This window comes from Lactuca virosa, chromosome 7 (genome assembly GCF_052849685.1).
Source record: "Lactuca virosa cultivar CGN04683 chromosome 7, Lactuca_virosa_CGN04683_v6, whole genome shotgun sequence".
Taxonomy (NCBI): Eukaryota; Viridiplantae; Streptophyta; class Magnoliopsida; order Asterales; family Asteraceae; genus Lactuca; species Lactuca virosa.
This window is the reverse complement of record NC_136432.1, coordinates 286,243,347-286,315,435: the sequence shown is the minus strand read 5'-3', so window position 1 is coordinate 286,315,435 and position 72,089 is coordinate 286,243,347. Positions and strand designations below refer to the sequence as shown.

The following is a 72,089-nucleotide window of genomic DNA, read 5'->3' as shown; positions in this document are numbered from 1 at the left end:
GATTTGCTTCAGAAAACCAAATCTGGTTAAAGCTTATGAATTAGATATAACAACGCCCTTTCATTCATCATTGAGATCCAAACACATTTGAAATCAGGTGAAGAATTAGTTATAGCAACATTGTGTTTGGAAATCATTTAGAGGCCAAAATCTGATTTTTTGGGTTTGGAAGTTGTTTCAGAACCTGCTCTTTATCAAGATACGTTTAACATGTGAATTTGATTGATTCGATCTCACATTTTCTTATTGTTATTGATTTCTTTAACACTGATTTTAAGTTTTATATATTTAGGCTTTAGTTTTGCATTTTTGTGAAGATGCTGAATTTTTGTTATGGAAGAGACCATGAATGGAAAAGGAGGGAGTAGTGATGGCTCACCGGAGAAGAAGGATCAAAAGAAAAAGGTAGGGGTGGGGTGGGTGAGTGGGAGGGTAGGAGATGATGACGGGGGTGGTGTGGGTCATTGAATCAAACTAATATATATTTAATTAATATTTTTTTCATATTTAACTAACTGATAATTTTTATAAAAAAATAAAGTATAAATAAATCAGTAAGGGTAAATCAGTCTTTTTGGAATGGACATGGACTAGGCATGCAACAAAAGTATAAAGTAGGGATGGTCCGAGTTAAAAAAAAGTTGTTAGGGACCAAACATGCAAATTATCTTAAACCACAGGGACCATCCGTGTAATTTACCTATTTTTTTTCTTGATGTGATTCTTGTAAGGAAACATCACAAAAATATTGATTTTGGAGATGGGCTTTAATGTTATTCTTGAAAGGAAACATCACAAAAATATTGATTTTAGAGATGGGCTTTAAGATCTAGCTTTTTATTATTTACTAAAGTAGATATCTCTTCCATGATTCCTCCACTTTATTAATTGACAACTAGGTGGGGTACCCCGCTCCACGGGGTTTGGTTACGACCAGGCTTTTAGTCTTTTGGTTTTCGGTTATGTATGTCGTATAGTCATAGGTAGTGTGTGGTTGGTGATCGTGTTTGAGCATAGTTTTCGTCTTTTGATAATCGAATCAGTCGAGCCATCTTCAAAATGAAAAGATGAAAACTATGCTTAAAACCGATTTTGAGAGAACTTTTTTCACAATATTAGATTTCCACTCTGCAAAACCAAGCACAAAATAACAACCTACTTTATTCAATCCATGAAATCTAGAAGCGAAAACTGAGTGTATTTATCAATCATGAGATTATAAAAAAGGGAACAATGTACCACACATATTACATAATGTATAAATGTTTATAGCAAACCTACAAAAGCTGGAGTAAGGTTCAATATTGGTAGCAGTTCTCATTTCATGATCTTTCTCTACCATCTTCCTTAATTATTAACCATACCCTTGTACCAAAATTACGAAATTGCCCCTTCCCATCAGCGACACCAAAAATGGAACCCCCTGTTTCTGCACCAAAGGGAGATGTGCTACCAATTGGGGTGTTATTTGCATTATTAGTGTGCTAAAAAACTGATGGAGAACAAAAGGGAGAACCGGATGACTGCTCGAATGTTGTTAAAAAAAATAGAAGCAAAGAAGATGCAATTTCATACTTCATACTGGCAAGTTACAGTATTCAGATAGTAAAGTGGGTAAAATACAGATTGAACATATGTTAGAATATACAGACAGAAAAGTAATATCTATTATATACAATGAAAAGTATTATGACGAAAATACCCTTTATACATAAATATTGAGTTTAAGGGTTTGTGGTGGTTTTGACATAACTTATATAGTTATATTTATATTTATATCGTATCAAGTATTTTTTTTTTATCATTTGTAATATTATTATGAGTTTTTAGCATACTCTACTTTCTACATGAAATCGGTTTTGAATAAGTTAAGTAAGAACATTATGTTTATTGATTTATATTTTAAATTATTAATAAATAATCAAATAGTCTTCTTAAACTATTTATCAAATAGAATATAATCTCAGCAATTGATAGTTCTCATCCAAGAACCATTGAAAATTGAAGAGCACATACGCTTTTTTTACATATTAAATTTACTTATCAAATATAACATGGGACATATCTTTGATTAATAGTCAGATTTATCTATGAGATCATAAAAAAGTAAACATATTAAAAACAATCACTTAATATTCTGAACTTTTTATAGATAATTAACTGGTTATACAATAAATATATTTGTAAAAGATATAATTTTTTGTCTCTGTTTGCAGCGGGGGATTAGTCGGTGCGCGAAAGCTGGCCCGGAAACCCTCGTTAGGGAAGTTCCCTTTCCAATATATATATATATATATATATATATATATATATATATATATATATATATATATATTCTTGTACCTTTTGTAAATAAGTTCCCACATTTTTTTTTGTATAATTAAAATACCCCATCCATGCACATAATTAGTGAATGTTGTTTTAATTGGACACAAAAATCCTTAGACTCAATATTTTATTGTCGGCCAATCTTTAGATGGGACATACTTAGAAAATATAATACACTTTTATAACTTTTGAACATGAACATGAACAAGAGGGAACATTCGCACAAGTGAAGTTGTGGCAGAGCGCTTCAATTGCAGTTGTATTGTGTTTGAGTCTAGAGATTCAGAAAGGAGAGAAAGCATAAAATGAAGTTAAGTCAACATACCTGGGAGACATGATGTTCATGTTCAGGTCCATTAGTTAAGGAGAAAGTGACAAGTTCTTTTGATTCTTCTACCTCTTCTGCATAATTTGAAGAAAAGTTATAAACAAATGATCAAAGAACTCATATATAGGTTAAAGTATTAGGTTACGTCCACATTAAGTCCATTGAGTAATAAAGGGAAGAATACCAAAATGTAAAGCACTCATCAAGTAGCTTGAATCACCTTTTCCTTAGTTGCAAGAGGCTATTCAACAACATTCATCTGTGCTACTGCATCATCATCATTTCCAGAAGAAAGCGAATCAACGGGTCGGTTGATGGAGCCACAATAGATGCAGCAATAGCTGCCCCAACAACCACATATCTCCATATTGACAACATTTGATCCCCAGACACCAAACCAACTTGACCTAGTAACAGTTGTATCACTGAAGCTGTATAATCATTAATCAACTTATCAACAACAAACAATAATGAAAAACAATCTACATTATCCAATTCCATTCCATTCAGTAGATTTTGATTCCGATTCGAATAAGTACATGGAAAGAAAATCTGGTTTTGAAGCTTAATAACATGAAAGCTGAATTCCAAAATCAACCTGAAACACAAATACAAAACATAAGAAAACAAAAATACAAAATTAAATCAGTGTTCAAAATCTAACCAAAGGATGCAATAAGATTGGTGGTACAATCCAAATTGAATGTTATCTTAGTTAAAATCTGAAATGAAATCCTAGGTCCAGCTTCGTTGAACACACAGAGGCAGAGTGGGTAATACCTGCTGTGTGCGACAGACTGAATGATTAAGATGGCTTGATGTCACAACTGGCATTCTAGCTAGGAAATTCTGTTCTCATCAACTCTTGTAATACTTGTAATCTGAGTGAATATCATGTTCAATGCTTAATCAAAACCCCTGAGTGAGTTCAAAACCTAATGGAATACATTTCACATATTCAACTGTGAGTCGAAAACCCTAAACACCCCAGTTCAAGTTTATTATTGACTAAGATCTTCTTATTGGGCCTAATGGACTAGTAAGTTTTCAATTTGACTATCTTGGGCCAAGGAACCCTATATGGGCTCTAATTGGACCCACATCCATGAAACTAAAGTATTTTGGGCCATGTGGGCCTAGAATGATTCATCTTATCTCTAATGGGTCATGATGGGCCATAAATGGTTTTCATTAGCCCTAATGGGCCGTAAACTACCTATTGGGCTTCTTTTGGGCCGTGAACCCTCCTAAGGGCCCAATAGGCCGAAAAATATTATTTGGGTTTTATAAATTTCGAGCTCAACCAAGAAAGAGCCCAAATCATTCCATTTCCATTTTTCCTTAGCCCATTCTCGGCCCAAACCAAATAAAAAAAAGAAAAAGAAGAAAATGGGTTTTTCTAATGGCTTGACACCTCTTTATTGTCTAGAGGTAATCCAAGCATTAAGACCCATGTATCTAGATTAAAACTCCTTAAACCCCCCATGTAATGTCCAACAAAATCTCCCCCCTTCCTCCTTAAAAATTCTCGGCCCAACATCACCACCATCTTTTCTCATCCAAACTCCTTCAAACATCTTCCCTATAGCATAAGAAGTTCCCTCCTATATTCTCCAAAAAATCATGAGTTGTGTGTGTGTGATCAAGAACACTACATCAAAGTTCATCACTCTTGGTAAGTATTTACTTAAACCTATGGTTTAACTTCAAGATTGCATCAAAAATCTCTTCTCTTACACCCCATTTCATGATCTATGCTCCTTAGAAACCTCCTAAGTTCGAGATCTACTCAAGAAAGCTTACTAGGACCGAGATCTCTCCATTTTCTTCACCACAACTGAAATCATCAAACCAAAGTGAGTTCATACCCCCTATTTTCGGTTTTTACCTTGTTTTGGGGGAAAATACAAGTTGTGTTGTGTAGATCTATGTGTGTATGCATGATTTTGTGTGTTTGCATGATATATGTTGTGATATGTGTTTTACCTTTGGAGTTTTACTTGAGCTTGAAGTTTAGTATTTGGATCTTCATAAAAACCTTGAGAAAAGTATGTGTTATCATATATATTACATGTAAACTTGTAGATTTGGGAGTTATACACTTAAAATAGCAAAAATAAGTGTTGTGTACAAACATGGATAACTTAAACTCAAAAATCAGCCTTGGACAGAAACGTTTTGGTCTAATCTCGGACTGTTTTGACCACCTTAATGGTAATATTTTTCAAAACTGTTTTACATGAAAACAGTTCAGGTTTATACCTTTAAAATGACTACTCTCACGTTTTCATACGATTTTTATACAATTTTTGGCGAATTTTATAAAACTGCCTATCATATTTGAAATAATCTCGGACCAGTCTGTGAAGGTGAGAAATTCCACACTGGTTTGAGGCCATTAAAATTTTTGAGAAAAATTGTGAACAAAGTAGACAAATTTTCCAAACTTCCATAGTTTACGGATCCAAATTTCGACTTACGATGATTTTTCTACAAATTTTCCAACAACCGGGTCAGAAAAGTCAAAAACCAGAAAAATTATTTTTAACTTACTAAAAGTGTTTAAACTTATGTTGGATGCAAGACTTGGCCTTTAAAAGGCCCTAAAATGTTATTTTTACTAAATTAGACCTTAAGTGTAAATTTTTGGCTTAATGGGCCAGGAGTGTCATTTTTACAAAAAGTGAGCATTTTATATCATTTTAGTAAATAATTGAGCTAAAACTAGCAATATAATAACAAACGGGCTAATTATGTCACTTTCATGTTTATTGGGCCTTAGTAACCCATTAATATGTTGGATAGGTCCTGAATACTATTTATATGTTTATTGTGCCTTATTGACCCATTAACATGCGCGACGGACCTTGGATACTATTTGCGTGCTATTTGGGCCTGTAAATACCTTTCATGTGAAATGGGCCTTAGTTGTCCTTTTACATATATTTTGGGCCCATGTTATATAATATCATTCCTATCGGGCCTTGAAATGACTTACATGTTTACCGATGCCTTAGTGGTTCACTTACATGGTTCATTGGACCTGGGAATGAGTTTTATATGTTTTTCTTCGCGTAAATTCGATTAAGGATCTAGTGAGACGTGTTGGTTGACACCTATTGAGTGTACGATCGTAGCCTGTAGTTATAACCAGAGTCTCTTGGAGGGAGAGCGGGGATTTGTGTATAGATCTATACGGGGATGACACCCCACACCTGAGCTGTTCGCTACAGTTAGACTACATCAGTCTAGGGTGACTATAACCTTATTTTATTTTTCCGTCGGCGTTCACAAACGCCAAGACATGCGAAATTGTCATTATTTAGTATTGTTATGACGGCTCACTTAGAGGAATTAACGTTATGAAGTTTGCGGAAGACCATTCTTTTTTTTTTCTTGGATTACTCGGAAACATACTCACACTGGTACTCAACCTCGGGGTTGGTATGGCAGCATTCTCTTTTCTTCTTTTACAGGCAACATAGGGTTTTTTGGGGGCATTCTATTTACATTCTCTTCATTCACTTTTGGCATTCTATAAATCAACAACACACATGCATTAATACAAGATCGGACACAAACATACTAAACTATTTTAAGAACATACAGGATTTTTTTGTGATTACAAAGTTATACAAATCATTTTCTCAAACATGCTTTTGAACTCACCAACATTTTTATGTTGACCTTTTTAAATTAACTTGTATTCTCAGGAAACCGTTGAAGCAGGTTGGGCTGAACAAACTAATGGATGTTTTGTTATATTTTGTTTCATCAGACTTTAATTATTTTGGTATGTAATATTCAAACACGATACTCGATGTAAACAATGATTGTTGTTATATTACATGTGTGGTGATGATGATGTTATGTTTCAATTATATACTTTGTGATGATACTTTAAGGATAAAGTCACGCGCAAGCCCCCAGACATTTCCGCCGTCTAGTTCGGGGGTGTGACAGATTGGTATCAGAGCATTGTTTATAGTGAACTAGCATATCTAATCATACAAGATATGCAACTATAAATACAATGGGACTAAATAACTCTTAACATAATAATTAAAATACGTACCTATGTGTGCATTTTAGAGTAATAACACAACAAGAGCAGTAAAAGTCTTTGGAGGATTTGAACATCACGATTAAGCCCGGGCAGTAATGTAGTCGTATTGGGGGTGAATGTAGCCTGATCAACTACATTCATTCAAAATACGACCAACATGTGTTCGGGAGTAATCGTGATGGACAATGAATCAAAAACTTACCATCTAATTATCCAAAGAGCTTATAGAACCAAGCCTAAACAAAAATTAAAATACTATAGGAGTATTTGGTGTGCTATTTGTTTCTAGTATTTATACACTTTCGTGAAGACGCTATGGCCGAGTATCATTAGCCAGGAGACCCCTATTTCCCTAATCAGGGTAATGCAGGGTGGCATGATCCAGAGGAAGACCCAGAAGAAGACTCATAGGAAGAACCAGAGGAGGAACATGAAGTAGAACTTAAAGATGGACCCGACGAGCCAGTGGTGGACCTCGAAGAAGAAGAGCTCGAGGGCAATGACGATGATGACTCGGATGCAGAGTCTGAGGTCATCAATCCTCCATACATGGCCAGAGTACCGGCTTATCGTATGGGCCCCGATGGCCCCAAGCCCCCATGGGCACACGATATTTGGAGATGGAGTCGCCAACAGGGGATACGACCACCTTACAATATGAACCGAGGTTTCTTCAATCTCAGTCATGGAGGACCAGCTGACCGGGCCCTCCCAGTCATGGTCCGGCGCACCCGAGACATTGGCAACCAAGCTCAGGACACCCCAAATCAAACAGACCAAATGCGGGCTACTATTGAGAGAGATGAGAGAAAAACACAGGAAGTGATCGGAGACTTCCAAGCGAGACAGTCAGTTTGGGAGGCACGACTACGAGACACCGAGCGACAAATAGCTCATCTCCAGGGTGTATCCACCTTATCAGCACCACCACCAGACACTTTCGGCCACAATTAGGATCAGCTTTTTCCCCCCACTACTATCCGTTATGACTCTCTTTCGTGTGCTAAGATGGAACTCACTAATGAAACAACTAATTGTTCTTCTTATTTCGTGTTATTGCATGAGTTCACTTATATGCACAACCGAACCCCCGAAACCGCTAGATACTCAAGGATCTCGAAACCAAAATCACTTATATACTCTAGGGATAGACTTAACATTCGTGCAAAAATATACGATCTCTTACTACCATAATTACATCTTAGGGATGTAGGTTGAAACAATGAGAATCATACAACAAAACGCGAAATGACCAATCGTTACTTACAAGCTTGCTTATGATCATGCAGCAGAAAATGTCATCCCACCAAAATAACAAGCACAACCATGAGACACCAATCCTGCAGATGGACTCTGCTACATTCCGAGCTGCCGTAACAGCTGCCGTAACCGCTGCTATTGCACAAATCAACGCAAACAACACCAGCATAGGTGGAAATAGTGTCAACAACTCCAGTCGAGGTGACAACCCCGAAAACAAATGAGTGACAGCTTATCAAGGCACTCCAAACCCCAAACTTAAGAGCAGGAATCGAAAGTCTGGGAGTAAGAGAAAGGGACAGCCAACTCAAGGATCCTCAAAGAAACAACATGTTGTTGCTGTCCATGCGGCCATGAGTACTAAATCAACACCAGCAATACTATATGCTGGAAGACTTCCAAAATGCAACAAGTGCAACTTCCATCATAAAGGAGCCTGCCGGAATCCGTATTGCAATGGATGCAACAAGAAAGGACACACCACCCTATACTGCAGATCTCAACCACAACAGAACCAACAGCCAAACTACAACAACAACAACAACAACAACAACAATAACGTTGGGGTTAGTCACACTTGTTACAGATGTGGAGGAACCGGTCATTTAAGATGCAACTGCCCCAAAGCCAACAACCAGGGGGCAGGAGAATCATGAAGAATCTTGACTTTGGTTCAAGGTGAGACAATTCAAGACCCGACGATTGTTACTGGTACGCTCCCACTTAACAACACTTTCGCTTGCATTTTATTCGATAGTGGAGCTGAGCGAAGCTTCGTTAGTAACAAATTCAAACACTTACTAAAACAACGACCCCAGAAGCTAAGCGAAGCCTTCACTGTGGAGATGGCTAATGGGAAAACCGAAACAACCAAAGATGTTTACGTAGGGTGCACATTAACACTAAACAACCATTCATTCAAATAGATTTGATGCCATTAAATATTAGGAGTTTTGATGTGATCACCGGCATGGATTGGTTAAGCCCCCACCGTGCCGATATTATGTGCCACGAGAAGGTCGTTTGCCTTCACCTCCCCAATCACGAAACTCTAATAATCTATGGTGATAAACTTTGCGCCAATCTTCATCTTATCTCGTGCATCAAGGCACATAAGTGCCTGCACAAGAAGAATTATGTGTTCCTCGCTCATGTTGTAGACAAAGCCAAAAAAGAAATCAACATTAAAGATATCCCAGTGGCATGCAAATTTCCGGATGTATTTCCTGAAGACTTTCCGGGAATACCCCAGAAAGACAGGTTGAATTTCGAATCGACCTCATACCAGGAGCCACATCAATTGCCAAATCACCCTACAGGTTAGCTCCCGCCGAAATGCAGGAGTTATCCAGTCAATTAAGCGAATTGTTGAGCAAAGGATTCATTAGACCAAGCTTCTCACCCTGGGGAGCTCCAGTCTTGTTCGTCAAGAAGAAAGACGGATCCTTCAAAACGTGCATCGATTATAGGGAATGGAACAAGCTCATTGTCAAAACCCGATACCCACTTCCTCGGATTGACGACCTATTTGACCAGCTTCAAGGAGCTAGTTACTTTTCCAAAATAGATCTAAGATCCTGATATCGTCAAATCCGAGACCGGGAAGAGGACATTCCAAAAACTGCTTTCCAAACTCAATACGGTCATTGCGAATTCGTTGTGATGTCCTTCAGACAAATGAATGCCCCCGCGGTATTCATGAACCCCACGAATCGAGTTTTCCACCCAGTCCTAATCAACATTTTAATTATTTTCATCGATAACATACTCGTCTACTCTCGAAACAAGAACAAACACAGTCAACACCTATAACCAGCTTGGGAGACATCGAAGCCGGAGAATACCGTGAAGGAAGCACTGCGTGAAATAGATAAAAATCTCGAAGTCAAAAAGGCGAAGCATATTATTACAAAAGTTGGATTAAGCTCTAACTGGATGATCACCATTAGGTTAACCAAATCTACCCATTTCTTGCCAGTAAAGGAATCATACAAGACGAAAAGATTAACTCGAACCTATATAAAATAGATCGTGAGACTTCATGGGGTATCAGTATCTATTATCAGATCGAGATAGTGGATTTACTTCAAGACTTTGACAGTCGCTCCGAAAAGCTATGGGAACACACCTAGACATGAGCACTGCTTACCACCCTCAAACTGATGACCAGAGCGAGTGGACCATCCAAACACTTGAAGACATGCTTCGAGCCTGTGTGATCAATTTTGGCAAGTCATGGGATACCCACTTGCCCTTGATTGAATTTTCATACAACAACAGCTATCACACAAGCATAAGGGTTGCTCCTTTTGAGGCCTTATATGGTCGCAAATGCAGATCGCCTCTCTGCTGGGCTGAGGTGGGTGATACCCAGCTGGCAAAAGGGCAGTCATCGGACAACACCCTTACAGGACCAGAAATCATTCGAGAGACTACAGAGAAGATAATCCAAATCAAAGCCCGACTCCAAGCGTCGCGTGACCGACAAAAGAGTTACGCTGACAAACGATGAAAACCTCTGGAATTCCAAGTCGGAGATCAAGTGTTATTGAAGGTCTCACCCTGGAAAGGAATGATCCATTTTGGGAAACGGGGAAAAATTAAATCTGTGATACATCAGACCGTTAGAGATTCTTGCCTGAATTGGTCCAGTAGCTTATAAGCTGCAGCTACCTTCGGAACTCAGCAACGTACACCCCGTGTTCCACGTCTCGAATTTGAAGAAGTGCTTATCAGATGAAACTCTTGTCATTCCTTTAGAAGAGATCGAAATAAACAAGAATCTCTTGTTCGTCGAGGAACCAGTAGAGATAGTGGATAAAGAAGTGAAGCGTACGAAACAGAGCCGCATTCCGATTGTGAAGTTTCGATGGAACGCTAAGCGTGGATCGGAATTCACATGGGAACGCGAAGACCAGATGAAGCAGAAGTACCCTCACATATTCTCTCATTCATGATCCTACCTTTCGAAAGAATTTCGGGATGAAATTCCCTCTAACGGGGGGATGATGTCACAATTGGCATTCTAGCTAGGAAATTTTGTTCTCATCAACTCTTGTAATACTTGTAATCTAAGTGAATATCATGTTCAATGCTTAATCAAAACCATTCATTTGAATCAAAACCCCTAAGTAAGTTCAAAACCTAATGGAATGCATTTCACATATTCAATTGTGAGTCGAAAACCCTAAACACCCCAGTTCAAGTTTATTATGGACTAGGATCTTCTTATTGGGCCTAATGGACCAGTAAGTTTTCAATTTGACTATCTTGGGCCAAGGAACCCTATCTGGGCTCTAATTGGACCCACATCCATGCAACTAAAGTATTTTGGGCCATGTGGGCCTAGAATGATTCATCTTATCTCTAATGGGTCATGATGGGCCATAAATGGTTTTCATTAGCCCTAATGGGCCGTAAACTACCTATTGGGCTTCTTTTGGGCCGTGAACCCTCCTAAGGGCCCAATAGGCCGAAAAATATTATTTGGGTTTTATAAAATTCAAGCTCAACCAAGAAAGAGCCCAAATCATTCCATTTCCATTTTTCCTTAGCCCATTCTCGGCCCAAACCAAATAAAAAAAAAGAAAAAGAAGAAAATGGGTTTTTCTAATGGCTTGACACCTCTTTATTGTCTAGAGGTAATCCAAGCATTAAGACCCATGAATCTAGATTAAAACTCCTTAAACCCCCCATGTAATGTCCAACAAAATCTCCCCCCTTCCTCCTTAAAAATTCTCGGCCCAACATCACCACCATCTTTTCTCATCCAAACTCCTTCAAACATCTTTCCTATAGCATAAGAAGTTCCCTCCTATATTCTCCAAAAAATCGTGAGTTATGTGTGTGTGATCAAGAACACTACATCAAAGTTCATCAATCTTGGTAAGTATTTACTTAAACCTATGGTTTAACTTCAAGATTGCATCAAAAATCTCTTCTCTTACACCCCATTTCATGATCTATGCTCCTTAGAAACCTCCTAAGTTCGAGATCTACTCAAGAAAGCTTACTAGGACCGAGATCTCTCCATTTTCTTCACCACAACTGAAATCATCAAACCAAAGTGAGTTCATACCCCCTGTTTTCGATTTTTACCTTGTTTTTGGGGAGAATACAAGTTGTGTTGTGTAGATCTATGTGTGTATGCATGAGTTTGTGTGTTTGCATGATATATGTTGTGATATGTGTTTTACCTTTGGAGTTTTACTTGAGCTTGAAGTTTAGTATTTGGATCTTCATAAAAACCTTGAGAAAAGTATGTGTTATCATATATATTACATGTAAACTTGTAGATCTGGGAGTTATACACTTAAAATAGCAAAAATAAGTGTTGTGTACAAACATGAATAACTTAAACTCAAAAATCAGACTTGGACAGAAACGTTTTGGTCTAATCTCGGACTGTTTTGACCACCTTAATGGTAATATTTTTCAAAATTGTTTTACATGCAAGACGTTCAGGTTTATACCTTTAAAATGACTACTCTCACGTTTTCATACGATTTTTCTACAATGTTTGGCGAATTTTACAAAATTGACTATCATATTTGAAACAATCTCGGACCAGTCTGTGAAGGTGAGAAATTCCACACTGGTTTGAGGCCATTAAAAATTTTGAGAAAAAATGTGAACAAAGTAGACAAAATTTCCAAACTTCCATAGTTTACGGATTCAAATTTCGACTTACGATGATTTTTCTACAAATTTTCCAACAACCGGGTCAGAAAACTCAAAAACCAGAAAAATTGTTTTTAACTTACGAAAAGTGTTTAAACTTATGTTGGACTTATGTTGGATGCAAGACTTGGCCTTTAAAAGGCCCTAAAATGTTATTTTTACTAAAATTGGACCTTAAGTGTAAACTTTTGGCTTAATGGGCCAAGAGTGTCATTTTTACAAAAAGTGGGCCTTTTATATCATTTTAGTAAATAATTAAGCTAAAACTAGCAATATAATAACAAACGGGCTAATTAGGTCATGTTCATGTTTATTGGGCTTTAGTAACCCATTAATATGTTGGATAGGTCCTGAATACTATTTATATGTTTATTGGGTCTTATTGACCCATTAACATGCACGACAGACCTTGGATACTATTTGCGTGCTATATGGGCCTGTAAATACCTTTCATGTGAAATGCGCCTTAGTTGTCCTTTTACATATATTTTGGGCCTATGTTATATAATATCATTCCTATCGGGCCTTGAAATGACTTACATGTTTAGCGATGCCTTAGTGGTTCACTTACATGGTTCATTGGGCCTAGGAATGAGTTTTATATGTTTTTCTTCGCGTAAATTCAATTAAGGATCTAGTGAGACGTGTCGGTTGACACCTATTGAGTGTACGATCGTAGCCTGTAGTTATAACCAGAGTCTCTTGGAGGGAGAGCGATGATTTGTGTATAGATCTATATGGGGATGACACCCCACACCTGAGCTGTTCGCTACAGTTAGACTAAATCAGTCTAGGGTGACTATAACCTTATTTTACTTTTCCGTCGGCGTTCACAAACGCCAAGACAGGCGAAATTGTCATTATTTAGTATGGTTATGACGACTCTTTATAGGTATTAACGTTATGAAGTTTGCGGAAGACCATTCTTTTTTTTTTCTTGGATTACTCGGAAACATACTCACACTGGTTCTCAACCTCGGGGTTGGTACTGCAACATTCTCTTTTCTTCTTTTACAGGCAACATAGGGTTGTCTGGGGGCATTCTATTTACATTCTCTTCATTCACTTTTGGCATTCTATTAATCAATAACACACATGCATTAATACAAGATCGGACACAAACATACTAAACTATTTTAAGAAAATACAGAATTTTCTTGTGATTACAAAGTTATACAAATCATTTTCTCAAACATGCTTTTGAACTCACCAACATTTTTATGTTGACCTTTTTAAATTAACTTGTATTCTCAGGAAACCGTTGAAGCAGGTTGGGCTGAACAAACTAATGGATGTTTTGTTATATTTTTTTTCAATAGACTTTAATTATTTTGGCATGTAATATTCAAACACGATACTCGATGTAAACAATGATTGTTGTTATATTACATGTGTGGTGATGATGATGTTATGTTTCAATTATATACTTTGTGATGATACTTTAAGGATAAAGTCACGCGCAAGCCCTCGGACGTTTCCGCCGTCTGGTTCGGGGGTGTGACACTTATTTAGATGAAATCTTTAACATGGAACATGAATAACTGAAAATGTGTTGTTATGCTTCCACCCGTGTAAAAAAATTAAAAAATTCAAAATTGGTCAAATGGGCCTCACACCCAAGAATAAGAACTAAGGTCCGACCAAGGAAATATTTACCTGATTAGACTAATGTAAGGAAATACGCCAGCCTTTGGAACCGACATCTACATGAAAACTTGTTCCAATAGAAAAATCTCAAAAGTAAAAAAAATCCATAAACTCATAAATCATATAATTGTGTTCGAATTGCAGTAATATATCAACATCCTTCCATTTATGTGGCATAAAAGAATTTGAAATAGATGAGCAAGTGATGTGGTGGGTTTCCCTAAATTCATAATATATCTAACAACGATGAAATGGACCGTCGATTCAATCCACATCGACGGTGGACAGGGCTCACACCTGTTAGTTGTGCATATCTTTTTAGTTGTTTATATCTTCTGGAGGAAAGCAAAAAAGAAACCATAGGAAGGAAATAGAGGATTTACAGAGAAAAGAAGAGTGATAGGAACGTACTGCTCTTTGGATGTACCAAACCAATTGCGCCGGCAAAGCAAAAATCAACAGAGAAGCCAAACCTAGGTATGGTTGCCTCTCGATGTCCTCCAATCTGTCGCAATCGATTCCAAATATTTGTTAACACACCCGATGAGGCCGATCTAAAACTGCCTGATCTGAAAATGCCTGATTTTAGTGGATAAAATCGAAAGTGGAGCGGGTGGGTTCGTCTGCATCAAGAATGATATCGAATGTGACAACAATCGCTCCATGTCGGTCCCAGACTGAGAAAGGATCAACAGGAGAAGAATAATCGAGATGAAGCTGTAAACCCAGACGAATAGTTGAGCGGAAGAAACTTGTGAATAAGGTTGAGTAAAGATATTTGATAAGGAGGCGGTGGGAAGGATCCGGAAGCGGATAAATCCAAACATTGATCAACACGTGTATACAAGAATGTAAATATTTCCATAAAATGCCCAGGTACAAAAACAAAACGGAAACAACAACTAAACGATAATGAGGGGACAATTTCTGTCAAAACTTGGCCAGTTCACTATTGCTAAGCTCGCATTCCTTTAATATATATATATATATATATATATATATATATATATATATATATATATATAATATGTAATAAAAGTATAAGTGGGTATAAGCCAAAAACTTTATAGGGTCGAATACATACATACAAAATTGACATAAATCAAATATAATATTAGGGTAAATTACATGAATGGTCCCTGTAGTTTGGGATAATCTGCGTTTTTGGTCTTTAATACATTTTTTAACTTGGACGATCCATGTAATATCTTTTTGTTGTGTGTTTGGTCCTTGCTATACCTATAAAGATTATGGAACAAATTATTAAAATCGTCCGTGTGGTTTGTCAAAATTACATGTTTGATCAAATAGCATTCTTTTAGCAGTGGATTTGGTGACGAGATGGTTTGGGCAATTATCGCTAAATAAGGTTTCTCTCGGGAGTCTCCTAGGGCGACTGTGTATGTGTGTCTTTCGACTCAGCAACCGGGCAGGAGTCCAGTGTTTCAATCAGTTGGCAAACAAGTTGGGACCAGGAAGGTCACGACTACTTTTAGAAAGCAGCTAGGGGGCAGCAAGAAGAGTCGAAGTGGTTTCAGTGATCTGGAATTTGTGTGTGGGAATGCTCGTTATTCGCGGCTTATGCTAATCCGCTTGCAGTAGGATTAAATAATCACAGAGTGGTCGATTGGACTCTGTCGTGCAGCTCTCATTTAAGTCTAACTGTTGCATGGATGAATCTTCTACTCGAAGGATTATCTAAGACTATTGTCAAGTATAAGTGTGTTGTGGGGATATTTGGTCAGTGACTCTGTTGCTAGTGGGAACCTCAAGTTATCAGAAGTTGAGTAGTCAGTTGGGTGATAAGTGGAATGGATTAGCAATGGTTCAGTATGGGTGGTATGTCAGGGAGTCAGACCATCCCGAGACTTCAGATTTCAGATTGAGTAGATGTGGTTAATTCGTGAGGGTTTATTATAGGGTGATGAAAGGATTCGTTCATCTTCAGATTGGAGAGCCTTGCGAGGGTTGGTTTTGGTTGCCTTGGGAAGGCAATGATATACTCAAGATTGTGGCCGTGTGGCTCTCATTTTTTGGAGTGTCGGGGATGGTAAGGGAGGATTTCGAGGACGAAATCTAATTTAATTGGGGGAGAGTTGTAACGCCATGTTCCGAATCGTTACCCATTTGAGTGTGGGTAATAGGATGTGGACGATTCGGGCATTCGATGTTAATGTTGGAGTCAAGGGTATTTTGGTAAATTGGCAGCGGGCGTATGGAATTTGGATTTTTGTCCAGGGTGATTTAAGTCAAGTATGAGTTGATAATAGTGTAGGGCTCCTCGATACCTCTTCGTGGATATAAGGATTATCGGAATCGGGTTTATAACGAAGGAGTTATGGCCTTCGGAAGATTTCAAGGTTTAAGGCAAAAACCTTTGTACACTGAGCGTACTTGTTTGAAGCTCTATACGTTGGGCGTTCCTCGGAGTACGTTGGGCGTACGAAGGCGAAGGATCAGGAAGTTGGGAAGAGTACGCGGGGCGTACTCCAAAATCATGCAAACCCTATTTTAAGGCTTTGGATCCTATTTAAGCTCCTTATCTCATAACCTAACCCTAATATATTCAGCCTCCATCCCTCTAAACCCTAGAAATCGACCCTTAGCCTCATTTGAGTGATTCTTGAGCTTGGTTTGTGCTTGTTGGGTGCCTTGAGAAGGAGAAGAAGAAGAGAATCATGTGGAGTTGTGGTTTGAGCTTCTAGATCCATGGGGATCTTTCCATTTGCAAGCATCTAAAGGTAAAAAGCTTTGACCTTGATGATATTTGTGTTTGGATCTATTTCTTGGTGTTCTTTGGCATTGTTAAGTCCTTTGATAAAAAGGTGAGCTTTTGATCTACTCCACAAGTAGTGGAGGTTAGATCTAAGTTCCACCAATGTCCTTTGTTCATAAAAATGGAAACTTTATGGAAGATTTGGTCTATGCATATATTAAGCTCTTATTTAGTCCCTTCTTTAAGTGTTGAGTCCCATTAAGTTGTGTTTGTGAGTAAAGTTGGAAACTTTACTGGTTAAGACCTTGGTTAGGGATCAGATCTAGGTGTTGGACATTTTGACTTAACCCATTAAGAGCAAAGCAAAGGTTTTTGGACTCCTGACTAGTACACTAGGCGTACGAGTAGGTACGCTCATCGTAATGCGAGGTTGTGCTTCAGGTGGTTATACGTTGCACTTTATGATCGAGTACGCGAGGCATACGTCTTCAGTACGTTGGGCGTACTCCCCAAAAGGGTGTTTTGGGCTTTTGAGGTTTGGGCCATTGTTGGGTTTTCATTGTTTGGGCCTTGTTGGGCCATTAGATCCTTTTTGGACTTCTGGTTGGTACCTTTTGGGCTCCTTTGGATGTTAGGCCCTTAAAGAGGTTTTGGGGGCCCAGTTTGGGAAATTGGGCCATAATTGGGCCTTGGATGTTTATATAGAAGTTAGGCCTTTTGGATTATTGGTTTGGGCTTGGGCCTTAGGAAAAGCATAGGTAAAGGTAAAAAGGTCTTTTACCCTAGATTGGACTCTTAGGGTAAGTCGTGACCCAGTTATTAATTTGATGTTTTGGGCAATTGATAGCGCGGGATTGTTAGCAGGTCTGCAGTCAGAGGGTATCCGTGGGTCTCAGCTAATCGAGGTGAGTCTTCTCACTATATCCATTGGTCGAAGGCACCAATGCCAATCCATTACGTGTTATGTGGAATGCTAGTTGTCTCTGTGATACTTGCATGGAAGACCATGGGGGAGCCCATGAAATTTCATGTAAAGACCATGAGTGTAACACCCTTATTTCCTGGATGTGGAACTTGAGAATTTTATTCACATTAGAAGACCGACTCGACGAGTTGGTTGGTCCCAAGTCGTCGTGTAGGACTTGATCAGGACGCGCAGAATACGAAGCCTACTCGTTGAGTCGGAGGACTGAACTCGACGATTTGAGTCTGTTTGATGAAAACCATAATTATTCAGAATGAGTCTTTATCACCCTAAGACAAACCCTAATCGAGTACGTTCCATTTGAGAGTGTTTAGAGCTAATAGTGTGTGTGTTTTGGTGCATTCCTTGAAGAGTAGAAGGCTTGGAACAAGAAGGAGTCTTTGGATTCGGCATCATCTCAGTGGTAGCAGTCATTTGAAGGTAAAAAGTCATTACCTTGATCACTTGTTTGTTAGATCTCTCCATTAGAGAGTTTATGGCCCTTTCTAGCTTCTCCTTGAGTCATTAATGGTTGTGAGCATGTTATGGAGCTGAGACCTCATATATGGACACTACTAGGCCCTTTAGGCCTAAAGCCTCAAGCTTTATGAAGCTTTGACCCGTCTTCATGTCCTAATCCCCTTCTTGAGCTTAGTTTTGGGTGTTTTAGCCTTGTGAGGCCTTGCATGATCGTAAAGTTAGCAAATTTACGTGGTAACTTCATCCTAGGAGGTTGGATCTGGAGTTTGGAGCATTGGAATCGACTGGAATGAGTTTAGCATGTAATGGCTGAAGAACTCGACGAGTTGGGCATCCAACTCGACGAGTTGAGTTGGGTTTTCCCGTTTTTGGATTCAGAGTGAACTCGAAAAGTTGGTGGGACAACTCGATGAGTGGCTAGGGTTTTCCCCGATCTTTTGGACTCTGCATAGACTCGACGAGTTGGCTAGCAACTCGGCGAGTTGAATCGAGTTTTCGTGATTTACTGAGTACTGAGGAAATCGACGAGTTCATGAGTTGCACTCGACGAGTTGGGTTAGCTTTGACTGTTGACTTCCGTTGACTTTAGGGTTTTGGTCAAGTTGTGGATTTTGGAGGCCATGGAGGGGCGGAGTCTAGACCAGCAGTTCGAGTGTGGGATATATTGCTTTACTCTGCAAGGTGAGTCTTCTCACTATACTTACCTGAGTGGTAATATTGTGTGACCGTAGGGTCTTATTGGAGTTATTGATCGGAGGGTCTTATGTTCTTATACTGAGTTATGTGATATCGTGTATTTTGTCTTTGTGACTTATGTTGTATATTATTTTTGTGCCTTATTGAGTTAGGACCGGAGGGTCCAAACCGAGTTGTGAGACCGGAGGGTCTTCACCAAGACATATGATTGGAGGGTCCTTATCGAGATATAGCCATGAGAGGCTAATTATTTGTGCGTGGTAATTTGGGGAACTCACTAAGCTTCGTGCTTACAGTGTTGTGTGAAATGTGTTTCAGGTACCTCTCAGGATCGCGGGAAGGCACCGACATGATTGTACACACCAGCTTGAGATTATGTTTTGAGGATTTTGGGATACTGTCAAACATTTTGTTGTATTGTGTTTTGAACAACTTATACATTTAGGTTTTGAGAAATGTGAGATTGCGTTTTGTGTGGCTTTGAAAATGAAAAATTATTTGAAAAATTAGAGCGTTACAATGGGGGCCCATGGCATTTGGATATCAGACCATGGGGGAGCCCATGGCATTCCAGGTAAAGAGCATGGGGGAGCCCATGACAACTCTATGTATGTTGCATGATATTTCGTGGTTGTATGTTATGTGGTATTTTGGGAAACTCACTAAGCTTTGTGCTTACGGTTTTCAGTTCATGTTTCAAGTACTCCGGTTTTCAAATCGAAGGGCTCGGAATGATTGCAGAGCACACACCACATGTTTCCGTATTTTGTGAATTGCTCCGATTTGTTGATGTTTTGTTAAAACTTAGTTACCCTGGTTTTATGGGAATATATGTATTAACGATTTATTTATCTAAAAACAAAAAATTTATGTCATGATTTTGGGGACGTTACATACAAGAACAAAGTTGATATCATAGCTTGACTAGCAATCACAGCTGCAATGGTGGCAACCACAAAAACCGGCCAAAAAAGTCCATCGGGAATGGAATCGTAAAAGATTCTAGCGGCGAAATCAAGGTGTTTTAAGATATGCAACTTGACCCATGTAAGTTAATAGAAGACATGGAAACACCACAAACGAGAAAATAATATGTATGGATGGAACAGAGAACTGCCCTAAATCGGCAAATGTAACAATTGGTAAAAATAGGTCAAAGTTCGTCGGTCAAACCACCACAAACACTATTGAAAAAGGACCTATTATGTAGTATTCCTTGTTATTGAGTGCAATTGAATTCATTATACTTAAAATTTCATATGGAATACCTTAAATTTTTTCAAAGTTCATAGTCGTTGACAATCGAAAAACAATTCACAAAATAAGTATTAGTTAATGCCATAAAAATAAAATTTCCGCATTAAGTATATTTAGAGCTATAGATAAGTAATTTGAATATATTATGTTCACCTGACTCCTTGTATATAAATAACGTCCAAAACGGAGATCGTATGAGGAAGTTACGCCCCTTTCAAGTTATAAAAACAATATTTATCTGATTTTCCTGAAACGAAGTTTGAATTGCTTCGTTTGGAATAGCTACGAACTTTGTAATTTGTTTTTGAGAATGTTTTTGAACTCATACTTTAATCTATTATTTGATTTTATTTTATGACATTTTTAATCCCGAGCAAAATCAAATTCATAAAATTTGTCGGATCATAACGAATTAATCGCGAAACTTTAAACGACATTTTCCAGAGTTTCGTATATCATAATTGAATTTCATTTGCATTTCTAGAATCACCATGACTGAGACAATCAACAGACACTTTCAGAAGAATTTTACGAAGTCGGAATTAATGACATACGAATCGAGGCTTGAGGGGAGTGGAAAACCCATGCATGACATCATGCATGTTACAAGCAAGTACCATGCACAAGTATGTTGTAACAACCCAATTTTTCAAAAGAAATTTTTCATTTTTAAATAGTCATAACACTTTTCTATAAACCATGAAATCTCAATACAATTGTTTTCAAATTCATATCCATAACAATATTATTTCCAAACATCAGAGTGTCCCATAAAACGCCTGAGAGAGTGCACGTCGCGCCATTAAGCCTTGCCCTTGCCCTTGGGCTCAGATGTACCTGAAACAAATCCACAAACTGTAAGCTAATGCTTAGTGAGTCCCCCAGAGCGTACCTCACACACAATCCACATAACACATATCATATTAGCTATAAAGCTACATAAATCACATAAGCCATGCATACAAACATATAAGGAAGCCATGGAAACCCTCCAGGGTATTACACTTAGGGGGTGTTTGGTAGGCAAGAATAAAGGGAGGAATGAAATGGGATATTCAGGGGTAATGAACAAAAACATGTTTGGTACGTATAAGGAAAGGAAAGCCCTATTCTTGAAGCAATCCCATTCCCCCAAAACACGAGATTTTCATTCCATGGGGTACCCCCATTTTTTTTCATTCCATTCCCTCCCTATACTTGTATCTTCCGAAATTGCCCTCTACCAGCCTCTCAAATCGGAAGCGTAGGCACGATATCACTAAAAATCAGCATCACATCTTCAATTGATTGAGGAAAAGATATCGATTTTGCACTTGGATATCATAATCGCCGCGTTTTCCCTCACAAATGCCGACTAATTTCCAACGAAATCATCATAAAATTGTTTTCTGTGAATCATTACGTGATCGACCACCAAAGCTTCAAGACAATTTCAAGTATATTTCATCACAACTCCAAGATTCATCACAGCTCCAAGAATTTCGAGGTTAGTTTTTTTTTTTTAATGTTTGTTGTATTCTCTGTTATTGACATTCATCTGATAAGGTTGTTCACTTGTTTGTGTTCCTGAAATTATTATGTATTCAATTTGCTATTTGTGTTCTTGTTATCTATCTTTTTGAAGCTACTGTTATATATTTTTACATAGCAAAATTGCGGTTATATGTTTGACATGAACATATATACACAAATTAAACAATGATATGATTGCAAGTTTGGATTTTGATTAGGGGAATTAGAATTTGAGCAGGGGCGGATGTTAAAATGAACATCCAATTTTTAAATCCTTTTAGTAGTCTATTTTTAAATCCATTAAGTAGTCCTTTTAAAAGTGCTCATGACTTGGTGTGATAATGCATCTGCAATCACTTTTATGCTCATTTGAAATCCTTTAATGCAACAAGTACCTTCAATGCAGTTTTTGGAATTGAGAGAGATAAAGAAGAGCTACGTAAAAAACTGTATTCTGAGATGAAAAAAGTTGTTGGTTTAACTGTCCGTGACTGTAACAAGGCCGTGCGTATGCTTTCAAAGAATGATGAGTTGATGGTAATCTTCTTTACTGTTGAGGACGAAGACAATTTAGAATGGGTAAAGGACTTGCTTGAAGATGATGCTTGACGTTATTTATATGATTTTTTTATGATATTGCAGTTTTTTTTTTAAGTTATGAACATTACGATCATTTTTTTGTTAATGTTGGTTTGATCTTGATATGTTTTTATGAAAAAGTTTTTTATTATGAATAAAATTTTATATTTCTATAAACCATTTATGTTTATGTAATAGTTTTTGTTATTAGTTATAGAAACTAAAATTTTTGACTAGATAATGTTGAATTTATTGAATTATGTGATCTTTGTGTTGGAAGGGTATTTTTGTCATTGTAAATTATTTTCATTCCATTCCTTTATCTTTTTTGTACATACCAAACAACATGGATGAATGACACATTCCATTCCTTTAGAGTAACCAAACATGACGATGGCATGGTAATGAATCATTTCATTACCTCGTCCATTCCATTACTTAGTTCACTCCATTCCTTTCTTATTCCATTCCACCCAACCAAACACACCATTAGTGCCACTGGAACTCCCACGTGGTCTTAACTACCTGCCATGGGAACCCCCACATGATCTTCCTGCCATGGGAACCCCCTCATGGTCTTCTCTAGCTGCCATGGGAACCCCCACATGGTCTTCACTACCAAGAAAATATCATACAGACTAAACAATCAAATATACTAGGGTGCCATGGAAACCCTCCAAGGTCTTACACCAAATGCCATGGGAACCCCCACGTGGTCTTAGTTTACTGCATACAAACATATAAGGAAGCCATGGAAACCCTCCAGGGTATTACACTTAGGGGGTGTTTGGTAGGCAAGAATAAAGGGAGGAATGAAATGGGATATTCAGGGGTAATGAAAAAAAACATGTTTGGTACGTATAAGGAAAGGAAAGCCCTATTCTTGAAGCAATCCCATTCCCCCAAAACACGGGATTTTCATTCCATGGGGTACCCCCATTTTTTTTCATTCCATTCCCTCCCTATACTTGTATCTTCCGAAATTGCCCTCTACCAGCCTCTCAAATCGGAAGCGTAGGCACGATATCACTAAAAATCAGCATCGCATCTTCAATTGATTGAGGAAAAGATATCGATTTTGCACTTGGATATCATAATCGCCGCGTTTTCCCTCACAAATGCCGACTAATTTCCAACGAAATCATCATAAAATTGTTTTCTGTGAATCATTACGTGATCGACCACCAAAGCTTCAAGACAATTTCAAGTATATTTCATCACAACTCCAAGATTCATCACAGCTCCAAGAATTTCGAGGTTAGTTTTTTTTTTTAATGTTTGTTGTATTCTCTGTTATTGACATTCATCTGATAAGGTTGTTCACTTGTTTGTGTTCCTGAAATTATTATGTATTCAATTTGCCATGGCCATTTCTAGGGCAAAATGGAGTCAAACTCAGATATGGACTTATCACAAGGAAATCGTTCCAGATCTGGACCTCTCTAGGTCCCCAATGACATAAAGTTTCCCACTTTATATAGCTTAGCCCCTTTCCATGCACTAAAACCTTGTAGGAAGCTTAGTTTTGATGTTATAGCCTTGGAGGGCCTTGCATACACGTAATGTTTGCAACTTTACGTGGTATCTGCACTAGGGGAGGTTGGATCTGAAGTTTGGGACCTTAGATCCCACTAAAAAGGATTGAACATGAAAGGGACTGAAGGAACTCGTCGAGTCCCTTAGCTGACTCGACTAGTCGGGGTAGGGTTTGCTTGTTTCTGAGTTTTGGAATGAGTACAGTGAAAGATTAGGGTTTTGGTCTGAACAAACTTTAGTGTTCTGGACATTTCATGAACTCGACGAGTCACTAGGGTGACTCGGCGAGTTGATGCGGGATTCAGAGAAATGGACTCGGGTGGAACCCGACGAGTTGATGGATGCACTCGACGAGTTGAGGTCAACATGGTCTTCCTCCGGTTCCCAAGTCCACTCGGAGCCCCTGCGGTGCTGCCATTGCACCTTCACAAGCTTCACTTCCTTGTTCCGAAGAACCTTGGTCTTCCTATCTAAGACTGCAACATGCCTCTCAATGTAGTTCAGGCTCTCATCCACCTGAATGTCGTCCAGAGAAACGACTGTGGCCTCGTCGGTGACACACTTCCGAAGCCGTGACACATGGAAGGTGTTGTGAATCTGGCTAAGCTCATCCGACAGATCCAAGCGATAAGCCACCTTGCCCACCCGGGCCGTAATCCTGAACGGTCCTATATATCGGGGCCCTAGCTTGCCCCTTTTTCGAAACCTGATGACTCCCTTCCATGACAACACCTTTAGTAGCACAAAGTCCCCCACCTGGAACTCAAGATCCGATCGACGCCGGTCAGCATAACTTTTCTGACAGCTCTGCGCGACCCGCATCCGGTCGCGCACCTGTGGAATCAGCCCGGTAGTCTTGAGCACTACTTCAGTGCTCCCCATAACCCGGTGTCCAACCTCGCCCCAACAAATCGGGATCTTGCATCTCCTATCATACAACATCTCAAATGGGGGTCGATCGATACTGGCATGGTAACTATTGTTGTATGAAAGCTCTGCCAATGGAAGATACGTATCCCAACTCCCTCCAAAATCCAACACACTTGCCCGCAACATATCCTCAAGTGTCTGGATCGTCCTCTTGCTTTGGCCATCTGTCTGGGGGTGGTATGCCGTGCTAAAATGCAACTGAGTGCCCAGTTCCTCGTGGAACTTCTTCTAGAACCTAGATGTAAAACAAACATCTCAGTCATAGACTATTGACACTGGTACCCCGTGTCTAGCCACCACCTCTCGCACATAAATATCCGCTAACTTTTCAGCGGATATACTCTCAGAGATCGGGATAAAGTGGGCACTTTTCGTCAATCTATCCACAATCACCCATATGGCGTCCACACCCCTCGCCGTCCTCGGTAACTTCGTGATGAAGTCCATAGTGATATCCTCCCACTTCCACATGGGAATGGGTAGCGGCTGAACCTTGTCATGAGGCTGCTGATGCTCGGCATTGACCTTCCTGCAGGTCAAGCACCGCTCCACAAAGCAGGCGATCTCCCGCTTCATGCAGGGCCACCAGTAACTCAATCTCAAATCTCTATACATTTTCGTATCCCCTAGTGTATATAGAACCTGGACTTGTGTGCCTCCTACAATATATTCTTTCTCACTCCTCCAGTCACCGGTACCCACACTCGACCATACTGTGTCAGAAGACCTCGGTTATCCTTAACAAACAAAGGATATTGTCCCCGAATCCGCTCTATCTTCCAATTCTCCTTCTTTACTCCTTCGACCTAAACCTCCTTGATCATATCCAACAATGGAGAGATCACCGTCATCCTCAAACAAACGTTCCCAATCGGGGAAACTTCCGCCTTACGGCTCAAAGCATCGGCCACCACGTTGGCCTTCCCTGGATGGTACACGATCTCACAGTCACAATCTTTCAGCACATCCAACCACCTCCTCTGCAGCATGTTGTGGTTCTGCTGATCCATCAAACACTTCAAACTCTTGTGATCAGTATAAATAGTGCACCTTTACCCATACAGATAGTGCCTCCAAATCTTGAGGGCAAACACCACTGCCCCCAATTCCAGGTCGTGAGTGGGGTAATTCGCCTCATGAGGCTTCAACTGCCTCGAGGCGTAAGCTATCACATACCCCCTCTGCATCAGTACCGCGCCTAACCCTGAGATCGATGCGTCACAGTACACCACCAAATCATCTAACCCCTCAGGTAGCACTAAAATCGGAGACTCGCATAACCTCCGTCTCAGGGTCTCAAAAGCCAACTACTAATATGTGCCGCATCGAAATGTCACATTCTTCTTGGTCAAGCGGGTTAAAGGCACATCAATCTTGGAGAAATCCTGGATGAATCTCCGATAATAGCCCGCTAGACCCAAGAAGCTACGGATCTCGCAAGCGTTCTTCGGCACTTCCCACCGCATCACTGCCTCAACCTTGGTTGGATCAACCGAAATGCCCTTCTGGTTGATGATGTGCCACAAAAACTGTACCTCTCGCAGCCAGAAATCACACTTTGAGAACTTGGCATACAACCTCTCCGCCCTCAGGGTCTCCAATACCTCTCTCAGATGCTGCTCATGCTGCTCCTTGGTCATAGAATAGACCAGGATATCATCAATAAAAATGATCACCGACCGATCCAACATCGGTCTACACACCCTGTTCATGAGATCCATGAACATTGATGGGGCATTGGTGAGCCCGAATGGCATCACCACGAACTCATAGTGACCATACCGAGTACTGAAAGCTGTCTTCGGTATATCCTCATCCCGGATCCTCATCTGGTGGTATCCTGACCGTAGATCAATCTTGGAAAACCAAGACACGCCCTGCAGCTGATCGAACAAATCATCGATCCTCGATAATGGATAACGGTTCTTCACCGTTAGTTTGTTCAGCTCTCGATAATCAATACACATCCTGTGTGACCTATCATTCTTTTTCACAAACAGGATCAGAGCTCCCCATGGGGAACTTCTCGGTCGGATAAACCCTCGATCTAGCAGCTCCTGAAGCTGCGTAGATAACTCCTGCATCTCGGGCGGTGCTATCTGGTATGGTGCCTTCGCTATCGGTGCGGCACCCGACAATAAATCAATGCGAAACTCCACCTGCCTCGCCGGAGGCACCTCTGGTAATTCTTCGGGAAAGACGTCCCGAAACTCCTGTATAACCGGCACACTGCCCACATCCGTCGTGGTCTCGACCCTCGTATCCGAGATATAAGCCAAAAATCCCGTACATCCCTACTGCAAAAATCTCCTAGTCCTCGCAGCTGAACAAAAGGTTGGCCCCTGCGAGGCCCTCTCACCATGAATAACTAGTTCTCCCCCACTTGGGGTTCGAACCCTCACCAACTGGCGCTCACAATCGAACATGGCCTCATTGGCCCCCAGCCAGTCCATCTCGACAATCACCTTCAGCCCTTGCAACGGTATCAAGACTAGATCAACACGAAACCTTTCTCCAAGCACATTCAGGACACAATCTCGATACACCCTCGCAGCACTCACAATGCAGTCATCTACAATTTCTACCTCGAGCGGGGAATTCAAAGTTCCCGACGCATCCCCAAACTTCTTGCTAAGCGCAAGAGGCACGAACGATTGGGTAGCTCCTGAATCGAACAAAATATGAGCCGACATACCATTGACCAAAAAGGTCCCTATACATAAGCACAATGTACACATAAGCAATGCAAATAAACATAGAACAGAGGAGAATAAAAAAACGTACCAGCCACAACGTCTGGCGCTGCCCGATCCTCCTCGGCAGTCAACCAAAATGCGCGGCTCTTCACGGCTGGAGCATCCGCCTTAGCAGGGCGGCCATTAGTAATCCTCATCGTGGCGGGCGCAGGCGCTGCCACTTCTCCTCCCCCTCCCTGCAACCTCGGACAATCGGCCTTTTTATCGCCAGTTTGGTTGCAGTGGAAACATATCAGGCCCTTCTCGGGCAATCCCTGCTCACGTGGCCCGGCTGACCACACGTATAACATACCGGGCTCGTCCCCCGGCAAGCTCCCTCGTGGAACCTCCCACATTTGGCTCACCGGCCACGGCCCTGCTGGCCCGTACTGGATGAATCCGAGGTCTTAGGATTTTTAGCCTAACCTACTGTTGTCTGTGCTTGCTCAGGCTTCCGCTTGGTGCGGAAGTCCAACTTCATCTCCAGCTCACGGGCCTTCTCCACCATCTCATTCAGGGTTTTACACCCTATAAAGCTCACTGAAAGACCCACACTTTCATACTAAAAACATTGTTACTCCAAGTCACTCCAAAACATGCTACATGCATATTCATAAATAATATTTCACATTGATAATTTGATTACAAAAGACTGGATACAAACCGACTATTACAAAGTGTTATATATTACATAACTACCCAGGATATTAAAGTTTTATACATACATGAGTACTAAATACAAAAGTAATAGCTTTTAACTATTCAAAATCTTCTAACAGTATATGACTATACTGGATGCTTATCACCTGCAATTGTTAAACACTGAGAGGGGTAAGCGGTGACGCTTAGTGAGTTCAATAATAGATACAATATAATGTTATGCCATATATATACTTCAATATGGAAGAAGCAAAGGGAACAAGGAACAACAAAGGCATATTTGAATCATGCGACAAGCTTTCCATATCAAATCAATGAGACATAACAATTTCAATACTTGATATACATCAATAACGCTTCGGCCCAAATGGCACAGAAGATATACAATTTCTGATTAAACATTTTGGTAGATTTCAGGCTTTTAGCCCTGTCTAACCTTCTGCCAATGCCATAGGGGTAGAAGTCATTCTCTTGCGAGACATGCTCTACACGGCCAGAGGCTACATACCAATACCACTGTGAATCTTAGGTGCTGTTTGTTTTTTCGAAGCAAAAATTCGTGAAGTCTGCGGGCCACCTCTGCAATCCTCTGTAGCAGAAGAGGTGGAACAAACGGCTGCAGCCCATAATAAGAAGCATGTTTGTTTTTTAACATTTGCAGACTGCTGCAGTAAACTGAAGTTTAAATAAACTAATTTTATAAACTGAAAATAGTTTTCAACACCGAAATTTAAATAATTTTAATCTTAAAACATTGAAAGAATACTAAAAAGAACATTTAAAAAAACAAAAATATAAAACTTTTTAAAAAAAACTTACAAAAATATAAAAGAAGCTAAGAGCTTTATTCTAGAAAAAAACTAATTTTAAAAAACATAAAAAAGAAAATAATAATAAAATAAAGAAAGAATTGCAGACGATGTTTACAAAGTTCGTAAAAAAATTACACACGTTAAAAAAGATGAAATTGAAACTGAAAATATTATTAACAGAAACGGTAAAAAAATTAAAAAAATTAAAGTTTTTTTTTTAAAAAATCAAGTTAAAAAAAATTGTGGAAACTATAATAAGAAATTATATCAAATCCGTAAATAAAAGTTTAAAAAAATCTAAGTTTTTTTAAAAAAATAAAAGTTTAAAAAAAAATAAGTTATACCAAAATTCTAAAAAAAAACACTTCAAAAAAAATGAAAGTTGAAGAGATTTGAAGACACAAGTCAAGTGCTGCGCCACGCAGCATACGCGCAGAGGTTTTGCAGTCTGAAGTCTTCCAAAAAACAAACTGCTGCGAGAGGGAAAATGTTGCGCGTATGCTGCGCCGCGCAGCAGAAAGTGGTTTGAAGAGGCTTTTTAAAAAAAACAAACAACACGTAAGTTCTTTCACTGATCACATGGCCAAAGGTACAACTTTGCTATCAAAATAGCACGAAATAATAACACGGGAAAATAACATGGAAAAGCACATAGCACATATAACACATAACATACAATTGTTCCTATATATTGAACTCACCGAGAATTAACTGGAGGTTAAAATAGTAATTTGGGCAGCACTTCGTTACTATAATTAACTTTCTTCGATGAAAATCGGGAGCTTTCTTAAAAACCGGGCCTTGCGAGGGTTGGGCTTCAAACCGAAAAGATAAATTTCTCGGGCACTTCGGAACGTGTTTCGGGTGTTGGGTATGATCCCGAGGCTTCGGGGGAAGTTGGAATGGCTTAAAAATGGGTTTAGGAGTGAAAATGTGGGAATTTTCTAACATTAGCCGGGAGGGTTCGCACCTCCCTATTTATAGTGCAAGGTTCGGCCGAAGGGGGGAGCACGTGGCTCGCATGCGAGGACGGAAGGGTCAGGCTTCGGACGTACGCAGGCTACACGCGTCGGAGTCTCGGACGCAACATGCGTCGGACACGAGGCGGTCTCGGATTGGGCCGCGCCTTAGGGTGCGAGGGGTTGCGACACGCGGGTCAGACACAGGGCAAGCTGCGAGGATCCGGGTGACGTGTCTGAAATCTGACCTTATCCATGCGAGATTTCTCGGTTTTTGTGCCCCTATCTTCAAAAATTCATATCTTTCGCATACAAGCTCCGTTTTTTACTTTCTTTATATGCACGCGTAGGCAAGCATATATTCTACAACTCCGTCGGCTAATTTTGACTTTATTTTTAATATTATTATTTTTAATAGATCGGTACAGGAAAATCCGTTCAAAATTCATAACTTCTCCATCCGATGTCCGTTTTCGTCTGTCTTGTTACCGTTGTACTACTATTGACGAGACCTTAGATTATTGTTTAGGTTGTTTCGGCTAAGTATCGCTCGATCTTTATTTAAAGTTTTTAGTTGTCTACTCCTATTCAGAAACTTAGAAAAATCATAACTTCGTCATACGAAGTCAGATTTGGACGTTCTTTTTATGAAAATTCTCGGTTTAACGAATACTACGATTTTCATTTAGATCACTAAGACTAAAAAGTAGTTTATTGAAAACTCACTTTTTACGCTAAATAGTGTTTGTCGGTTTTGTCGCGGATCTTCGATTGGTCATAACTTCTTCTTTATAACTCGGATTTCGATGAGGTTTTCGCCTAAATGTTTCTAACGAGATTCTTTACAACGTTCAACAATAAAATTATACTTATTTCAAATTTTATATTTTTGTTAAATTTCAATATTTGACTTTTGTTCGGAATCTCATAAGACTTCCAAAACATTCTGAATGATTCTAAACATAGTTTTACTTCAATTCAAGTAAAAACAATATGTTAGAACTCAATACTCAAATTCATATAATATTTCATAATATTATTCATTATAAAACACTTTAATTGAACGTGTATGTTACAAATACCTCCCCCTTTTGAGGATTTCGTCCCCGAAATTACAGCGATCAAAACAAATGGGGATATTTCACTCTTATCACATTCTTATTTTCCTAAGTATAATTTAGGCCTCGATGGTGTTTCCCCTTGACAAGCACTAACTCCACTTCTTTATTACGTAGATTAGTCGTTCTTTCGTTTATGATCTCTTCAGGCTCTTCTACATATGTTAACTTATTATCCAGTTTCACCTCGGATAACGGAACCGCTTCATCATATATGCTTAAACATTTACGCAGATAACTCACATGAAACACATCACGAATACCTGCCAAATCTTCCGGTAATTCCAAGCGGTGTGTCACACCCCCGAACCAGACGGCGGAAACGTCCGGGGGCTTTTGCGTAACTTCATCTTGAAATATCATTACAATGAATATAAATGAAACATAACATCATCATTACCATGCATAATATAATACAACTGCCATTGTTTACATCAAGTACAATCTTTTAAATAACATGACCAAAACATTCAATGTATAATGTTTGACAGTAGACAAACAAAATCCCCTATTCTTGTTGATTCTTCTACTTAACGAGCCCCTAAGAATACAAGTTATTTTGAAAACGTCAACATATATTATGTTGGTGAGTTCATAAGTATACTTGAGAAAATGATTTGTATAACTTTGTAATCACAAGAAAATCTTGTATTTTCTTAAAATAGTTTGGTATGTTTATGTCTGATCTTGTGTTAATGCATGTGTGTTATTGTTTAATAGAATGTCAAAATCGATTGAAGAGAATGTATATAGAATGTCCCCGGACAACCCGATGTTTCCCGTAAAAGAAGAATAGTTAATGCTGTCGTACCAACACCGAGGTGAGGTACCGGTGTGAGTAAGTTACCGAGTAATCCAATCATAAAAGAAAATAGATAATGTTGTTGTACCAACACCGAGGTGGGGTACCAGTGTGAGTAAGTTTCCTAGTAATCTAACATAATCGAAAATAGTCTTCCACAAACTTCATAACGTTAATTCCTCTATGTGAGCCGTCATAACCATACTAAATAATGACAAATTCACCTGTCTTGGCGTTTGTGAATGCCGAATAAAAAATAGAAGAAGGTTATAGTCACCCTAGACTGATGTAGTCTAACTGTAGCGAACAGCTCAGGTGTGGAGTGTCACCCCCGTATAGATCTATACACAAAACCCCGCTCTCCTTCCAAGAGACTATGATTATAACTACAGGCTATGATCGAACACTTAATAGGTGTCAACCGACAAAAACTCACTAGATCCTTAATCGAATTTACGCGAAGATAAACGTATAAAACTCATTCCAGGCCCAACGAACCATGTAAGTGAGCCACTAGGGCATCGCTAAACATGTGAGTCATTTCAAAACCTAATATGAATTAGATTATATAACATGGGCCCAAAATATATGTAAAAGGACAACTAAGGCCCATTTCACATGTAAGGTATTTATAGGCTCAAATAGCACGCAAATACTATACAAAACCTATCAAACATATAAATTGGCCACTAAGGCCCAATAACCTAGAAATGATCAAAAATTAATCCGTTTGTTAGTTTATTATTGGTTTTGGTTCAAGTATTCACTAAAATAGCATAAAAGGCCCACTTTTTGTAAAAATGACGTTCTTGGCCCATTAAGCCAAAAATTTACAATTCAGGCCCAATTTTTGTAAAAATAACCCTTTAGTCCCCATTTTGTTCAAAACTTGTGTTTATGACTAGTTTGTGGTAAAAATAACATTTTAAACCCATTTTTGTCAAAAATATCATTTTTGGCTTGATTTTTGTGAAAACACACATTTTTTTGGTTTTTGGCCTTTCTGACCTAGTTGTTGGAAAATTTGTAGAAAAATCATCGTAATTCGAAATTTGAATCCGTAAATTCTGAAAGTTTGGAAATTTTGTCTACTTTGTTCACAAATTTTCTCATAATTTTTAATGACCTCTAACAAGTGTGAAATTGCTCACCTTCACAGGCTGGTCCGAAATTATTTCAAATCTGATAGGCAGTTTTGTAAATTTCGCCAAAAATTTTAGAAAAATCGTATGAAAACGTGAGAGTAGTCATTTTAAAGGTATAAACCTGAAATTTTTGCATGTAAAACAGTTTTGAAAAATATTATCATTTAGGTGGTCAAAACAGTTCGAGATTGGACCAAAACTTTTCTGTCAAAGGCTGAATTTGGAGTTTAGTTTATAGATCTTTGAACACAACACTCATTTTTGCTAGTTTAAGTGTATAAATCCCAGATCTACTAGTTTACATGTATTATATGTGATAACACATACTTTTATCAAGGTTTTCATGTAGATCCAAGTGATAAACTTAATATTCTTAACATATTTTTAGATTTATGAGGTGTATAGCACATAATCAACCAATAAGTCATGAAGAACACACATATTCATGCATATACACATAGATCTACATAAAGCAACTTGTATTCTCCCCCAAAACAAAGTAAAAATCGAAAATAGGGGGTATGAACTCACCTTGGGGTGATGGATCAGTTTTGATGAAGAAGTGGAAGAAGATTTTTGATCCTAGCAAGCTTTCTTGAGTTGATCTTGAACTTAGATGGTTCAAAAATGATGATCCACAAAAATATGGGTGTAAGAGGAGATTTTTGAAGTAATCAAGAAACTAAACCATAGATCCAAGTATGAACTTACCAAAAATGATGATCTTAGTGAAAAACTTCTTGGAAATCCTCACAATCTCGAAAATTTTTAGAGGAGGATGAAGGGTTCTTAAGAGAGAGCTTGAAAGAAGAAATGGAGGTGGTGTTGTGGGATGTCTTCCATGTAATTATGAGGTGTCACTTGCAAATTTAAACCCCTTTTTCCTTTTTTTTAATACATGGGTCGAGATTTGGGCTAGGGGGAAGGAGGATGAATTAGTTTGGCCCAATTCTTTCTTTGGTTCGAAATTATGAAGTCCATAGAGAAAATTTTCGGCCCATTGGGCCCTTGGAAGTACTTACGGCCCAACATAAGATACAGGGATGGGTTTTAGGTCCATTAGGGTTAATTGGAGTTGTTATGGTCCAATAAGGCCCATTAGGGTAAACTAATCCATTTTAGGCTCATTGTGGCCCAAAATGTTAATTTTATGAGTGTGGGTCCGATTAGAACCCAATTAGGGTTTCTAGGCCCAAAGTAGTTCAAGTTGGAGATTTATTGGTCCATTAGGCCCAATAAGAGAATCCTAGTCCATAGTGAACTTGATCCGGGATTTCTAGGGTTTCCAACCCTTATTTGAACATATGAAATGTATTTGAATGAGCATAGAGTATGATATTCTCTCGGAGTACAAGTTATTACACTAGGTGAATGATTTCATGAGAGTAGAATTTCCTAGCAAAAATGCTAGTTGTGACATCATCCCCCTATTAGGGGGAATTTCGTCCTGAAATTCTTTCGAAAGATAGGATCATGAATGAGAGAATAGGTGAGGGTACTTATGTTTCATCTGGTCTTCGCGTTCCCATGTGAATTCCGGTCCGCGCTTGGCGTTCCATCGAACCTTCACAATACGACTATGCTTCGTACGCTTCACTTCCCTATCCATTATCTCGACTGGTTCTTCGACGAACAGGAGATTCTTGTTTATTTAGATCTCTTCAAAAGGGATGACAAGAGTTTTGTCTGATAGACACTTTTTCAAATTTAAGACGTGGAACACGGGGTGTACGTTGTTGAGTTCGGCAGGTATCTGCAGCCTATAAGCCATTGGACCAATCCGGGCGAGAATCTCGAACGGTCCAATGTATCGCGGGTTCAATTTTCCCCGTTTCCCAAAGCGAATCATCCCTTTCCAGGGAGAGACTTTCAATAGTACCTGATCCCCGACTTGGGATTTCAAGGGTCCTTGCCGTTTGTCAGCATAGCTATCTTGTCTGTCTCGTGATGCTTGAAGTCGAGTTCTGATTTGGATTATCTTCTCTGTCGTTTTGCGAATGGTTTTATGGTCCCGTGAGAGTACTGGCGAGTGATCTGCATTTATGACCATAAAGAGCCTCGAAAGGGGCAACCTTGATGCTCGTACGATAGCCGTTATTGTATGAGAATTCAATCAAGGGCAACTGGGTATCCCATGACTTGTTGAATTCAAACACCCAGACTTGGAGCATGACTTCGAGTGGTTGAATGGTCCGTTCGCTTTGGCTATTGGTTTGAGGGTGGTAAGCAATGCTCATGACTAGTTGTATTCCTATAGCCTTCCGAAGTGACTGTCAAAATCTTAAAGTAATTTTGTTATCTCGATCCGAGATAATAGATACTGATATTTTATGGAGTCTCACGATCTCTTTGATATAGATCCATGTTAATCTTTCCGTCTTGTTTGATTTCTGTATTAGCAGGAAGTAGGCAGGTTGGGTTATCCTTTCGACGATCACCCGGATAGCGCCCAACTCAACTCTTATAACAATCAGCTTCGTCTTTTGACTTCGAGAGTTTTATCCATCCATGAAGTGCTTCCTCCGCGATATTCTCCGGCTTTGATGCTTTCAAGGCTGGTCGTAGATGTTGACAGTGTTTTGTTCTTGCTTCGTGAGCAGACGAGTATGTTATTAATGAAAATAATGAAAATGCTGACTAGGAATGGTTGGGAAAACTCTGTTCGTAGGGTTCACGAATACCGTGGGAGCATTCGTTAGACCGAAGGGTATCACAACGAATTTGAAATGGTCGCGACGAGTTCGGAAAGCAGTTTTTGGAATGTCCTCTTCTCGGACTCGAAGTTGATGATAACGGGTTCTCAGATCTAATAAGATGTTAAAAAAACAAATACTTAAAAGAAATAATAACAACCAAAGTCAATCATTTGAATTACTTGATATCAATGTATTTGCATATATTTTGCATTTACCAAAAAAACTCACGTCTTAAATCTAGAAAACATAGAAATTCATTACATATTATGAAAATAATAACATTCCAATTCCAAAAGACATTCATAAATATACTCCTCTTCTTGCACATTCACTACTTCATCTTGCTCAATTCTATATAAAAAAAGTCAAATAACATTAGTATTAAAAGGAAAATATATTAAATTTACAATAATTAAAATAATGAACGATAAACAATTACCTTTGTCAATTTGTTGATTTTCTTCCCAATCTTTTTCATAATCGATTGTGTCACTTATGCTACCTCGAATCCAGTCTTGTGTACAAATTAAACTTTCAACAATCTTAGGAGTCAAAGAACTCCTAAACGGATCCAACACCCTCCCACTAGTGCTAAAAACGGATTCTGAAGCCACGGTTGAGACGGGAATGGCAAACACATCTCTTGCCATCAATGATAGAACCGGGAATCTTGGACTATTCACTTTCCACCAATCTAGAATACTAAACATTTCTGAGTCGTCTTCAACACTTTCTTGCAAATACTTTTCTAACTCCCCAATTGATTCAACTATGTTCGTCTTCATCTTTTCTCTTAGTTTATTTCTTAATGGGGGATTAGGTGACATAAAATTCGGGTTTTGGCGTTTCCCTAGTATCGATGATGATGTGGTAGACTCGGCAGTACTTGAAGTAGAACTTGGAGAATGAATTCTAATATAATCATTATATAATTCATACATAGAATCCATGATATATTTCTTTTTGGCCTCCAACCCCTTTTCTCCATAATGATCCTCAAGTAGTATAACCAAATACTTTACTTTGTTCCTCGGATCAAGAATCAAAGCAAAGTAGAGAAATAAATTCATTTTTTCTATGTCGCCAAAATACTTATCAAACTTTATTTTCATGGCCAATGCAATATCACAAAGACTAGAATCGGAAATATCATCATCCAAGAGCGTACAAATGGAATATATATCTTCAATGCATGTGTTTGATGTCACATAAAGTGTCCCGGAAATCCTCAAAGTAACATCATGAAAAGGTTTTAAAAAATGACATACATTCCTAACCCTTTCCCAATCGCTTGATGAAGGTATCGGCAAACCCGACTTTTCAATTTCGTACCGAAAATCAAATTCTTCAAGATCATATCTCTCAAAAGTTTTTTCGTAAGCTTGGGCAATTTCCAACATATGGTAAGTGGAGTTCCATCTTGTTGGCACATCTCTCTTCAAATTTTTTGTTATACCGGGATTAGCAACCTTAGCAAACTCGGTAAACTTATGAATTCTAGAAGGTGATTGCCTAATCCGTTTAACCGCCCATCGAACTATCTCAACCGCCTTATCAACTTTTTTTATGCCATCTTGCACCACTAAATTTAAAATGTGGGCAACACATCGGATGTGCATCCATTTCCCATTTAGAAGACACTTGTTGGAGTTTTGAAAACTTTTTTTCAAGAAGTCAATTGCCACATCATTCGCACTTGCATTGTCAACAAAAATTGTGAAAACATTTTCTATTTCCCACTCCATTAAACATTTCTCAACCATTTTTCCAATATCAACCCCACGGTGACTCTCTTGAGAGAAAAAAAACAACATTTTTTTTTCAATTTCCATTCGTTATCAATAAAGTGGGCGGTGAGACACATATAACATGATTGTTGTTTAGAAGTCCACGTATCGGTACTTGATGCCAGGTACTTAAAAATAAAAATAAAAATAAAAAAAAGATTTTGTTTTTTTTTGGATTTTGTAAATAACAATATATAATTTGTTTTTTATAATTAAAAAAATGCAGAATGGTGTATGCAAAGATGGCAGAGGAGATAAGTGATTTGCTTGTAGGGAGTCCTGGGGAGGGGTCAAGCATTGAGGATAAGTTGGAGTGTTTCAGTACCATATTTGATTCACCCATCCCTGATGACATTCTTTCATGCCATTTACAGTCTGTAATTTCTCATTTTACATTGCATCTAACAGAAGCAGCATCTTAAATCTTTAAATTTTACACAATACCAAAATTTCCCTCCCTCCCTTCCTTCCTTTTGTGTGTGTTGTTTTTGTAAACATGATTTTGTAATTAATTATTGGCATCACAGTGAAATAGGTTTTGCCCATATAGTATGACTTTGAATTAGATGATAGGTTTTGTGATCAATGTAAGTTGTTGGTGCTCTGTTGAGATGAGGTCATTTGGATGCAAAGTTGATTATCATGTGTGGCTAAGTCATTAGAACTCCACATTGTAGTTTATTCTTCTTATTTTGATTCACGTATTTATTTGAAATTCCAAACAGATTCTGATTCATGAATAATCAAGTAAAGGGACGAAATCACGAAATTTAACTATAAAATAAAAGAAATTAGTAGTTATGACTTACATTCAAGCCAAGTTTGAACTTCAAACTTTGAATTCCAAATATCATGGAGGTGACGACTGGTGAGGATGACTGCGACGCTGCGAGGCTGTGACGAGCGACGGGCGACGACCAAGACCGGTGACGAGGCGGGGACGACCGGGGAGGAGGCGGGGTCGACCGGATGTCGGCTGGAGTTGATAGGTGGTGAACGAAGATGCGATGCGACTTGCGAGGGTTTTTTGACGAGAAAATAGAACGAGGGAGGCAAGGAGCTGGGATTTGTAGTTTTGGTCTTTTGGGAATCGGATAATTAACTCATATAGGAATAAAAGATATTGGTCGTCATTATTTGTTTAATAAATTTTCGGGTAATCGGGTATACCCAAATCCCCAAACACTTACCCTTTACCCGACCCCAAAAAAAATCGGGTTACCCAAATACCCGAAAACATTTACCCGATACCCGATTTACCCGATACCCGAAAAAATCGGGCGGGTAATTCGGGTAACGAGTATTTTCGACAGGGATACCATGGACAGCTCTTCCCATTTCCACATAGGAATACTAAGACTTTTCGGAGTTCCGTAAGGCTTTTGGAGCTCTTCTTTGACTTGTAAGCATACTAGACATTCCTACACATATCTTCCAATGTCTATCTTTAATCCAGGCAACCAATAATCAGCCCGTACATCATAGGACATTTTACTTGTACTAGGATGTATTGACAGTTTAGATTTATGGGCTTCATCCTTAATCTTTTGTCTTAATCCACCAATCTTTGGAATCCATAGCCGATTCTTGAATACCTTTAATCCTCGTGGATCATCAAGTAAAACATCAGTATAATGTACCATCCCTTCTTTCTTCACATTTTCTGGCTTTAGGGCCTCTACTTGCCATTTCACTAGTTCATCTAGAATAGTGAACTTTACTGTAGTGTGAGTAATTGCATAACACACACTATTATGATAAACCTTTCTGCTAAGTGCATCGGCAACTACATTGGCCTTTCCAGGATGATACAGGATTTCACAGTCATAGTCTTTGATCGGCTCCATGGCTCGTTGTTGTCTCATATTCAAAGTTTGTTGGTTGAATATGTACTTGAGACTTTTGTAGTCGGTAAACAATTGGCATTTTGTACCAAAAAGATAATGCCTCCAAAGTTTTAGGGCAAAAACCACTGCAGCGAGTTCGAGGTCATGGGTGGGATAATTCTTTTCATACTCTTTCAGTTGTCTTGAGGCATAGGCTATCACTCTACCACGCTGCATCAACACACAACCGAGTCCCAACCTTGAAGCATCGCTATATACGGAGAAATCATTATCACCTTCTGGGAGTGATAAGATTGGAGCATGAGTCAAAAGATCTTTTAAATTTGAGAAATCTTTTTCTTGGGCTTCACCCCATTCGAACTTTGCTTCCTTTCGTGTAAGACTTGTGAGAGGCACAGCTATATGAGAAAAGTCTTTAATGAATCTCCGATAATACCCTGTGAGACCCAAGAAACTGCGAATTTCAGAAGCATTACGGGGCGCTTCCAAATTTTGAATGGCTTCGATTTTGGTAGGATCTACGGATATACCGTCACCAGAAATCACATGGCCGAGAATTGAACTTGGCGAAGCCAAAATTCACATTTCGAGAATTTAATATATAGTTTCTCCTTTCGAAGAAGTTCTAATACTTCGCAAATATGAATGGCATGATCAGCTTCAGACTTGGAATAGATTAGAATATCATCAATGAATATGATGACAGATTTATCGAGCATTGGACGGCATACGCGATTCATCATATCCATGAATACAGCAGGAGCATTTGTCATCTCGAACGACATGACAAGGAATTCATAATGCCCATATCGAGTACGAAAAGCAGTCTTTAGTACATCCTGCTCGTGTACTTTCAACTGATGATAGCCAGATCTCAAATCAATCTTCGAGAAATAGCTAACACCCTGAAGTTGATCAAACAAATCGTCAATGCGAGGTAGTGGGTACTTGTTCTTGATAGTTACCTTATTTAGCTCACGGTAATCAATACACATTCGCATCGAACCGTCTTTCTTCTTGACAAATAACACTGGAGCACCCCAAGGAGAGGTACTCGGTCGAATAAAGCCTTTGTCAAGTAATTCCTGTAGTTGAATCATCATTTCTTTCATTTCAGCTGGCGCAAGACGATAAGGAGTCTTTGCAATCGGAGCAGCACCAGGCACAAGGTCAATTCGGAATTCTACTTGCCTATCCGGAGGAAGTCCAGGCAAATCATCAGGAAAAACATCAGGATATTCATTAACAACAGGAACATCATTTACCGTTTTCTTCTCCTCTTTTGAGATATCGACTGTATAGGCCAGATAAATAGAGCACCCCTTCGATATAAATTTACGAGCTTTGAGGAAAGAGATTATTGTTAAGATTCTTTGTTCACCATAGACATAAATAGAATTCTCCCCTTCAATAGGAATACATACTATCTTTTCATAGCACAAGAGCTCTGTGTGGTTCTTTGACAACCAATCCATGTCGAGAATAATATCAAAGTCGGGCAAGGAGATATGAATCAGATTAGCAAGAAAATTGTAGCCTTCAATTTCTATGACACAATCCTTATAGATTTTATCAGCAAGTAATGATATACTTCCCACAGTATCTACAAAAAATGGTTGTGCGAGTGCATAGCAAGCAATTTGAAAGGAATGCGCAAATTCATAAGACACAAAAGAATCTGAGGCACCAGAATCAAATAAGATGTGAGCAGGTCTAGAGTTGACAAGAAATGTACCCGTCACAACATTCGGGTCCTCGTGTGCCTCCTCTGTAGTAATCTGGAATGCACGTCCCTTTGCTTTTGGCACCTCCTCCTTTTTAGTTGGAGTATTCTTTGGTTGTTGAACAGGAGCTTGACTTTTTGCTGGTTGTTGAACAGAAGCTTGACTTCCCGCCATTTGGCTAGTAAAAGTAGGGCAGAAACGCTTCTTGTGGCCAGCAACACCACAAGCAAAGCAAGTAACATTCTTCATCGGGCAAGCTGGCTTTATGTGACCCGTTTCTCCACATCCATAACAGATCACAAATTCCTTTTCTATTCTACATTGGCCTGGATGATTCTTTCCACATATGCGACATGATGGCGATTGAATAGAAAAAGATTGTGATCTACCGCGACCACGAGAAGCACTCTGAGATTGCACTTGTTTGCCAGGTTCAGATCGAACGGATTGAGCTGGTGGAATAGAGGAAACAGGAACAGTTCGATCGATAAGTGGGTGCTTCGGAACAGAAAAAGTGGCACCACGTATCTCTAAGTCATGCTCACGCTTTCGAGCATACTCAATAGCTTTATCAAATGACAGAATATCCCGATTAGCTACGAAATCGCGGATTTTATACCGCAGTCCATCCAAGAATAACTGAATTTTCTCGTCTTCAGTTGGAATATACTTTTTAGCAAACCGTGCTTTTTGATTGAATTGAGTTTCATATTCATTCACGGTCATTCCTCCCTGTTTAAGCTCGAGGAATTCTTTCTCCAATCTCCTCCTCATGTCAAGAGGACAATACTTTCCTAGCAAGCGTGTTTTGAACATTTCCCAAGATATATTCTCTTGGTCATACTCGTTGAGAGCTTTAAATGTTGCTTCCCACCAGACCAAGGCTTCATCGATGAGCATTGTAGAAGCATAATTAGCCTTATCTCCATTATCCACATGGGAGATACGACATACTTTCTCTGTGTTCTGAATCCAAGTTAGAACAACTATGGGATTAAGGACACCAGAAAACTCTGTAGCACCACTACTCTTGAAAGTTTTGAATGAGAGACGTTTCGCCTCCCCTTTTGAAGATTCTCCGATGTCTTTTTCTTTGCCTTTATCACCATTCTTTTTGTGTTCTTCGAGAGTTTTCCGAACAATACCAGTAAGTTTACCCAAGAGTCGTTCCTCATGAGGGGATACTGGAGTATTTATTTCTTCAGGACGAGGTTCTCCACCCACTTCTGGTGTATGGCTATCTTCCTGTTCAGCCATTCTTTTGAAAATTTGGAGCAACATAATATTTTAGAATATTAGGATTTATTATTACCTAATACTTTTACTTAAATATTTCCTATGGTTTGTCTCCATATACTTACAATGAATTCGTTCATATATTGAACTTCTAACGGTTTAAGTCTAAATACAAATCCGTGGTATTTAGTTCACTTAAACTACTGCTCTAATATCATGACTGAAAGACCCAAACTTTCATACTAAAAAAATTGTTACTCCAAGTCACTCCAAAACATGCTACATGCATATTCATAAATAATATTTCACATTGATAATTTGATTACAAAAGACTGGATACAAACCGACTGTTACAAAGTGTTATATATTACATAACTACCCAGGATATTAAAGTTTTATACATACATGAGTACTAAATACAAAAGTAATAGCTTTTAACTATTCAAAATCTTCTAACAGTATATGACTATACTGGATGCTTATCACCTGCAATTGTTAAACACTGAGAGGGGTAAGCGGTGACGCTTAGTGGGTTCAATAATAGATACAATATAATGTTATGCCATATATATACTTCAATATGGCAGAAACAAAGGGAACAAGGAACAACAAAGGCATATTTGAATCATGCGACAAGCTTTCCATATCAAATCAATGAGACATAACAATTTCAATACTTGATATACATCAATAACGCTTCGCCCCAAATGGCACAGAAGATATACAATTTATGATTAAACATTTTGGTAGATTTCAGGCTTTTAGCCCTGTCTAACCTTCTGCCAATGCCATAGGGGTAGAAGTCATTCTCTTGCGAGACATGCTCTACACGGCCAGAGGCTACATACCAATACCACTGTGAATCTAAGTCCTTTCACTGATCACATGGCCAAAGGTACAACTTTGCTATCAAAATAGCACGAAATAATAACACGGGAAAATAACATGGAAAATCACATAGCACATATAACACATAAAATACAATTGTTCCTATATATTGAACTCACCGAGAATTAACTGGAGGTTAAAATAGTAATTTGGGCAGCACTTCGTTACTATAATTAAGTTTCTTCGATGAAAATCTGGAGCTTTCTTAAAAACCGGGCCTTGCGAGGGTTGGGCTTCAAACCGAAAAGATAAATTTCTCGGGCACTTCGGAACGTGTTTCGGGTGTTGGATATGATCCCGAGGCTTCGTGGGAAGTTGGAATGGCTTAAAAATGGGTTTAGGAGTGAAAATGTGGGAATTTTCTAACATTAGTCGGGAGGGTTCGCACCTCCCTATTAATAGTGCAAGGTTCGGCCGAAGGGGGGAGCACGTGGCTCGCATGCGAGGAGGGAAGGGCCAGGCGTCGGACGTACGCAGACTACACGCGTCGGAGTCTCGGACGCAACATGCATCGGACACGAGGCGGTCTCGGATTGGGTCGCGCCTTAGGGTGCGAGGGGTTGCGATACGCGGGTCAGACACGGGGCAAGCTGCGAGGATCCGGGTGACGTGTCTGAAATTTGACCTTATCCATGCGAGATTTCTCGGTTTTTGTGCCCCTATCTTCAAAAATTCATATCTTTTGCATACGAGCTCCGTTTTTGACGTTCTTTATATGCACGCAATGGGGTCCCTGACCCCGAAAAACTCTGGCGCTCTACACGCCTTGAACTCCCGGAACGAGGGAGTTCGGGCCCCGACCTGACCCGCGGCAACCTCGGCTCTGAATGCCCTGAGCCTATCCTCCATGATCTCCATCATACCTTCCTTGACTGGCCCAAAGATAATTGGGGTAGCGTCAAGGATGCCCCTCGTAACCTCAGCTGCGATGAGCTCGCGTAACCTCTCGTCGATGGGCTCGGTACCATCGCCCAACCCAGATCCAGATCCCGATCCTGATCCCCAGCTCCATGTCGTGTCATCACCATACTGTACTGCAATACCATAAAACATAATGATCAGGATGTTTATAGAGGGGATCCTCCCACACCGGTCCTCCTTAGAGCTTCCAGATCTAACATTGGTTCGGGTACATGTCCTGTGCTTCCAGTAGTACGGGCCCAATACTACCTTCCACACCTACCTGTACCTTCCCCAGTGCTCTACCTGATAACTCCAATTCTTCCCAAAATAAATCATATCCCACAGACTACCGCATATCTCAAACCCTAGGCGACCCTAACATTTGCTCTACCCATATCAATCATACCAATCATAACCGGTTGCCTTTATGCATGCAATTTATACACAAAAAAGGATCAAATAGACTTTCGAATAATAGATTCTACCCTAGGACCACAACCAGACGAGGAACAGGAAATAAGGCCAAATCAATCATTCTAAGGCTATAAGCTCCTAACCGTATATAATTTTAAAAGCACACACATAGCAAGATCCATACGATTATCATAATTCAAACATCAGTATAACATGTCTAACATATTGGGGAACTACTTACTTGACTCGGGCGATCATGCGCGTTGCACTCTCCACTTTTCCATTATTTAAAAGTTTTAACTTTCATTTTTATTTTTGAAAACAATTTACCATTTCCTTAGTTTGAGTCCCGACACACCCGAGGGTGTGCCTGAATCCCTCAAACCAAGGCTCTGATACCAACTTGTAACAACCCAATTTTTTAAAAGAAAATTTTCATTTTTAAATAGTCAAAACACTTTTCTATAAACCATGAAATCTCAATACAATTGTTTTCAAATTCATATCCGTAACAATATTATTTCCAAACATCAGAGTGTCACATAAAATGCCGGAGAGAGTACACGCCGCGCCATCAAGTCTTGCCCTTGCCCTTGGGCTCAGATGTACATAAAACAAATCCACAAATTGTAAGCTAATGCTTAGCGAGTCCCCCATAGCGTACCCTACACACAACCCACATAACACATATCATATTATATATAAAGCTACATAAATCACATAAACAATGCATACAAACATATAAGGAAGCCATGGAAACCCTCCAGGGTATTACACCTAGTGCCACTGGAACCCCCACGTGGTCTTAACTACCTGCCATGGGAACCTACACATGGTCTTCCTGCCATGGGAACCCCCTCATGGTCATCTCTAGCTGCCATGTGAACCCCCACATGGTCTTCACTACCAAGCAAATATCATACAGACTAAACAAGCAAATATACTAGGATGCCATGGAAACCTTCCAAGGTCTTACACCAAATGCCATGGGAACCCCCACGTGGTCTTAGTCTACTGCCACGGGAACCCCCCGGGGTCTTTCATGCAAATGTCATACTAACATAACGCATAATCAATCGACAATCCACATATCATAAAATGGGTCGGCCTTTGTGCCTTAGACCCAATGGTATGGTGAGAAGACTCACCTCTCGGATACTGAACTGACAAGCTAAGATCAAATATATCCCACCTGCTGCTCCAACTCAACTGCCTATAATCATCATGTAATTAACTTGTCACGATCCCAGAACACCATAAATACCCTCAAAGTCAACCCTGGTCAAAGTCAAGGTCAACTGTCCATGTTGACCTCAACTCGTCGAGTTCCTCCCGAGTCCATTTCTCTGAATCCCACATCAACTCGTTGAGTCACCTAGTGACTCGTCGAGTTCATCAAATGTCCAGAACACTAAAGTCCGTTCAGACCAAAACCCTAATCTTTCACTGTACTCATTCCGAAACTCAGAAACGAGCAAACCCTACCCTGACTCGTCGAGTCAGCTAAGGGACTCGACGAGTTCCTTCAGTCCCTTTCATGTTCAATCCTTTTTAGTGGGATCTAAGGTCCCAAACTTCAGATCCAACCTCCCCTAGTGCAGATACCACGTAAAGTTGCAAACTTTACGTGTATGCAAGGCCCTTTAAGGCTATAACATTAAAACTAAGCTTCCTACAAGGTTTTAGTGCATGGAAAGGGGCTAAGCTATATAAAGTGAGCGACTTTATGTCATTGGGGACCTCGAGAGGTCCAGATCTGGAACCATTTCCTTGTGATAAGTCTAGATCTGAGTTTGACTCCAGTTTGCCCCAAAAATGGCCATTTACTTCCAAGAAAATGGATCTAAGCAACTAGAGATCAAGGTAACGACTTTATACCTCAAGATGATGGCCAATATAGAGTAGATGCCCGATATACTGTTTCTCTCCTTGCTCCTTCCTCTTCAAGCTCCAAAATCCTTCACTAAGGCACAAGTTTCACTCTCTAAGGGTCACACACACTCAAGGAAGCTCAACTATGTGACTAGGGTTTCTTTATGGGTTGCAAGGACGATGAGGGAGGCTACAAATGAGCCATAAGTCCTTTAAATAGGGTGCAAACCCCTGAAAATTAGGGTTTCTCTCTACATCGCCTACTTGTCGAGCCGGGGCATTCCGACTCGTCGAGTAGCATCCAAATCTCACGTCCTCATAATAGTCTCTACTCGACGAGTTGGAGCTCCCCAACTCGCCGAGTCCATGCACAAAACCCAAAAAAAATTAGATAAATTAAATAATACCTGGAACAGGTGTTACATATGTAGCCTAAAAAGGTCTTCCGAAAAGTCAATGGAAGCTTCCAAAAAACGCAACAATGCTCCAAATAGAAGCAAGAGGGTACACACTCTTTCTCTCAATATGTATATATATATATATATATATATATATATATATATATATATATAGAGAGAGAGCTAGGTTCAAATGTTTTCAACAAGTATTGTGTGCCTCTAACAACCAATCAGAATTAAGCAAAAATAAATTCAATAATAAATCAGAAAAGGGTATAATAGTAATCTTGGCTACATTTAATCTTCACCATCGTCCTTAAATTGCTTCTTCAATCTTCACCATCGACTCCTTCATGATACCAGGAGAAGAAACCCACCTTGGCGACCATCATCTCCACTATCAATCATCAAGTTTCCAGACCCATGACTACAGATAAATTTCTTCTCCAATCAGCCTGTAAGTTTCTTTTTCTTCTATTGAACTCGTTTTTTTTATTTAATCGATTTTATGTATTTGGTTTTGGATAAATGATTTTGTGAACGACATTTCTGAAAAATCGATGATTGCAATCTGTTTGGATGTATTTCTTTGCATTTTATTTGAACCAAGCTGGTAAGTCCTTTCCAATTAAGATCTCCCAGTTCTGAAAATTCACTAGTGGAATCAAATATACGTTCTCTTAATTCAAGTTTGGTATAGCTGCATTTGATTTCTGATTATCTCAACATCTGTAATCGATTTCTATCGATTTCCCATGATATCATGAATCTTTCTCCTGCTTTCGGTTCAATTTCTGGTGTTATGAAGGTGTTTGGTGTTTAATACAACTTGTTGAAGGTGTTTGACATTATATTTCAAGGTAAAGCTAGGATAATTTGATAATGCACAGAAGGTGTTTGATAAAATGCATAAGAGATGTTTCAAGCCAAATTCTCAAAAACTTACTAATTCCATATTTAAAACATAGTTTCTAGTAATCTTAGACATGGATTATGTTATATTCTATGTATTCTGCCATATTCTATGTATTCTATGTATTTTGTCAAAATGTATTCTATGTATTCTGTCATATTCTATGTATTATGCCATATTCTGTGAGAATGTATTCTGTCATATAACATGTATTCTGTCAGAATTACTAGTAACATATATTTTATGCAATATGTATTCTGTCATATAACATGCATGCTGCCCTCTAAATGTTCGATGAAATGCCTATATATAAGACTCCATCTTTTCATTGCAGTTTTAGGATTACATGATTGTATTGCATATATTATACGCATATTGGTTTTTAACATTTTTTATGATTTCTTTGTCTATTTATAAGGATCATGGTCTTTGTTGATACACACCTAGCACCCACATTATTATTCTAACTTCATTAATTGTTTTAGATGAATTTTGGCTTGTTTGATGATAATGCCTAACAAGTGTTTGTTGAAATGCCTGAAAGAGAATTTAACGAATTTAACCTTGTGGTATGCATTCTGTCAGAATTACTAGCAACACATGTTTTATGTAATTGTTTAAAAAGGTAATTAATTTGTCTGTGTATTATGTTGGTTCAATTTGTGATTTTGAATTCCAATTTCTATAGTCCTTCGTTATTGTATATTTGGAATCTAAAATTGTATTAGCAGTAAATACGATACTTTTGAATGTATTATATGTATTCTATCAGAATGTATTCTGCCAGAATAAAATCTATGTATTCTGCCAGAATGTATTCTATGTATTCTACCAGAATATATAAAGTGATAGTTAATTGCAAGTAAATGTTTTTAACCATTATTAGTTTTTATTGTATTTGTGATAGGAATGGCTGGAAGAATGCGTTGAAGACCTAATAGGGATAACTTGAAGAATGAATAAACTTTGATCATACTCACAATTTAAGAATGTTGTTATTTTTTAAGAATTTTATTCATTTTTGTTGATATTCTTTTAGAATATGTATAATAATATTAAAATGTATAAGACTTTTAGTCTGTAAGAATATGTATGAATTTGTATTTAAGTTCAGATGTATAAGAATATGTTAGAATGTTGTTATTTTTCAACCCCTGATTCAAGAATTTTGTTATTCTTCAATAATATTCTAATAGAATAAAATTCTGAAAGAACATCTTTCTAACAAAAAAATATTCTGACAGAATAAAACTGGTTATGTTTACAAAGTAAGTTAAAATTAAAATTGAATTAATTAAAGAAAATCAGATTTTTTAAATTAGGATAATTAATTATCCCTAAAAATCCGAAAAATTCCTTTTATAAATGTAGTTAATTGTCCAAAATACCCTTTTGCTAAAAATTGTGTGATTATATGATACATGTTATCCCACTGTAGTATCATACACTCTCAAATCATATCCATTGATTAATTCCATCCGTTGGTCCAGATCTGTGCATTCTGGCACACAATAGTTAGTAAAAACAAAATAACATAAGCCTATATATATATATATATATATATATATATATATATATATATATATATACACACACAGGGGCGTAGCTACTCATTGATAAGGTAGGTCCTAGGACCTACCTTTTTTCTTTTTTATTACAATAATTATATATAAAAAAACATAAGGAACTACTTTATTTTTGCCAAAAGACCTATATTTTCATACTTTTTTCCGTTTCATTAATATAAGGAATCACTTTGATTTTGGTTCTAGATTCGCCACTGTTAATATATATATATATATATATATATATATATATATATATATATATATATATATATATATATATATATATAACTTCTCATATCTCTCTCTCTCTCTCTCTCTCTCTCTCTCTCTCTCTCTCTCTTACGATGGAAGAAGCCTCCACCGGAGACTGTTTTTTCAACATCAAGAAGACAGTAATAGAGTTCCTCACATTTTTCTCATGTGAATCTTTTCATGAACGCGTAACACTCGTCATTGTCCATGCTTGCAAAATCAATGTTCACCAACCTCTAATTAATATCATCGGTGGATCGTATGGGGTACTTGGCAAAGATACCTTAGAAGTACACATCCACAACGAGGTAGACAACCATAGTTGAATAAAGAAAATGGAGGAAGGAATTAGATACAGTCGAGTCGAACGAGAAATGATGAATAAAGTATTGTCAGTATAGTTTCATTAAAAATCCTAACAAGACACAATCAACAATTACACGCCGACTACTTAAATGAGATGACAAAGAAGTAACCGGCTTACCCATTCATTTCTTCAAAAAAGACCAATTAGACCCGATAAAAATAAGTTTATTCCCTTATAAAACACATAAATAAGTCAAGGGACTAGATGAACAAATTCTAAATACAATAACCGACATGAAAAGATGAAATCAAATTCGACAGCATCTACCTTTACGACGTTGTTTTGGCAAGCACTAGATAGCGATAGCCGATAGGTAGGCACCTCTCTCGTCTCTTCGCTTTCGAGAGAAATCTCTCGCCATTTTTTCTGCCCGAGTATTGCTTTCATTGCATGCCTACTGAATTTAGGTTTCGTTTTGATTTGATTATCTGAATTGACGAAGGTATGTTGATTTCCATTGTTATTTGGCGTGATTAATGGTTGCCTCCTGTTGTTGAAATTGATCGTACTATTTTTTTTTGTTAAACGCATGTTCTTGAGACGATATGCATATATATCCGCATTTTGTTTTAGTAATTATGAATGTTAATATTTGAATTAGGGTTTTTTCTGATCAGGCGCTTGTTCTGATAATCCGCTTGCTTTTGTATGAGTTCGCTGTTGTTTGGAAGTTTAATATTTCTTTTACTTTGTAGTGTAGTCTGGGAAGGAGGTTTTGAGTATGCAATTGGTTTTTCGTTGATTCTTTTGATTTAAAATCATGACATATTTGGTTTATTGTTTTCCCAATACTAGTTTAGCACTAGCTTTCCATAGGAACTGCATATTCTGCAGGGAGATTCATCAACTCTGAAATCACAATCAGGGAATGGATTCTTCAAAATGCCAAATCATGACATATCTGATTTATTATTGACATGTGATGTGTCTAATCTGTAGATGGCTGTTGTAGCTTGTAGGTTATACCTTTTTTGAAGTGTGAAACTTTTTTGTTTTACTAACTTTTATGGCCATGGTTGTTTTCTTGATAGATCATGTCAAATGACCTGGATAATGATGCTGAATACATGGCTGATGAACATGAAGCAGAAGATGTAGAAAATAATATTTGTGATGAGTTACATGGTAGAGATTTAGGTGGTTCAGACTCGGAAATTGATGAACATGATGATATGGTTCGTGTTATGACCTTCAATTGAAACATGCAATATGTGAATAACTTTTTTAAAATGTGAATCAAGTGATTAATAATGTCAAGTTGGCTGCAGAATTATAAGTTGGGAGATACATATGCTGCTCAGGTAAGAAAAGGGAAGGACATTCAAGGTATTCCATGGGAGAGGCTCAGTATTACTAGGGAACAGTATAGACAAACTAGGCTAGAACAATACAAGAATTACGAAAATGTCCCTCTATCTGGACAGAGTTCACAGAAGGTACTGATTAATATTTAGTTATTCTTCTATGTACATTCATCATCATACTGAATGTTTGGCGAATTTTTTTTTTTTTTTTTTGTGAAACAGCAATGCAAAGTTACAAACAAAGGAGGCTCCTTTTATGAATTTAGATCCAATTCAAGATCCGTGAAGTCGACAATTCTTCATTTTCAGGCATGCTGACAATTTAATTTTTGATCTTGAATTATTTCCCTAACTCCTAAGTATATTATTTTTTGGGTTTAATTAAATTACATTATGATATGTTTTTTTTTTTTGGGATTTAGTTGAGGAACCTGGTATGGGCTACAACAAAGCATGATGTGTACTATATGTCCCATTTCTCTGTCCTTCGTTGGTCTTCCTTAACTTGTAAGAAATCATCAGTTCTTAATTTAGCAGGACACGTGGCACCACGTGAGGTGCGTGCTTTTTGTTCCCTTTTAATTAATTAATTTCTTTTTTTACATTATATTTTATGTTAGGGTAATTAAGTAATTATAATATTACAGAAACACCCTGGAAGCCTTCTGGAGGGATTTACTGAAACTCAAGTTAGTACACTTGCAGTAAAAGATAATTTATTAATTGCTGGTGGATTCCAGGGAGAGATTATATGCAAGGCAAGTATTATATTATACAATTTTTTATTTGTGTGTAACATTTTGCTCTGTGAAAATATTTATATATTTTTTGATTTACGGGTGCAGTATTTGGATCGACCTGGAGTTTGCTACTGTTCGAGGACAAGTTATGATGATAATGCCATCACTAATGCTGTAGACATTTATACAACTCCTAGGTTGGGTTGATATCAATTTTGTTTATTTAACAAATTTAACAAATTAAAAAAAAAATCATGTGAATTTATCTATCTTTTGATTGTTTTGCAGTGGTGCAGTTCGTTTTGCAGCCTCGAATAATGATTGTGGGGTCCGGGATTTTGATATGGAAAAGTTTGAGATGTCTAAGCACTTCCAGTTTCCTTGGCCTGTGAATGTATACACTCTCTTTTCCTCCCTTTGTTTCGTACCTTATTCTATCTACTACTATTAGGAATCGGAATCGGAATCGGAATCGTTCATTCCACTGGAATTTGATTCCTTCGGTTTTGTTGATGTAAATTTTTTTTCTATTCCTACACACCTACCTACCAAACAATATCATTGACCATAATTATACATTCCATTCCATGTAACCAAATAGTGGATAGAAACTTTTGATTCCAATGTGATAAACTTGAAACTTCATTTATGCATGCAGCATACATCAGTCAGCCCTGATGGCAAGCTTTTTGTAATCGTGGGAGACAATCCTGAAGGAATTTTGTTCGATTCCACCTCCGGAAAGGCAAGTTTTTTACTTTCAACATATTCTTACATCTAATTATTTACTTTTTTTTTTTTTTTTTTTTTTTCCATTAGAGTAAATTACACTTTGGTCCTTTAAGTATATCTGATTTTTGGAATAGGGACCAAAATTGCAAGAGAAGACTTGTTGGAACCAAAACTTTGAAAAAACCAGCTATACTCGCGGGACCAAAAATGTAAAATTTGACCTTTTTGTTTTTTTTGCAGAGGGTTGCAGCTTTGAAAGGACACCTGGATTTCTCATTTGCATCAGCATGGCATCCAGACGGCAACACATTTGCCACAGGCAACCAAGACAAAACATGCCGGGTGTGGGATGTACGACACCTGTCCGAATCAATAGCCACTCTCAAGGCCAACTTGGGGGCAATTCGGTCAATTCGCTACTCATCCGATGGCCAATTCATGGCTATGGCCGAACCAGCTGATTTTGTCCATGTTTTTGATGTCAAAAATGGATACCAAAAACAACAAGAAATCGATTTTTTTGGTGAAATATCGGGCGCGTGTTTTAGTCCCGACACCGAATCGCTTTTTATTGGCGTGTGGGACCGGACTTATGGGAGTCTTCTAGAATACGGAAGAAGGCGTAACTACTCGTATATTGATTGCTTAATTTGAGTGCTGCATGGAAAATGGTAGGATAACCAAAAACGTAGATATGTACACAGGGATACTAGGTACTAGGTAGGTAGACACATTAGCAATGGCTTATAAGTTATAAATATATACGTGATGGTTTCATTGTTTTTCGTAATATCAAATAATTATCTACATATTTTATTCCGTAATATTTTATGTTAATATGACTTGTAAATTAAATGTGAGGGCTTTATATATAATAGTCTATTATTAACAATCCAATTAAATATTACTCTTTTAGGTAATGGTGTGGAATATGGTGGACACGCCAAACAACTACACCTCACCACCATCTCATTTAAAATGTGGTTACAATCCAAACAGTACACCTCACCATCATCTTCTTCCACACCATTAGTTGGCGTACTTGCAATGAGAAGAAGAGAAAGGAACACTTGCAATGAGAAGAAGAGAAAGGAACAGAGAAGAAAGAAGAAGAGAGAGAGGAGCATAAAAGAAGAGAGTTGAATGACTGTGGTCTTTCATGGTATACACCACATGAGGCCATGATCATGGCTCGGATCACCATGAGACTTTTGGGATGGTGTGTATGCTCGTTGTCTTTCTCCAACTTATAACCACGAGACCCTTGTGCTATGTATATATCCTATGGCCTTAAAGCTCACCAAACTTGTCTTGTTTGGTGTGCCCCTCATGCGAAAGCAACACAAGTTGACAAGATTATAAGCGAGCTCCTTTACGCCTTAAAAACAAACACTTTCACATATGGTGACAGAGACATTGACAATACAATTTCCGAAGAAAAAAAAGATATTTCATGATATTTTTTACTTTCCCAAAAGCAATCATTTTTGCGATCTAGAAGGAAGTATGAAGATCAGTAGTGGAGCCCGGGGGTCCCGGGCGACTGCTCTGATTCTGGCAATTAGTGTAAATTTTTTTTGTTTTTCTATTAGGTGCAACGTCTTGAAATACCGGTGTCACTATTAATTTGGATTTGTTCGGAATTTTTTTTTTGGGTGTCACCACTACTTAAACTTTATGCGTCCGCCACCGAAGATATTAACATGTTATGGGGAATTTGCTCTTTAGACATTGAAAATAAGCTATCATTTTATGATATATAAGGAGTTCGATTTTTTTTCGAAAGGCATGATATCTATCATATATTAGAGTTTTGAGACTTAATACCATAGCCTAAGTCCATTTATTCATGACATATTAGTTCCATCATAGAGTGCCGTTGTTAAGCAAATAGACAACTAAATGTCTAAATTCAATAAAAAAATCTTTCTAATAACAAATTCTTATATTTTAAAGATATATACAAAATAAAACATGTCTGAGGGGTTTTTTTGTAATTTGCGAATAGCAAAAATTAGCTTGAATTGGATTAGAAAATGGGAATTATTCCCGAATGATTTGTTTCCTTATGCGATGTGATTGAGGCTCGATTTCAAGTTTATCTTTTAAACCCATGGTTATAAATAATCTTTAAGGAGATATCGAACCAAAATCCTAAAACACTTGGAAAACTTGTGAGAGTTTGATCGAGAATATATCGAGTTTCAGGTACAAATTCGACCTAAATTCTAAAACCCTTCATTGAAATTTGAAAGAATTATTTTTAGTTATTAAAAGTTGTTTCTAAGTAGATTGATTGATCGAATCAATTGAGGTAGTGTGTCTAAATAGAGGTCGATTTGTTTTAGGTGTGATTATAAAATTCATCTAAATATGTTCTATAAATGTACATCGTTTCTTAAATCTTAATGAACAATATCAAAAATCAAGAGTTGATTTCAACATCAATATATTATTTCGGAAGTAAAAAAAGGTTTCAAAAATAGGACCCGATTTAGGATTTGAACCCTACGTGAATCGAACACGCAACCTTCTGATCTGGAGTCAGACGCGCTACCATTGCGCCAAGGATCCTTGGTGATAGTTCCTCCTAATTTAGTTATATATAGAAAGACCACTCGACGAATGTTTCCATGTTTTGTCTTTGTGTTTTAAGTGACATAATTTCATATGGATATGAGTTAAAAATTTTGATTTTGCAGATGATGCAAAAAACCCGATATTATTTTCCATGTGCTGATGATGATATACCCACATGTTACATGTGTGGAACATCTTTTCAATACACAAAGCACCTTTACCAACATTTGAAGGGTCACACTGATTGTGATTGGCTGGAAATTCTGCCATTAGAACTCGATAGATCAATAGTCATGGTTTGTCGTAGTTTTCTCCAGGTTTCATCGGAAGACAATAGTTTGGATCAGAACAACAATGACAATAATAGTGATAGTGATAGTGATTAAGGCAACCGATTATAACAACAAAAAATGATTTGATTTGAACCTATTTACAAGTTGTTTATGTTATATGCCATCCATTCAATTTTCTTTCATGGCGTGTTGATCATATATGATTCATTTACAATGCCTACTATTTTGGATTTTTTATTTAGCCGCCATTTTGAATTGTTTGTTGGTGTTAAAAAGGGTAAAGGGTTGCACGTATGATAGTTAATTGAATTTGATCCGACTTAATCAAACCAAGTAGACTCAACCTTGAATCTGACCGAATAAGAGGCATTTCAGAGAAACCAGGACCGAGTCGGAAACTTAATGATATCAAACAGCCTAAATCTAACCGACTCATATCCAACCCGACCGAATAAAAGGCATTTCATAGAAGTCATAATTGAAAACCGAGTAAAAGATTTAATGATATCAAACAATTTGAATCTGATCGAGTGATATCGACCAAGTAATAAGCATTATCAAACAGCCCATAAAATTGATTATTTACTCATTCAAAAAAGTTCATTCACTTTAAAAATAATTTTATGTAAGGCAACACTTTATGATAAGTCTGAAACAAAAATTACCAAACAAAACTGAAACATTAATAACAGCTAAAAAAAAGTCATATTACAAACAAAAGATCACCCCCTGATCTATATATATAGTCTATCAATATCTAAACAAAATGGAAATTTAATTTTAACTAATTATGTAGGTATAACCTTATTTTGGGATGAAAACTGCAAAACAAATACATACACAACAACAAGAAGCAAAAACAACTGAATCATAAAACACAAACCATATCTCCATACCCTATTTTTCAATTTCCATGCTTCTTCAACTTGTACCTTTTCGTCTACTTCTAGCTTCTTTTGCTGTACCATAAGATTATTGATTTGATCCATGTGACCCTCCTTCAAGTTTTGGATTGTTTTTAAGATGACTAGATATTCCAGCTCAGCTGCGATTCCTTGCATCAATAGTTCTTCATAATCTTTCTTTATGTCTCCAAGATTCAAGATCGATTCAAGCTCAAAGATCTTTGCGTTCTTGAGCTCGATCATAACCCGAGCCTCCTCGATCTTATTGTTACTGGATTGGAAGGAGTCGTCAGAAGAGAATGTTTCTTCTTTACCAACATCCCTCAATTTCTGGACTTCTGTAAGCAATAATAATGATGATGATGAAGATGGAGTTTAATTGTGAATGATGATTAGAGGAAAAGTTACATTACCTCTTTCAAGTGCTTCTTGAGCCAAATGGAGTGGAATGATAGAATCTACCAGAGTGTCATGATCACCATTAATCTTTTCTTCCTTGACTTCCCAAGAGTTCTCAGCTGCTAAATCTTCATGTGAAACATCTTCAGAATCAGCTTCGTTTTTGTTGAATGCAGTTTGAGTTTGTCTGTCACCATTTTCAGCATCATCACTGTAATCTTCCTCATAGTTACCCAACTTGACATTCTTTCTACCATTGCTTGTTACAGAGTTAGAACCCTGTGTGAATACAAAGTTTGAGCTTCTGGAGTCAGATTCCATACTGGAAATGGAGTTTTCCTTCTTGAGTTTGAATCCTCTTGGCTTCTTGGTTTGATTTTGATTTTTCTCCGGTTGATCACCAGGTTGTACTGATATACCACCTGAATTCTTCCCATTCGAGCTCTTCATACCTGCTACAGGAAACCTGTGGTTAGGTTTTGGAGCACTAGCGGCTGTGGAAGATCTGCTGTTTTGATCCTCGCTGTTGTCGGAATCTGCCCTAGAAGCAAAATCAGATCCACGTCCTAAATCTCCGTAAAGCAGATTATGATCTAAAGGATTATCGAGAGCATGTGACATAGCGTTTGTTGATGAACTAGATCCTTCACTCCTTTGTTTCATGGCGTTAGGTAAACCAATCATACCTCTCTTCCGATTGCTATCTAAACTACTATTCGTTTCCTTGCCAGCTTCTCTAGGAATCCTCCGCCATTTCCGTAATCCTCGCCCTTTCGTGGCTGGCGACGGCGACGAACCTATCGAGCCTCCCGGCAATATCTCTGTTGTGTTCGCTACAGTACCTTCGGTTTTAATGACATCCACGATTTCAGCATCATAATTCCCATTATCTTTCAGTTCGGTATCAATTTCACCGTTTTTTTCCAACCCTTCGGTCTCTACCAATTCATTATCCTCCACTGAACGCTCGCTCCCGAAATCCATAACTAAAATATACTGCTCGTGTATGAATTTCAAACGAAGGTAACAAAAGAGCTAACACCAGACTCCCGAACTCAAATCCAGATCAAATTACGGAAACCAAATCTCGAAAAAGGATCTATATAAATTGAATTCAGGATTTCCAATTGGATATTGACTGGATTCAGTTCAATACTATCTTCCTTAGATTGTTACCTCAAAGACGTTCAATTCGTAATTGGTGTGGTGGAAGTGGATCAATCGAAGATAAAGAAAAAAAACGTATTAACAACGTACCTTAGACGCCATAGATGATAGAAGAGAGCTTCGATTAGAGAAAATATGGTGATGGTTGATCGGATTGAAGAAACAGGAAACCCTAGATTAGAGAAGGATATGAAACTTTATAGCGATGAGACTTATGAAAAAGTAAGTGTTTTGGAGAGGTACAGGTACTACAGTACAGACGAGCCACATGGAGGGCACAGTGACGAAAGAGGGCGATAAAAGATAAAAGTGTTATTTCCTTTAAAACCCGGTTAAAATATGGGTCAGGATCGGAACCATTATAAAATATCGAGTAAAATACAACTTAGGTCCTTGAGGTTTGCATAAAAAATCACTTTTGGTCTTAGTATTGGCATTTTATCATGGTCCTTATTTCACTGTTTGGTATCACCATTGGTTTTTGGGATTTTGTTACCATATGTTAGGGTCCGTTATTATCAATGTAAAAAGACTAAGGTCCCGTTTGATAGTTGCTGACCGAGAAAGTGTTGATTGAGAAATGTTTGTCTAGGTAATAAATTTTGACTGAGTAAGAAATCATGTTGTTTGATTGTACATCAGACTGAATGTGCTGACTGATGAAAAATTACTATTTTACCCTTCTACTCTATTCAGTGATGGATATAGTTTTTGAATAATTATAAAAACATACAAATTGTCATACAAAATATAAACTACACACAAATTATTTAAAATCCAAATAAAAATTGTCATCCATAACTCTATCTATGAGATAAATATCAAACACAACAACCTAAAATATAACCATTGATGGGTATATTCGGCACTCCATTTGAGCACATATGACACACATCTCATACATGTTATACTGTAACGTCCGGGTTTCAGGGCTAAGCATTTTTAGACGATGTAATAGTCTAGGTCAACTATTGTAACTCTTTTGATGTAATAAAAATGAAATATTTGAATATTTTGTGAATTTATGTGCTTATTATTTAATTATAAATGTATAATTAATAAAGAATAAAAATAAGCGTCAAAATTAAAATATGAGATAAGCCCGATATCTTTACATAAAGTTGTAGTGGTCAAAACAAGGATTCCGGAGATATAAAGAACGCCGAAATCCGAGTTATAACGAAGAAGTTATGACCCGACGAAGTTTCACGTCGGAACCGGCACGATACCGGGAAGCGTGAATAGTGAATTTATGATAAAGCGAGTTTTTAGCCGACACGACCTAAACGAGAATCGAAGAGCTCTTTAATTGTGGCGTAACAATAAAAAGACAGACGAAAACGGACGTCGGATGAAGATGTTATGAATTTTTAACGGACCAATCATGTCCCGGCCTGTTAAAAATATAACTTTTAAAATAAATTCAAAATTAGCCAACGGAGTCTAAACGAAAGTTGTAGATTACATTCCCGCCTTCGCGTGGATATAAATAACGTCAAAAACGGAGCTCGTATGCGAGAGTTATGATTTTTCTAAGACGGGAGGCCGATACACGATATTGGGTGACGTGGCACCACAAGAAATTGGACATGTGGCACCACCAGAAATTGGACACATGGCACCACCAGAAATTGGACATGTGACACCACCAGAATTTGGACAAGTGGCACCACCAGAAGGCCACCACATGCCCCAACTCACTATAAATAGAAGTGTCGGGTTCTCTCATTTCTTACACCTTTACTCTTCCACTTTCTCTCTCTAAACTCTCTCTCTAAGCTCCCTTGAGCCCCTAAAGTCTAGGTAAACCCCCTAGCACCCGAAGGAAGTCCCGAGGCTCCCGGAGTCCCGAGAAAAGAACCTTTCGGCTCGGAAACGCTGCTCCAGCGAAGCCCGGTTTTGAGAAAAAAAAACTCGCTGTAAGTAAGGTACGCCTACGAAATTTTTAATATAACTTTTAAATAATTATAGTAATGTTATTAGGTCCTTAAAATAATTATTTGGGCTATTATTATTTATATATTGAGTGTTATTTAACGCTTGTATAATAATAATAATATCCAGACTATTAATTAGTCGCGGTTAACGTTAAAACTAAACGCTAGTGGTATTAATACTAGGTTTTGATCAAGGAAAAATTGTTTTGAAATAACGGAGTGCTGTTCGAGTACCGAGTCACCACCTAATCAGGTGAGTGCATAGTTACTTTCATCTTACACATAGATATGAAGTATTTTATATTAATTACGTGCTATGTGTGCATATTATCTGAATACTTGCTGCCTATACTGATGAAAGATTTTTATACATGTTTTAAATAATTTAAACTGTATATGTATTTTATATCTACAAAAAAAAAATGTTGGAGTAAAACATGGGTAGATGTAATAAGACGATGTGTGATAAAATGATGAGAGGCGTCGATGTTGTTGTTGTTGATTCTGTCATCTAGCGGAGTATGGATGACGACCACGGACTCTTCTAGACAGTCCAGTGGAACGCTAGCAGGCTCGCAACCTGTAGGTGTTTGTGAACGATGTGTTCACCGGTGTACTCCATCCCCCTCATGGTTGCCTTTAGAACATTTATTGCTGAGGAAACCCCTTGGCAGTAGTGTCCATCCCGATGTTGATCCTTAGTCTAGGTCCCTTATGATAGGTGTTTTAGGGACGTAATGTGAGGATAACGGGAACGGGTAATCGGGTTATTGTTGGTTGATGAAATTAATAAACTTATTTATTGTGGGTTGAAAACCCTATGTGCTCACCAGGCTCCCAAGCCTGACCCACTCAGTTTCTTGTATTACAGGTAGTGGCGCACGAGCATAGATATGATGTTTGGGATGAGAGATTACGGATATAGGCATGTAGATATGAATAAATGTAGTAAGGCTTATATTGTACTGTTTATGCTTTTGATCTGTATTGAACATGACATCCCGAGGTTTTTAATGAAATACATTTCTACGGAAATGCTTTGATAAATCTTTATCATATTTTATTTTGGGAACAAATTCCGCAACACTTTTATTTAAAATGTTACTCTGATTTTTAAACAAAGGATAAACAAAATCGGTCTTTTCTGGCCGTGAAAAAGGGGATGTCACAGTTGGTATCAGAGCATTAGTTTAAGCGAACTAGGAATTTGTAGGATTTCTAGACTTAAACTTAGAATGCTAAGCAATGATTGTGAGGTGTGAGCATTAGCTTATTTTAGGAATTGTGCCTAAAATGCTTTTATGTGCTAAATGATTTATGCCTTATATGCTGTTATTTGTTCGGATCTATGGTCTGTTGCCGACCGGATCTGGAAACCTTATGTGTTTAGGATTCTAAACGTACAACTACGATATTAGAACTAACATGTAAACGTTTCGGAGAGATAAGGATGATTTAAACGTCTATCCCGAATAAAGATCTAAATTCACCTTATTCGGTGTATAGATCAAAATGGCAAGAACCCGCAGTGGAGTTGGAAACGCAAACGAAAACAGGAATCGACCACCTGTAATTGAGCAAATACATGTTGTAGCTGCAGCACCTGAGCCAGTAACGATGGCTGGTGTACAATTGATGATTCAGGCAATGTTGGATAATCAGATGGAAGAAACTAGACGTCTGCTTCGACAAAATCGTGAAGAACTTTCAATCCAAGTTGAAGAGCCCGAAGTGAATGGAGGGCCATCGGAAGGTGGAAACTTCAGTGGTACCGTTGGTCAAGACAACCCACAAATTGTTAGACAAGGCAATCGTAATGGAGGAAATGATGGAAGAGGATGTAAATACAAGGATTTTATGGCGTCTAAGCCACCGTGTCTATCCGGAAGCCCGACGCCGGTGCAAATTATGGATTGGATCTCCGAAATGGAGACAATGTTTGAAAGTTGCGAATGCAGCAACAGGCAGAAGACCGCTCTTGCGATCCCGTTGTTGAAATCTGGCGTGTTGAGTTGGTGGAAGCTGTTAGCTGACTCTATGCCCAAGGGAGAAGCGAGTAAAATGTCTTGGGAAGATTTTGTGGAACAACTGAAACTGCAATACTGCTCAGAGCAGGACCTACTGGAAATCAATAACGAGTTTCAGAATTTAAAGAAGGGAAAGATGAGCGTTACTGAATACGCTGCAAGTTTCACGGAGAAAATGAAGCTTATACCATACTTAGTTCCAACAGAACTCTCAAAGGTCAATAAGTTTGCCCTTGGACTACCAGCGGACTATGGTCCAATGGTTAAGCAAGCAACCACGTTGAAAGCCGCCATCTGGGCTGCCAGAAATGTTGAGACCCAGATCAGGGAGAAAGGTCTGGAAAGGTCAGAGGTTGGTGAGAAGAGGAAGTTTGACGGACCCTCGGGGTCCAGCAAAAAGGGTAAATTCTCAAAGTCTAGTTCGAAAGGAGGTGGAGGAGGCGAAGTGAAGTGGTGTGACAAGTGCAAGAAGAAGCACTCTGGGAAGTGCGACGGAGGGGTCACTTGTTTCAAATGTGGGAAGCCTGGGCACTATGCCAATGAATGCACATTCACTAAGAAGGTCTGTTATGAGTGCAACGAGGAGGGGCACATTTCGAGGGACTGCCCGAAGAAGAAGGAAGCAGGAAGACCCAACATTCCACCAAAGCCGAAGGCTAGAGCCTTCCAGATGACACTGGAAGCTGCTAAGGAAGAAGCTGATGTCGCTTCAGGTACCTTTCTCGTAAACAAATTGCCTGCCCAAATTTTATTTGATTCTGGAGCCAACTACTCCTTTATTTCGCATGAATTTGGTAGAAAGCTAGCTTTGCCTGTCGATAGACTAGATAATGCCTTATTAGTCGAAGTTGCTAGTGGCAAGTTTGTACCTGTTAGCCATCGTATGAAAAACATCTTAATTGATTTGAACGGGAATAAGTCTCACGAGGAATTATTGCCTATCGAACTTAACGGTTTCGACATCGTGTTGGGAATGGATTGGCTTAGCACCAATGATGCGGAAATACTGTGCAAAAAGAAGATCGTAAAAGTAAACCCGCCTGGGAAAGAGTCGTTTATGGTGTATGGGGACAAACGCAGGGTAAATTCTGGAATCATTTCTCTAATGAAAGCCAGAAAATGTTTGACCAAGGGATGTACATCATATTTAGCATTCGTGATCGATGCTAAGAAGGAAAAGAAGGTGATACAGAGCATTCCTGTCGTGTGTGATTATCCGGAAGTATTTCCCGAAGATCTTCCCGGATTACCGCCTGATCGACAAGTAGAATTCCGTATTGACTTGTTACCAGGAACGACACCGATAGCAAAAGCACCTTACCGATTAGCACTGACGGAGATGAAGGAGCTGATGATGCAACTTCAGGAGTTATTGGACAAAGGTTTCATTAGACCTAGTTCATCACCCTGGGGAGCTCCGGTGTTATTGGTGAAAAAGAAAGATGGAAGTATGAGAATGTGTATTGATTACAGAGAGCTGAACAAGGCAACAATAAAGAATAGATATCCGTTGCCAAGGATTGATGACCTGTTCGATCAACTGCAAGGTTCAAGTTATTTTTCAAAGATCGACCTAAGGTCAGGATATCATCAGCTGAAGGTAAGAGAGCAAGATATAGAGAAGACTGCATTCAGAACACGATATGGACACTACGAGTTTTTGGTTATGTCGTTTGGACTAACCAATGCTCCAGCAGCATTCATGGATTTAATGAACAGGGTTTGTAATCCGTTTCTTGATAAATATGTGATAGTGTTCATAGATGACATTCTGATTTACTCAAAAAGCCAAGAAGAGCATGGTAGACACTTACGGGAAGTGTTAGAAGTCTTGAAGAAGGAGAAGCTGTATGCTAAATTCTCCAAATGTGATTTTTGGATTCGAGAAGTCCAATTCTTGGGTCACGTGGTCAACCAAGAAGGGATAATGGTCGATCCAGCAAAGATTGAAGCGGTAATGAAGTGGGAACAACCAAAAAGTCCCACGGAGATCCGAAGCTTTTTGGGATTAGCCGGATATTACCGAAGGTTTATCCAAGGATTTTCTTCAATCGCTAGTCCATTAACAGCGTTAACCCACAAAGGAGCTACCTATGCTTGGAGTGATAAGCATAAAGAAGCATTCGAGAAGCTAAAGAAGAAACTATGCGAGGCACCGATACTTTCTCTACCCAATGGAGTTGAAGACTTCGCTGTTTATAGCGATGCGTCTGGTGTTGGGTTGGGTTGTGTTTTGACCCAAAGAGAAAAGGTGATCGCATATGCGTCTCGACAGTTGAAGGAACATGAAAAGAACTACCCGACTCATGACTTGGAGTTGGCGGCGGTAGTTTTCGCTCTAAAAATATGGAGGCATTACCTCTATGGCACGAAGTGCAAACTTTTCACCGATCATAAGAGTCTCCAATATCTCTTTAATCAGAAAGAATTGAACATGAGGCAACGACGCTGGCTAGAATTACTCAAGGACTATGACTGTGAGATACTTTACCACCCCGGTAAAGCAAACGTTGTCGCTGATGCTCTCAGTCGAAAAGTCAACCTTGAAAGGAAAAGGCCAAGAGCGTTGAGAATAGAAGTTGTCTCGACCATTGTGGAAAGTATCAGGGAAGCTCAAGAAGAAGCTTCAGAGAAGAGTGACCGAAAAGAAGAACGTTTGGGAAAAACATTAGTGTTCGGTACAAACAGTCAAGGACTAAAGGTATTCCAAGATCGGATTTGGGTACCTAAGACTGGAGGAATAAGAGATCTTCTGATGGAAGAAGCTCACAAGACCATGTACTCGATTCATTCCGGTAGCACTAAAATGTATAGGGACCTAAAACCCTACTACTGGTGGCCGACGATGAAGCTCGACGTTGCGAAATATGTGGCCGAGTGTGTAACTTGTGCAAGAGTTAAGGCACAACATCAGAAACCATATGGGAGTTTAGAACCCTTACCTGTACCCATGGGTAAATGGGAAGACATCACTATGGATTTTGTGACTAAACTACCCAGGACGAAGAACGGTCACGACATGATTTGGGTGGTCGTGGATCGTTTCACAAAGAGTGCACACTTCATAGCTGCCAATGAAAGGTGGTCTATGGATAAGCTTGCAAATGCTTACGTGAAGGAAATTGTGAGACTTCACGGTGTTCCTCTAACAATTGTATCGGATCGTGATAGTCGTTTCACGTCAAGGTTTTGGAGAAGTCTACAAGAGGAATTGGGTACGAAGTTATGTCTGAGTACAGCTTACCATCCGCAGACTAATGGTCAGAGTGAAAGAACGATTCAAACGCTTGAAGATATGTTGAGAGCATGTACCCTCGAGTTCCAAGGTAACTGGGATGAGCACTTACCTTTGGTAGAATTTTCCTACAACAACAGTTTCCACTCGAGCATCAAGATGGCACCTTATCAAGCTTTGTACGGACAAAAGTGTCGTACTCCTTCTTGTTGGCTTGAGGCTGGAGAAAAGCAGTTTATGGGCCCCGAGATAATCCATGAGACTGCTGAGAAACTGAAGGTGATAAAGGAAAGGTTGTTAGCAGCTCAGGATCGTCAGAAGAGCTATGCTGACCAGAAAAGACGACCGATGACCTTTGAAGTTGGGGATTCCGTTTTGCTTAAAGTCTCACCGTGGAAAGGACTTATACGATTCGGGAAACGAGGAAAGCTGAGTCCAAGGTTTATTGGACCGTTCAAAGTTCTTCAGAAGATTGGGAACCAATCTTACAAGCTGGAATTGCCCGAAGAACTCGATGGTATTCATAACACCTTCCATGTATGTTATCTGAGGAAATTCACGGGAGAAGTTCCCGACATAATTCCGATCTCGGAGTTAAGAATGGATGAGAATAAGAGGCTAATCGAAGAGCCCGAGGCAATTGTTGACCGTAAGATTAAGAAGTTACGACGCAAGATGATCGACTTAGTGCTAGTCCGATGAAAACATTCGAATGGGCCGAATCTCACTTGGGAAACAGAGGATGACATGATGAGTCGCTATCCGCATCTGTTTGCTGACGCATGATTCCGGGACGGAATCATCCTAAGGGGGAGAGAATTGTAACGCCCGGGTTTCAGGGCTAAGCATTTTTAGACGATGTAATAGTCTAGGTCAACTATTGTAACTCTTTTGATGTAATAAAAATGAAATATTTGAATATTTTGTGAATTTATGTGCTTATTATTTAATTATAAATGTATAATTAATAAAGAATAAAAATAAGCGTCAAAATTAAAATATGAGATAAGCCCGATATCTTTACATAAAGTTGTAGTGGTCAAAACAAGGATTCCGGAGATATAAAGAACGCCGAAATCCGAGTTATAACGAAGAAGTTATGACCCGACGAAGTTTCACGTCGGAACCGGCACGATACCGGGAAGCGTGAATAGTGAATTTATGATAAAGCGAGTTTTTAGCCGACACGACCTAAACGAGAATCGAAGAGCTCTTTAATTGTGGCGTAACAATAAAAAGACAGACGAAAACGGACGTCGGATGAAGATGTTATGAATTTTTAACGGACCAATCATGTCCCGGCCTGTTAAAAATATAACTTTTAAAATAAATTCAAAATTAGCCAACGGAGTCTAAACGAAAGTTGTAGATTACATTCCCGCCTTCGCGTGGATATAAATAACGTCAAAAACGGAGCTCGTATGCGAGAGTTATGATTTTTCTAAGACGGGAGGCCGATACACGATATTGGGTGACGTGGCACCACAAGAAATTGGACATGTGGCACCACCAGAAATTGGACACATGGCACCACCAGAAATTGGACATGTGACACCACCAGAATTTGGACAAGTGGCACCACCAGAAGGCCACCACATGCCCCAACTCACTATAAATAGAAGTGTCGGGTTCTCTCATTTCTTACACCTTTACTCTTCCACTTTCTCTCTCTAAACTCTCTCTCTAAGCTCCCTTGAGCCCCTAAAGTCTAGGTAAACCCCCTAGCACCCGAAGGAAGTCCCGAGGCTCCCGGAGTCCCGAGAAAAGAACCTTTCGGCTCGGAAACGCTGCTCCAGCGAAGCCCGGTTTTGAGAAAAAAAAACTCGCTGTAAGTAAGGTACGCCTACGAAATTTTTAATATAACTTTTAAATAATTATAGTAATGTTATTAGGTCCTTAAAATAATTATTTGGGCTATTATTATTTATATATTGAGTGTTATTTAACGCTTGTATAATAATAATAATATCCAGACTATTAATTAGTCGCGGTTAACGTTAAAACTAAACGCTAGTGGTATTAATACTAGGTTTTGATCAAGGAAAAATTGTTTTGAAATAACGGAGTGCTGTTCGAGTACCGAGTCACCACCTAATCAGGTGAGTGCATAGTTACTTTCATCTTACACATAGATATGAAGTATTTTATATTAATTACGTGCTATGTGTGCATATTATCTGAATACTTGCTGCCTATACTGATGAAAGATTTTTATACATGTTTTAAATAATTTAAACTGTATATGTATTTTATATCTACAAAAAAAAAATGTTGGAGTAAAACATGGGTAGATGTAATAAGACGATGTGTGATAAAATGATGAGAGGCGTCGATGTTGTTGTTGTTGATTCTGTCATCTAGCGGAGTATGGATGACGACCACGGACTCTTCTAGACAGTCCAGTGGAACGCTAGCAGGCTCGCAACCTGTAGGTGTTTGTGAACGATGTGTTCACCGGTGTACTCCATCCCCCTCATGGTTGCCTTTAGAACATTTATTGCTGAGGAAACCCCTTGGCAGTAGTGTCCATCCCGATGTTGATCCTTAGTCTAGGTCCCTTATGATAGGTGTTTTAGGGACGTAATGTGAGGATAACGGGAACGGGTAATCGGGTTATTGTTGGTTGATGAAATTAATAAACTTATTTATTGTGGGTTGAAAACCCTATGTGCTCACCAGACTCCCAAGCCTGACCCACTCAGTTTCTTGTATTACAGGTAGTGGCGCACGAGCATAGATATGATGTTTGGGATGAGAGATTACGGATATAGGCATGTAGATATGAATAAATGTAGTAAGGCTTATATTGTACTGTTTATGCTTTTGATATGTATTGAACATGACATCCCGAGGTTTTTAATGAAATACATTTCTACGGAAATGCTTTGATAAATCTTTATCATATTTTATTTTGGGAACAAATTCCGCAACACTTTTATTTAAAATGTTACTCTGATTTTTAAACAAAGGATAAACAAAATCGGTCTTTTCTGGCCGTGAAAAAGGGGATGTCACATATACATAGGGTTAAAATATGACCTACATATACTTTGTTAATGTTTAGAATATAAATAGAATAAGAATTTAAGCATTGATCAGGTAAAGGAATACAAGGCACGCCTCCCACGCCACTCCCTATGTGTGAGGAAACAAAGAAACATTTTGTACTCTAAAATCCATATACCCCGATCTAAAATTAATGGAGGAGGTTAATGGTGGTGGATCTAAAATCGTGAAGCAAAATCGATTCACCATCATCTTCTTCGAGTTGCAGGTTTTAGAACATAGGAAGGAGAGGCAGAGTTGCAGGTTTCCTTTTCCCCATGGAAGGGAAGAACTTAAACAGATGTATGGTCGGAATCGAACTCGCCAGAGAATATTCAGTTTACTACAAATCAGCATCACTCACGCCTGAGAAAGGAATAGAGGGTGAAGTATAGGTGGAACCGAACTCGCTGAAGAAGGGGAAAGTATGTTCGGAATCGAACTCACCGAAGAAATAGAAAGGTTAGATATAAAAACCCTAGCTAGGTGATGGAGTTCATTTATAGATCCCAAACAACCGGAGAGTGATGGTGTTGATCAATGGTGGTGGTGGTGATCGGAATGTGAAAGTCGGCTCAAGCGAGGTGTCTCCAACAACTGTGTATCAAGCAACTCTGTTTCTTGAAGGATTAGCCTAATTTCTTGTTGGGATTCGAGATGGGAAATTGTTACAAGAATTCAAATAGTGTAAATCAACACTCAGTTGATTGTATTTCTGGACATTATTCTTGAAGCTTGGATTTTTCATGGTATTTGGGACAATTTCATCTAAAATCTAGGTGGAGATGAAGGTGGTGGTGGTGGACGATTGTGGCAGTCAGGGTGGTCGTGAGGTGGGATTTTTTTTAGTGGAGACGACATGTTTGTGTTTCTTGAGAGAGAGATTGGTAGGAGTGATGAATTAGGTGGGGTGGGATGGGATTTCTTTTAGTTTTTTTATTTAAAATAATAATAATAAAATATAAATTAAATAAAAATAACTATTTTAGGGGCATATTCTTCATTTTAGGTGGGGTATGGATCAAAAGCACAACAAAATATCAACCATAGAGACCAAAACCACACAAGGTATCCGTAATTGGACCACCGATGCATCATCAAACTTTTTTGGACCAAAACCATATAATTTTGACAACCACAAGGACAATTTTTGCAATTTTGTCCTCAATATATAAGGTTCTTTTTTTGGTGATATTAACCCTAAATGATACATCTTATGATAAGTTTTCCACTATGACACTGAAAATGGAAGTGATTTATAAAAGAAATAGATATAGCATCTTCATTAGAAATGGGTTGAAGACCCCAATAACATAATTAATAAAGGATTATTTATTATATTTGAATTTTTAAAAGTCTTTAAAAATCTAAAATGATGTTATTATTATTATTATTATTATTATTATTATTATTATTATTATTATTATATATATTAAAGTTGTGCACCCCTTAGGAACAGTAAACTTCCTAAGGGGTTGGCAGAAATGACCCTCTGTTTATATACGTATGTTCAAATCCGTCTTTGGGTCATTTTATGTCAATACCCATATTTTGTGCGGACACGTGTCGGGAATAGTTCCGGTTTCCCGGTCATTTTATCGCTACACCCGTAGGTTAATCGGTATTCCAGTTTCTTCGTTCCACTGATTCTCATCCAAAATCGGCGTCTGGGTATTGCTCGAGACTGATTGTATATAGGGTTTCATCTCCCCAGATTATCGATTTTACACTCGATTCTTACATCAGTATGTAATGAAGGTGGTCACGGCGGTGACAACCATCACCGATGCAGTTCCCAGGCACGATTCTTTGTTGGTCGCCTAAAACGGGGGAGGATAGAAAGCGGCTTCTGCATGTTGGTTTTGAAAGAAGGAGGCATCATCATGCACCTTTGACACCTCCGTCGGCCAGCTTACCCTACGACTTTTACCACCACCACCACAAGTGTGTTTCCTTAATTTTTTTTGGGGGTATTGTTGTACGCCTTTGTTCCTTCAATTTCTTCACCGCCTCTATAACCCAATCACAGATTGGTACTGTCGATGACTTGATACTACCACTACTGGGACGGATCTGCTTCAGAAGGTCTCCACAGTACCACCGCTCCTCCTTCATCCAAGCCATCAAACCTTAGATCGGTGCTCTGATCCACCACCTGAAACGTACAGGCATTCTCGATTTTCTCCAAACTAACATCCACTCTGCCGGCGATGCGTTTGTTCCTCCGCCATGACTCGCCGCTAACCGAGGCATCAACATCAACCAACTCCTGCCTCGCTAATGTGTTCACCGGTGTTTGTGTTCTTTTCTGTATTGATCTGTGTTCTGTTTTTGAAACATATAATAGTTCAATTTCTGTATTGACCTGAAATTTTTTAAATCTATACAAACTTAAACTTTTGATCGATATATATTTACTAATCGATCATTCAGGAGACGCATTTGTTGCACGTGACATGAGGATCACTTGAGGAGTCAAGGGAAGCTTTAGCTATTGCAGAAATTGATGGTTAGTCAACGTGTGTGCTGATTTTGCAACATATCTTTACCAATTTTGTAGTATTGGATATTTGGATTGGATTTCTTTCATTAGATAGGTGAAGTAATGTAGTATTGATGATGAAATGTTTGTTGCAGCAAGACTATTCTGTACAGTTGGAGTGCACCCAACAAGATGCAACGTGGGCATTTCTTCTTTGTGAATTGTGAATACACTCTGCTATCTTTCTTTTTTCCATCAACATAAAGATGCTTATAGTTATGATTTATTTTAATCCGGTTCAGGAGTTTGATGAGAGTGGAGATCCAGAAAAGCATTTCCAAGCACTATTGTCACAGGCTAAAGTTGGAGTTGAGAAATGAAAGGTAATAGATTTATGCATTTGTGTTTAAATTGATGAAATGTTAATTGAACATTTATATGTTTCAAAATGGTAACCTAATCTGCATAAAAACACACACATTTCAACTCAAACAGAAAAACACAAAAATCACAATTTGTTGTTTTGACCTTGCCGGCTTAAACACATGGAAAGTGCTTCAGAGCTTTCAATGGAGAAGAGTGAATGGGCGATTGCAGGGAATATTTTTAACTTATAAGTATGTCTAATTATGGAATTGATAGCCAAACATTTACCTTCTCAGTTTAAGTCTATTTTTTGTTGACAATTTAAGTCTTTTTTTTGTTAAATTATCTATTATGGTTGTTTTGGTCATTTCAATCAGGTTAAACTAAAAATCACTTGCAGAGTAACTTTTTAACTTATACGTCGTTTTGATCTTTACAGGAAAAATTTCTTTCTACTGCTTTGAAGTAGAGCAAGTAGATGTTGTTGTTGTGGAGGTGGGACTTGATGGAAGCGTGATAAAACAAATATGGTATGTAAGTGATTAACCTTATCGTATATCCTCACATACATAGTAGTAGTTAATACATAGTAGTACTAAATACTTACATACAAGAAATCAAATATAATATGAAGAATAATATTTTAGGTTCCGGCACCAATCTGGAATCACACCACTAGGATATGACCTGCATAAATTCTTGGTTAGTGTCGCCATATTTTTATCTTTTTTGTTTTTTTTTAATTTTATTTTATTTTCCTTGCTCAAAATATGGTCTTAAAAATATTCAATGTTTACAATTC

At 38.5% G+C, this 72,089-nt stretch overlaps 2 protein-coding genes, 1 long non-coding RNA gene and 1 other non-coding gene across 5 annotated transcripts; 2 read left to right on the top strand and 2 right to left on the bottom strand.

The window, feature by feature from the left end:
* The first annotated feature begins 50,298 nt into the window (after positions 1 to 50,298).
* On the top strand, positions 50,299 to 53,675 carry LOC145126173 (putative WD repeat-containing protein C2A9.03). Of its 2 annotated transcripts, none has more exons than XM_079061575.1 (10): positions 50,299 to 50,388; positions 51,107 to 51,250; positions 51,344 to 51,511; positions 51,602 to 51,688; positions 51,802 to 51,936; positions 52,027 to 52,137; positions 52,225 to 52,316; positions 52,408 to 52,513; positions 52,778 to 52,864; positions 53,092 to 53,675. In XM_079061575.1, exons 2-10 carry the CDS (start codon positions 51,110 to 51,112, stop codon positions 53,503 to 53,505), a joined length of 1,341 nt encoding a protein of 446 aa, XP_078917701.1. In that variant the 5' UTR covers positions 50,299 to 50,388; positions 51,107 to 51,109; the 3' UTR covers positions 53,506 to 53,675. The 2 variants fall into 2 exon arrangements, with proteins under 2 accessions (XP_078917701.1, XP_078917702.1); XM_079061576.1 differs by having other exon boundaries at positions 50,388 to 50,517.
* Positions 53,676 to 55,353: 1,678 nt separating this feature from the next.
* On the bottom strand, positions 55,354 to 55,425 carry TRNAW-CCA (transfer RNA tryptophan (anticodon CCA)). The gene has a single exon. It is a non-coding gene; the product is annotated as a tRNA-Trp (tRNA).
* A 960-nt stretch (positions 55,426 to 56,385) lies between these two features.
* Positions 56,386 to 58,494, bottom strand: LOC145124929 (WPP domain-interacting protein 2-like). Its single transcript, XM_079060410.1, has 3 exons — positions 58,286 to 58,494; positions 57,043 to 58,014; positions 56,386 to 56,967 (listed from the first exon to the last, which is right to left on the bottom strand). Exons 2-3 carry the CDS (start codon positions 58,010 to 58,012, stop codon positions 56,513 to 56,515), a joined length of 1,425 nt encoding a protein of 474 aa, XP_078916536.1. The 5' UTR covers positions 58,013 to 58,014; positions 58,286 to 58,494; the 3' UTR covers positions 56,386 to 56,512.
* An 11,726-nt stretch (positions 58,495 to 70,220) lies between these two features.
* LOC145123382 (uncharacterized) lies at positions 70,221 to 71,805 on the top strand. The gene is made up of 5 exons (XR_013715116.1): positions 70,221 to 70,749; positions 70,873 to 70,948; positions 71,077 to 71,120; positions 71,224 to 71,304; positions 71,727 to 71,805. It is a non-coding gene; the product is annotated as an uncharacterized LOC145123382 (long non-coding RNA).
* Positions 71,806 to 72,089: the final 284 nt, after the last annotated feature.

Excerpts from the sequence above, each read along its gene's own strand:
- LOC145126173 (XM_079061575.1), top strand. The coding sequence starts at position 51,110 with ATGTCAAATGACCTGGATAATGATGCTGAATACATGGCTGATGAACAT. Across the intron at positions 51,689-51,801 it reads CGACAATTCTTCATTTTCAG|TTGAGGAACCTGGTATGGGC; the intron begins GCATGCTGACAA and ends TTTGGGATTTAG. Across the intron at positions 52,514-52,777 it reads AGTTTCCTTGGCCTGTGAAT|CATACATCAGTCAGCCCTGA; the intron begins GTATACACTCTC and ends TTATGCATGCAG.
- LOC145124929 (XM_079060410.1), bottom strand. The coding sequence starts at position 58,012 with ATGGATTTCGGGAGCGAGCGTTCAGTGGAGGATAATGAATTGGTAGAG. Across the intron at positions 56,968-57,042 it reads TCAAGAAGCACTTGAAAGAG|AAGTCCAGAAATTGAGGGAT; the intron begins GTAATGTAACTT and ends TATTGCTTACAG.